Genomic DNA, 58,644 nt, shown 5'->3' on the forward strand with positions numbered 1-58,644 from the left:
ATACTCGGTTAGCCCAAAAAAAGCTTTGCTAAGTACCAGGATTGCTGTCAGCTTCAGAAGAGAAACTCCCATCAGATCACCTTCAGCACCAACATGTTCTCTGTAGCTCTGCTGCTGCTGGATTATGTGAGTCTCAATGGGACCAAGATTTGTATGCCATGACTAAACTAAATATTCCCTGTTGGTAACAATTCGGTTTAATGTGTTTCTCCACAGATGTGAAGTGTGAACAGCTGACACAGCCAGCCTCTGTGACTGTGCAGCCAGGTCAATCATATAATATTTCAGTTACTTAACTTATAACATCTTTTCTGCTGGCTAGCCGACCCACTGAATAAAAATCCCTGCAGAACCCAGTGGACTAACCTGCTTAATTTATAACTGTAGGCTATTACTAAAACACTTGTATCAGACAGGCACACTATAAAATGACTGTTGTTAATCTCTACTGTCAGTGTAGTCGGTGGTATCTCTGCCTTCTGTCTGAATCATCCTCCAACCATAACCCATCTGTCAATAATTAGGATGTGAAATGTGACGTGTAGGAGGCCTTTAAAGCATATGATGCATGCTGATTGTGAGGGTAAATGGACTGAAAGTTAAAATCAAAGTAAATTAAAAAAGATGACAGCAAAGTACAAGCATGTCAGAATAGTAGATGCAGCTTAACCAGATCCATTTCAGGAAGCAACTCTTGATTTGAATCCTAACTCTAACTCACCAAATGAATGTGAAAAAATAAAGCAAAAAGAGACAACCATAAGTCCTGTACAATGTTGAATTGGCACCAGTAAAAGAGGGAAACACACGCTGTTACAGAAGCAGCTGACGTTGTGGTTCATGATTTCCTGTTTATCAGGATTTCTACCAACAAGAGGCTCAACTGAAAAATTCTGGTTTCCTCCATCCATAAAAACTGTTCACTTTGTACATTGGATCAGTTTCATCGGTAGGTATTTTTCTTAGGGAAGTTATTATGTCAACTTAGTTTTGGGAGTAGGGCGACGCCTTAGCCACACCTTTAATTAACCAATAGCCTACTACCCAGCTCACTCATCCATCTCAGTCTGTAACGCTCTTTTGACATCATCCTCCCTAACCCTCAACCATCATTCTCATCGCCTTTCCCTCCACTCATCCCACCACCCCCTTCTAATCATCCTCATCCCCTTTCCTTCACTTCATCCCTTCATCCTCATCCCATTTCTTTCCCTTCATCCCAGCCTGGAACACCTGCAGAGTTTAATAGCGTGGCTGAACGTTGCCCAAACATGTTGGGGCTTCCCATTCCCCCTCCACAGCTCTGAACTTCCTCACTGCCAACTCGAACAGTTTCCAGCGGGAGACTCAAGCACAGTCCTCTGGAGCCCGGTTCACAAACAAGGACCTTTTACCCCTGAGATAGCTGCTTGCTCGCCGCCCTGACAATAAGCTTCACCTTGAAGCAACTTCTTCCAACCCGATGGCCCAAAGTCAACAAAACTGATACAATGGCACAGATTTGGCAGAGACTTAAGCAGGGGAAAGATTAATCATTTAAGTGGTTTACTTATAATATGTTTTTACTGTTTTGTTTAAAGATTTAACCGAGGTAAACAGACCTTGAGCTTACATTCAAGCTACCCATTTGCAACCTTTGAAACAACGCTTTGCTGATGTGTTTTGGGTGTGTTAGGTTTATAACAAAGTTTCCTTCCAAAAAACGTTTTGTACACTAATGGGATAATAATGTTTGTGTTTTCTGGTCTGCTTTGTTTCTGGTAATAAGTTCTTGAACTTGAAGAGAAGTTGTCACTCATTGATTCCATATATGTGCAGAGTTTTCTGTTAAAAGAATGCCAGTGCACAAATCACCCTTTCATCTATTGTCCTAATATCAGCTGTTTGAGTTTATGTTCTCTAGACAACACTCAAGAGAGCGAGAGTTCTTTATTAAATATTAAATAACAAGAAAAAAAACCCTGTGATGGCATGACACTGGTTTCAAAAGTGCTAGATGATATAAAAACTTACATTAGCTCAGATATCATTCTTGCATGTGTTTCCTGTAATATTGAAAATGTTAAATAGAGAAATCAGAAAAAAATCCCAATTAGAAGAACATAGTAATTTAATATAGGTATTATAAATGCAAACATACTGTGCATTGGTTAATGCTACATAAAAAAAAAATATCATGTGATTCTTGTGTGGCTGGTTTGGTATTATGCAAATCAGAAGAGTCTGGTGTTATAGACCTGATGGGTTGCTGTCAGCTTCAGAAGAGAAACTCCCATCAGATCACCTTCAGCACCAACATGTTCTCTGTAGCTCTGCTGCTGCTGCTGGCTGCTGGATCCTGTGAGTCTCAACGGGACAAACGTTGTGTGGCATGACTGAGCTGAATATTCCCTGTTGGTAATGATATAGTTTTAATGTGTTTCTCTGCAGGTGTGAAGTGTGAACAGCTGACACAGCCAGTCTCTGTGACTGTGCAGCCAGGTCATCGTCTGACCATCAGCTGTCAGGTCTCTTATGATGTGAGCAGCTACTTGACACATTGGATCAGACAACCTGCAGGGAAAGGACTGGAGTGGATTGGGTACAAATATACTGGAAGTTCAAACTACAAAGACTCACTGAAGAACAAGTTCAGTATCGACTTAGACACTTCCAGTAAAATATTGACTCTGAATGGACAGAATATGCAGCCTGAGGACTCTGCTGTGTATTACTGTGCCAGAGAGCCACAGTGACACAAACCAGCAGCACAGCTGTACAAAAACCCCTCAGAGCCTGAACACTTTTATTACTCACCAACCAGAGGAGGCGCTTTTAGACCACAAATGAATTTAGACTGTTTCATGCAGACAGCACCGCAATGTTCCAAATTTCTGTGAAAAAAAAAAAAAAACATGACATACAACGTACTACCATGTAAATTCACAATAATGGGATCTTTAATGAATGGCTTATTTAAATATGGGTGTTTCTTTGGTAATGTTATTGTCACCTCAGGATACTCCAACATATTGACACTAATTCAGAAATAACCTGAAACAATTTATGGTTCAACAAATCTGAACTTCAGAAAGTTATGATGCTTTTTGTACAACAGATAAGTAGCAGCAAATAGCTCAACAACATGGTGAAAAATTGCATATTTTGTTTACTACTTAAAACAGCTAATTAACACAACCAACAAGAACAACAAAACAAAGATGGTCAAAAGCTTATATTTCTATGTCACCTTCCCAATGACCCGAGGACACGGCCTATATACTTAATGAGGAAATAACCCAATAATTACTTTTGGACATTGTTTCCCATAGTGATGAAAAAGGTTGCTTAATTTCATTGTATGAAACAATTTTTGTTTTTTGATGCTTTTCTTTTTTTAAGACGCGGTAAGTCTTTATTTCCCCCCAGTTGTCATATGAGACATATATAGTGATGGCTACTATATCTTTGAGATACAGTATATAATGACCTAGATGGAGATAGAGTATATCATGTATTTCTTTTATGGTCACAATACAAAAGTACATTTCACTTGAGTTAGGCAGGATTTATGTATTACTTAAATTAAGAGTAACAGAATACTAACATGATAGTTTGTTAATTTGCAAATTGAAGAATTCTGATTTAAAGACATTCTGTGATGCTATGAGAAGAAGAGAAACTCCCCTCAGCTCATCTTCAGCACCAACATGTTCTCTGTTGTTGTGATGATGATGCTGCTGGATAACGTCAGTCTCCCTGACTGACTCAAAGCAACCTTTGCTTTTCCCCGATCTCACCCAAATTGACGTTTCATCTGGCTGTACAGAAGCAATAAATAACTGATAAAATACTGCCGTGAAAAAACGGATTATTGACTTTACTTTTTTAAAAAAATAATTAAATAAAACAAGTCAGAAAATATTAAACATTTGGACATTTTGAACAATGTGGATCTAATTAAATATCATTCTGCTCTTCAGCTGTCTCAATACAAAGAGAATACAGCAGATGTATGGATATAATAAATAACTGCTTCTGTTTGTTGATATAGCTCTTTATTCTTGATCTTTCATGGGTCAACAGTAAGAACTCTATTGTATGAAAGAAAGGAGCTTCAAACTGCTGCCCCGCTTTCGAACAGCCTTTAACTCCGATATCATTACCTGACCGAAACACACATGCATGATGTGAGTCAAATCCGGGCCTACAGCCTTCTCTACTCTACTCTCCGGCCATTTTCATCAATTTCCGTGAGATGGCCTCTGCTTATACAGCATGCCATGCAAAGGATTGTGGAATCCCTTTCAGGCTGGTAAGTGATACTGCGAGGTTTATTTGCTAAATTAGCCGCAGGTGAAAGCGTACAGACTCCTTTTCTTACCTCCTTCCTTACTGACTGCACTATTCAGAAAGCACTTGTCATGGCGACTGCTGATGAACTTCCGTTTTGGCTAAAGAGTCCTTGCCCAATAAAGGTATTTGGATGGACCCTCAGTTCTCCCTCTGCTCATGCCAGCTCACTGCACTTTTCCCTCTCTGCTTAATTGAATCTTTCTCATCGTGCCTGTGTAATTGGTACCAGTTGTTACTCCTCCTTTCTCCCCTTATATATTTACATTGTCAATGTAAATATGTAAATATAGCCATTACCATTTGCCATTACCATTTGCCAGGATCTCTGTCTTCATCCATTTTTCTACTCTGCTCTGGTGTCGTTGTTGCCATACTCCTGATTCCTGTTTCCCTGTCACTGTGTAAGCCTTGTTTTATTGTTGAATAAATCGCCACTATTCAACATGCAACTCCCAAGCTCTTGTCTGCGCTTCAATCCAATTCCATCAAATATGACAACGTATGCAAAAACAAAATTGTTTTACTACAAACACAGAAAAGCACACCACTCTTTAAACCTTTGTTTTTACTATTGTTCCTGAGAGTTTCCCTGCAGGTAGGTCAGAAATCTGCATGAGACGATGGCATTGATATAAAGATAATGTTCATTTGTAGATTGTAACCAACATTTAACATAGACCACAAAAGATTTTGTTGTCGTAATACAATAAGACCAACATTTACTGTCTCAAAATGTACAAAATATGTAGTTGAAGACAGACAGAGAGTCATTGTAACAGAAATATTTTGCTGACTTGCACAAAAATCTCTGAAAGCCAAATAACTTTTGGGTTTAAGGGACTAGTTAAGGAGACCTGAAACCACTCAGGCTGTCTGAAGATTTACTGACTGGTGTAAAAAATAAAAGTTTAAAAAAATTAACAGCAGCTGATTTTAGAAGTCCCAGACAATATAAAAAATAACATTTGCTCAGATATGATTGTTGCACATGTTTTATGTAATATTGAAATTGGTAAATACAAAAATCAAAAAAGGAACACAAATAAAACATTATTAATTAAAGACAGGTATTTTAAAAACAAGCATACTGTGCCTTCCTGTTGGTCACTACTGTGTAAAAAAACCCTTTCCATTATGTGTTTCTGATGTGGCTGGTTTGGTATCATGCAAATCAGAAGTGTCAGGTTTTATAGAGATGATCTGATGCTGTCAGCTGCAGAACAAGAGAAACTCCCATCAGATCACCTTCAGCACCATGTTCTCTGTAGCTCTGCTGCTGCTGCTGGCTGCTGGATCCTGTGAGTCTCAATGAGATAAACATTGTGTGTCATGACCGAACCAAATATTCCCTGCTGGTAATGATATAGTTTTAATGTGCTTCTCCACAGGTGTGAAGTGTGAACAGCTGACACAGCCAGCCTCTGTGACTGTGCAGCCAGGTCAACGTCTGACCATCAGCTGTCAGGTTTCTTATTCTATGAGCAGCTATGCAACTGACTGGATCAGACAGGCTGCAGGGAAAGGACTGGAGTGGATTGGGGGGAAATATACTGGAGGTTCAGCGTACAAAGACTCACTGAAGAACAAGTTCAGTATAGACTTAGACACTTCCAGTAAAACAGTGACTCTAAATGGACAGAATATGCAGCCTGAAGACTCTGCTGTGTATTACTGTGCCAGAAACGACCACAGTGACACAAACCAGCAGCACAGCTGCACAAAAACCCCTCATAGCCTGAACAGGTTATATGAAACCACCAGAGGAGGTGTTCCAACACAATTCATTGTTGAACTCGTAAAAGTAAATGTTATTTGTAATGTTATCAGTTAAAAAAGTTAAAAAAGAATAAGACAAATATTGTATGAAATTTAGATTGTAAGAAAATGTCTGATTGACTGAAAGGAAGTGAAATAAGCTTTGTCTGAATGATCATCTCAGTGCTCCTGATTGTTTCATCCATATTAGAACAGGAATCAAAGATAGAAATGTCCATAAAATTCAAGCAAATTTCAAAGTGTCTGGGAGAACAATGGCTAATGTATTGAATTCTGATGTATGATTAAGAACAAACTAACAAATATTAGTATTTGTTCATCACTGCAACACTTGGATCATTCAGACAGCTATAAAAGGACTGAAGGACTAAAATCAGAGGCTGCAGCTTTTTCATGATTCTCTCATCACCTGTAGCACACTCATGCATTTGTGAGGTATTGTGTAGCAATACTCTTTTCATTTTAACCATGATTTACTTATAAATCAACTACTGCTTTGGTTTGTATTACTGCGTATACATTTTGTAAATGTGTAAAACAAACCAAGAAGTGAAAAAAGTGTGTTAAAAGGCAACAGAGAGGGAAATCCTAACACAAACTTCTTAAAAAACACTGTATAACAGCCGGTGGTGATATAAGAGCGACACATAAACTGAACACACATGGTTTGAGTTTTCTTGTTTGTTGACCTCATCTTTGTTCAGCAGAAAGCTTTTCTCATTTCACTCTTTTACAAATAGCTGTAGAAGGTATAACATAAAAGTGATAGATTGTTTTTTTCTTTGATGACACATTTTTGTACACCTTCTCTAATTCAACCTGGAAAGAGTCACACGGACAGAAAAGGCAATTCGATTTATTGACATGAATCAGCGATAGTTCTTTGGTGCTCTGACCCCGCAGAACATAGACATAATATAAGAGTAGACGCGTCATTGGGCGGGTTCTGCCTATGCTGCGATGCGTCAGAGCGTCCGCCATCTTAAATGTGGCAAATCTGCAGTTACTCAGTCACTTAAACAGTATCAGAGGGACTTTAATCTCTGAATATACTTTGTATTCGTAGTATTTTTGTTTTCGTAATATTACAAGTTTATTTCCGTATCCCTTTAGCTTCATTCTCCTGAATTTATTCTCCTAAAGAATAAAAATAATTAAAATAATCTAACCTGGCCCTATTACTCCAGGAGTGAAATAATTCTGCAAACTGTGATTATTCTGGAAATGTTTCCCCTTAATTCTCATAATATGATGTTTTTATCATAACATTATCACTTTTGTGTTTGTTAGTTTATTTTTACTTTAGGACTTTTTTTCCCTCATATTATTAATTTTACCTCTTTAATACTCACCCAAAAAGTCTGTTCCTAAAGGTTCTCCTGTGACACGGGTTTATGAAATAATGAAGACCACAATGTTTAGATTTAACAAATTTATCCTTATATTCATAACACATAAACACACACATATATATATATATATATATATATATATATATATATATATATATATATATATATATATATATATATATATATATATATGCGTGTGTGTGTGTGTGTGTGTATTTATTGCAGCACAGGAATGAGGCATCTTTTCTGATTCACGTTCACAATAACAGAACTCGACTTTTTTCTGCCACATACAATATGGCGGTGACGTTGACGTGCGAACCTGCGCCCTATGACGCGTCTACGTATATGATGTCTATGCCGCAGAAGACCTGAGAGATGCGAATGGATATGATCTTGGACGTTGAGTTTTCAGATTAGGATTAGTGAAATCTTCCCCCCTGGGGTCCGGACATTATTGGTGGCGGCCGGAGGAGACAAGGGAGCAAGGAGGACATGAGAGCGCTAAGGAGGAGATGGGATGGAGGTGGGATAAAGCTCATCTGAGGAGCAGGAGAATCCATAAATGGAGGGCTGTATAAGCAAAGTTTGCAGGATGATTGGCTGAGGTAGGAAGAGGTCTTGAAGCAGATTGGCTGGATCACAGGCGCATGAGGAGGCAGTCAGGGAATAAAAGTTTGTTTTCCAGTCTGAATTACCATTTTAACCCCGTTTGTTTTAAAATGACTTACTCAAGTTTAGTTTTTTTCTAAAATGAACTGTTTTGAAATACTATAGAAATAACTTGTTTATCATCCCTTTATATTTTATAATGTCACATGTCTTTTCACGTGAAATCTAAATGCAAGGAGTTTTTTTTAAATGGTACGATGAAACATAGATGCTGCATTATTACACACTGTCAGTACATTAAATCCCTCCTTCTCCATTATCAGGCAAACCAACAGTCTCTGCTGTGCATTTCTGTCCTGCTGACTGGTTTGCAATCAATGTCTCCAGTTTCAGGATGAGGAACACACTCATTGTTCCCTTTCATGACCTCTTTCTAGAATGTACATTCTTTTGTTTTTAAATTTTGAATGTTACAGTGATCAGTAAATGTCAGAACATTTGTCATTTCCCATGTTATTTTCACCTGTAGCTCTTCTATTTCCATCACATCAGGTTCTACAGGACAGAGTATGGAGTCCATTTAGTCTCGTCCAGAGATGAAAAACCTTGGAGAGACTTTCAGTCTGTCCACATTTTTTGTCACATTGACCAAAATTATCGAGTCAAAGTTCTCATGGTGAAAAAAATTCTATTAAAATCACAAATATATTGTTAAATTCAAACTGCTAATGCAACATTTTAATGAAACAAAGTAGTCAAAGGCTTTGTAAGAAAAGGATGTGCAAATCATTTTAGATCTAAAACATGACAACAGTTTTGCTGGTGTGCCAGAATAGTATCCTGTTTTTAAATTATTTGAGGTTTGATTGAAAGAAATATTTAAATATGTGTTATGAACTTCAGATCAGAGAACCCGGTATTCAAGCCAGATATGTAGTTGCGCTTTAAAGGTTTATTTTTTAAAATAAAACAAACAAAATCAGATATGGGGAGGAAAATGTCCAGATTGGCGCAGGCTGCTCACAGCAGGAGATGACAGACAGGAGAAGGCAGACAAGAACAAAGGGGCTGGGCAGGAATTATGGTCAGAGCAGTTCAAGGTCATGTCCACAGTCAGAGAGCCGATGAGGTGTCCAGCAAGGGCAAGGCAAACAGGGAAAATTGGAGAAAACTTGAGACAAGGTCAAAAACAGGCAGACAAGGTGACTATGGGAGGCAGGAATAAATAAGCAGAGTCCCAGGTGAGATGACTTGAACCTAATTCACATCAGCAGGTGAATGAAGTAAATTGGCTGGAGCTATGGTAGAGGGTGCAGACTGAAATAAACATGAATGGAGCTTAAGAAAAATACAAGGACATAATCTGACTGATAACATAAACACAAAACTACATGGACAAATGAAGGTAACTGTTAACTAAGAGACAAAAGGTAAAGAAATGCAGTCATGAGAAAAAAACGTATAACAAATCTAAAACATGAAGTATTGAACCTTATGGCAATATCCAGAGGACAAACCTAATATCTGAGTATGGCAAGACCTATAAAACATAGATATCAAGAAAAACATGAATCTAAATCAAAACCATAACCAGACACCTCCAAATAATGACAGAAATGTAGTTTATTATCAGCAATAAGAACAGGATTTAGGTCACTGTCTCCTTGAATAGGTTTGCTGTATTCAAGGAGACAGTGAGGGTCTCCTTGGAAAGCATGATAAATTGAATAAAAGCAGATTTTAGTGCATAATAAACTGGTTTTGAGTAAAAGTCACTGGATAGATGTTATTGGAATAATGTAGTGTTGATGAAGTACATTTTCTAGTTTCAGACAATAGCAGCAAACAGTAATCATCAAGAAAGTTAGAAAACACTAAACATTTGCAGATCAGTGTTTTATTCTTAAATGTTTAAATTTTTTTCAATTAATTAACATAAATCTTTAAAAAATTGCCTTCCCTTTTGAAATTATGGTAAATGACCAAGATTTGTATAATGCTTCACATTACATTCAGACACACACAAAAAAATTAAGGCCATTTAAAATTAGTTAAAAAAAACATTTGGTGTCTTTTCCTTTAATAGACTAGTTGATTTTTTTTCTTTCTGTGAATAGAACAAAAATCTTAAAGATGAGAAACAGTCTAAATGAAAATATCAAAATATAAAATTTATTTCATATCAAATACAGGAATAGTTTACCGAATACTGCTAGACAAGGTTCCCACCTATGATCTGGTAAAACTTACAGACTCCTTGTTTGTTGCATTATGCAAATTAACCATTAACTTTTAAAGACGTGACCTCATGCTGTCAGCACCAGATGAAGAGAAACTCCCCTCAGATCACCTTCAGCACCAACATGTTCTCTGTAGCTCTGCTGCTGCTAGTAGCTGGATCCTATGAGTCTGACTGAGGCGTTTACAGCATGTTCACCATTAAAGGACTGATTACGGTTTGTAGAATAATTCTAGCTTTAATATGTTTCTCTGCAGGTGTGAAGTGTGAACTGCTGACACAGCCAGCCTCTGTGACTGTGCAGCCAGGTCAACGTCTGACCATCAGCTGTCAGGTCTCTTATGATCTGAGCTACTGGACAGCTTGGATCAGACAGCCTGCAGGGAAAGGACTGGAGTGGATTGGGGTTAATGATAGTGATGGAAATTCAGAGTACAAATATTCACTGAAGAACAAGTTCAGTATAGACGTAGAGACTTCCAGCAGTACAGTGACTCTAAACGGACAGAATATGCAGCCTGAAGACCCTGCTGTGTATTACTGTGCCAGAGTAGATGACAGTGACACAAACCAGCAGCAGTGCTGTACAAAAACCCCTCAGAGCCTGAACACGTCTATTACTACTAAATGACCTGAAGAGGCGCTCTTAGACCACAAATGAATTCTCACTGTTCTATAAAGGAAGGACTTTTATTGTGGTTTGAGATTTCCTGTTTTCCAGGGATCCTGTCAACACGTGGTTCAACAGATAAATTCCTCATTTCCTCTCTTCAACTAAAAGCCCAACAATATGTATTAAAAATGGCGGAGAGGTTCAGAAACTCCTCAGTCCAGGAATAGTTTTAACATAAACCCACCACAGGAGGAGCCGTTAGACTGATTTAGGTACCAAGCGTTTCTTATGCTCTGTCCATGTAAAGGAATTGTAATTGTTTTATTACTGAAATGTTCTATACAAATAAACCTGCCTTGCCACTGCTTTAGCATCAAATAATTCAACTTTTGTGAACTTCCAAAAAATGTTTTTTATATTCTTTCAAGGAAATATTCAAACTATTTAAATGTAGAGAAACTGCAATTCAAGAAGTCCGGTCACACTGTGAAACTATTAACTATTAATTCCTGCAGCACATCTGCTGTTACCTGTTGAGTGTAGGACTCTGAGACAAAAGTATTTTATTACCATTTTCTAGAATACCTTCTTTTGAAGCTTCTAACCCTGTTTTAGTCTTCTGAACAAAATCCATGAACAAAGCTAAAATCTTTTACCAAAATTCAAACTTCAGAATCATCCCATACATTTTGGAAAACTAATAATCCATGCGCTGTTAAACCCACCACGTGGTAAAACTTAATATACTTGAATAAACAACATCATGACCGATAGAGTACACAACAAAATGGTAATAAATCAGTTCAGACGATGAAAAACACTAAATTAACATGAACTTTGTACTTTCAGAGTTACTGTTTCTGGATGCTGTGATAAAGGACAGCACTTCCTGCAATATGTGGTCAAAGATCCTGACAGGCAGGATCGTCATCATGCAAATGAAGTGTTCTGGTTTAAAGACTTGGTCTGATGCTGTCAGCTGCAGAAGAAGAAAAACTCCCATCAGATCAACTTCAACACAAAAATGTTCTCTGTAGCTCTGCTGCTGCTGCTGGTTGCTGGATCCTGTGAGTCTCACTGAGGCAGAAACCTTTACAGCATGATCACAATACAGTTTTTATAGATTGCTTTGACCTGTTTGAAGAAACTCGCAACCTCTCAGTTTTCAGCATCACCATCTCTGCAGAGCAAAAGACACTTCTTGCAAATGAGTTAACTCATTCTCATTGGTTTGACTCATTTTCCCCACGCTTTTGCAAAACAGTTAACACAGATGTCATTTGTGCAGTCCAACCTCCATTGCTTTAGCTGTGGTAGCAAAACAGAAACTATATGTTCCAAGCTCTTACAAACTTCTTGATCAGAATGAAATCACTGAAGCACCTGATTGACACCTCTTTACACAATTTTTCAATTTGCAGTCAGTTTGCAGGCTTTACGTAAAAGGTGCCATGTTGTGTGTTGTTCTTTGCAAGCATGGATGGTCTAAGGCAGATGAGAGTCAGAGTAAGAGGTAGATGAGTCAGGGGAAGAAGATTATGAGGAAGAGGAATCCATGTGTGAGGTGGCGGTGTAGCTGGAAGGACTCAAGTTACATATGAAATTTGGGCAACAGTGATTGATCATGTGGTAAATCATGGCCTTTCACTTAGAGGGGCTGGACAAAGAGTCCAACCTTTTCTCAATAGAAAAACGACTGCATCCATGGTAAGAGTTTTTCGACGGAACAGCAGGTATTGCTGCTATACAGTATATACATCTCTATCTATTCCTGTAGAGGAATTCTTCAGTGCATGGAGATGGAAGGTATATGATCACCGCCCCTATGAGCAGATGCCCTAGCTCAATGCAATGACTGCTGCTGCCCATGATATAGATGCAGAGGCATGTCAAGGATGGATCAGGCATGCAAGAAGATTTTTCCCTAGGTGCATTGCAAGGGAAAATATTGAGTGTGATGAAGATGAGGCCATGTGGCCTATTCGTCAGGACAGAATGGACTAGAAGGAACAAACAGCCCAAGTATTTTCTGTTGGAATCTTTCATTTTTTGGAATATTTCATTTGTTTATCTGGAAAAAAAGAATGAAGAATCAATAAAATTTGCATCACAACATATTTGCTTCTGGATCCATTTTTTGCAAAAAATGACACTGACATGTAAGCTGTGTACAGTCTTTGGCTACAATGAACCAGCAATGCTGCACTGATTCACATTGAGTGTGGTGTTTTGTATTTTGTTCCCCCTTGTGTAACAAATGATTGGAAGGGCTCAAACATTTGTGTGCAAGTTGTGTTGTTTGAGGGGAAAATGTGCTTTTGGATCATATGTTAAATGTTTTGGCAGAGTTGGAGCCTTTTGCAAACAAAATGTTTCATTTTGACCATTGGTACCACTGTTTAGGTCTCTGCGTTAACTGTTTTGAAAAATGTGGGTTTTGAGTTGACTGCTGTGTCAAAGCAACCAATAAAAACTGTAAACTGACTGATCACTGTTTATGTGGTAATTATAAACTTAATATTTTCCTCTGCAGGTGTGAAGTGTGAACAGCTGACACAGACAGCCTCTGTGACTGTGCAGCCAGGTCAACGTCTGACCATCAGCTGTCAGGTCTCTTATTCTCTGAGCTACTGGACAGCTTGGATCAGACAGGCTGCAGGGAAAGGACTGGAGTGGATTGGGGTGAACGATAGTTATGGAAGTTCACATTACAAAGATTCACTGAAGAACAAGTTCATTATAGATGTAGACACTTCAAGTAAAACAGTGATTCTGAATGGACAGAATATGCAGCCTGAAGACTCTGCTGTGTATTACTGTGCCAGAGTAGACCACAGTGACACAAACCAGCAGCACAGCTGTACAAAAACCCCTCAGCGCCTGAACACGTCTGTTACTACTAAATGACCAGACGAGGCGCTCTTGGACAACAAATAAATTCTCACTGTTCTATAAACAAAACTTAAAGTTTTCTGTCATTGACAGTATTTTTGCTCAATTTTGAAAAGCAAATAAACAATATCACCAACAAATAAACTAAGTACAACTAAGAAGAAGGTATAATTTGCATTTATTTTGTTTCTAATTAATCAACAATCCAACCAGAGCTCTTTAGTCCTATTCTGACATGATTCATTCTAACGAGGGACCACATGTGATTTGTAATAATTGCAGAGATAGTCTGTGTTGTTAATCCTGTGCAAATCAGCAGTCTCAGTAATTTGGAAGGTAAAAAGTCCCCTGCTAATTTCCTAATACATTTAGCTAAACTCTGGGGTCCTGTGATAATACTAATCTATATGAATTGGCTTCTGTGTGATTTGGTCAGAGATGGGCACGATCCGATATGTGAATAGTCAATTTTGGTTCCTTGGTGTATTTTTATTTGCTTTTGGTGAAGAATGGAGGCTTCATTGACGTGTTTAGAAAACCTGTTGGGTTCCTAGCCAGCAAAACCCTATCGGCCCTTAACGTACAGCATCAAAATGAAAAGGCTGAAGAGAAGGTGCATTAGTTATGCAAATGGTGGATCACATCATGCACTGTGAGTTAAGAATACTTTTCTTCTGTTTGAAGGCTTCTGTTGTACAGCTGAGCTGTAGCCGTACTCTGTAAAGAAGTTTTAACATCAACTCACTCACTGGTTCATGTCTTTCTTTGGGTTTACATCATAACCGGGAGATGTCAGTAAATTCCATTAAAATCTCAGGATTCTCTTATCATGTGCAAATGCTCCACATAAAAAGCACCTGTAGAGAGTAATTTACGTGTTACATGGGGTTCCCCGATAATGCTTATCCCGTGTGAATAGGTGTTTTGTCTGTGTAACATTAGGGTCTCATTTTGCCACATATCATGATTATTATCTGGCCAAAAAGAAAATGTCTGTTTTGTCTCTCTTTAACAAATGAAACCAGATGATTCTGCTGTGTTTTACTGCACCGGGGAAGAGGTTAAAGTGAGCAAAGAGGTTGTGCAAAAAACTCCAAAACAACAGCATGAAATACGTTGCTTACGAGGGTCTGAAGGAGACAGCTGACTCCAACACACAAAAGAAAAAGGGGTTCTGTTTGAAAAAAAAAAGCCAAGTCCAAATAAGGGATTTCACATTGAAAAACTAGCCCCCAAAAAACAAAACCTGTTGCTCATGAACATTGCAAGCAGCTTTAGAGAAAAACAAGCCCAAAGTTGCTTCTAAAAAGCAGACTAGGCTAAACTGGAGCTCACATACACACATTAACACCCCTGCTGATAATCAAAAAGACCACCAGCCCATTTCATAGACTGTTTCAGCACAAGTTTGCAGTGTGTGGTGTTTTTATGATCACGATGATGAGGGAAGTCATGGATGTATGATGATGTTTCTATTCCACTGAGAAAAATCCAAATAAATGTACCTGGATAGATGCTGCAGTGACTGGAAATTCAACTGTTGGCTCCTTAGCACTGAATGTAGAGACACATAGAGGTAGTCAGATATTCCACAGTAAAGTCCTGTCCCTTACAATCTCACATCCAACCTTGACATTTTTCAGCAATCTTTCCATGTTTAGGAAAATTAATGAAAAAAGCTCCTTTCATATGGTCCCAATCATCATATTGCGAGTCACTTAAATACTCAAATACCAACGCAGCAGTGTTTTGTTTTACCATAATATGTTGGTTGAGGATATGTTTAGGACCACTATTTTACTCTCATAAGTACGGGAAACTCTAAACGTTTTCCCACTCAACGTTTCTCCAAATCTAAAATGGCCATGGCACATGTATACTTAGGATATTTAGGAATTTGCTGTCAAGGCCCATTCAGATCTGAAAACAACAAAAACTAAGAAACTAGCAGAAAAAAAGCTATAAAAACAACATAGCCTGCAACAAAGTGCATACAATGTATGAACACTGCAGAGAAATATTGTTCTGAATTTTGTTAAAATCTTGATGAGCAAAGAGAAACTAAGTGACTTCTCTTCTTTGACTATCTGATCTACAGACAGAGGATAAGAGGTATAAAAGACTGTAAATAAATTCCTCAGTTTCTCCCTTCAACAAACATCCAAAAATGTGCATTAAAAAGAGATGAGAGGTTCATAAACTCCTGAGTCCAGGAACAATTCTCCACAGTGGGAGCCATTGGACTGAGTTACATACAACTGCTTTAACAGAGAAGAAATCAAATTTTAAGAACTCATATAAAGTGTATTTAATTTTCTTTGAATTTAAATGTAGATAAACTGCAGTTCCAAAACTCCGGTCACAGTGTGAGTTAAACTATTAAGCATTAATTCCTGCAGCACATTGTCAGGATGCAGTTCTTCCTTCTCTCCCCTGCTTCACCCCATGCTGGATCAGTTTCACCTGCTGCAATAATCAAGTCTGGACTCATTCCACCTGTTCAACCTCCTACATAAACTCCTCCCATTTCTGCTTTCACTGCTGGTTCGACAACGTCCTTCCCACGTCTGCACGTGCCTCACGTCTCCCAGCGTCCTTCGTCCCACATCGTGTGCTCCCATCTCCAGCCAGCCCTGTCTCTGCCTACCAGCCTTCACTCGTCTCTGCCTTCCTGCCTGCGTTCCCTTAAGTCCCCCGGCTTCGGCTCCACTACGTTCTCCTGCTCCAGCCACTGTCAACATCACTCCGCTGCCATCTGGTACAGTCTGCTGGTCTCCTTTCCACCACTGAATTCAGGCTCAGTAACCAGTACCTGACACACATCTGCTTTTATCTTTTGAGTGGAGCACTCTGAGCCAACAGTGTTTTATTACCATTTTCTAAAATACCTTCTTTTGAAGCTTGTAACTCTGTTTTAGTCTTCTGAACAAAATCCATGAAAAAGCTAAAATCTTTTAGCAAAATGCAAACTTTGAAATTAATCAGAATCATCCCATCAATTAAGGAAAACTAATAATCTATGCACTGTTAAACCCACCATGTGGTAATTTTTAATATACTTGAATAAACAACATCATAAAGAATAGTGTACACAACAAAATGGCAATAAATCAGTTCAGAAGATGAAAAACACAAAATTAACATGAACTTTGTACTTTCAGAGTTACTGTTTCTGGATGCTGTGATAAAGGACAGCACTTTCCGCAACACGTGGTCAAAAATCCTGACAGGCAGGATCGTCATCATGCAAATGAAGTGTTCTGCTTTAAAGGCTTGGTCTGATGCTGTCAGCTGTAGAAGAAGAAAAACTCCCATCAGATCAACTTCAACACAAAAATGTTCTCTGTAGCTCTGCTGCTGCTGCTGGTTGCTGGATCCTGTGAGTCTCACTGAGGCAGAAACTTTTACAGCATGATCACAATAAACTGACTGATCACTGTTTATGTGGTAATTATAAACTTAAAATTTTTCCCTGCAGGTGTGAAGTGTGAACAGCTGACACAGCCAGCCTCTGTGACTGTGCAGCCAGGTCAACGTCTGACCATCAGCTGTCAGGTCTCTTATTCTCTGATCTACTGGACAGCTTGGATTAGACAGCCTGCAGGAAAAGGACTGGAGTGGATTGGGATGAACGACAGTGGTGGAGATTCACGCTACAAAGATTCACTGAAGAACAAGTTCAGTATAGATGTAGTCACTTCCAGCAGCACAGTGACTCTAAACGGACAGAATATGCAGCCTGAAGACTCTGCTGTGTATTACTGTGCCAGATACGACCACAGTGACACAGTGACACAAACCAGCAGCAGAGCTGTACAAAAACCCCTCAGAGCCTGAACACGTCCATTACTACTAAATGACCAGAAGAGGCGCTCTTAGACCACAAATAAATTCTCACTGTTTTATAATGGAAATACACAATTTTCTGTCAATATTAAGTCACATTTTACGTTGAACAAACAACAAAAACTAAGAGGAAGGAAGATTTTTCATTTATTTTGTTTCTGATGAATCACCTATCCAACTCCAGCTCTTTATCTGTGTAACATTAGAGACTAATATCACAACATATCAGGAATAACTGGCTAAAAAGGTTACACATAAAAGAAGTTTTGAATTATTCATTTTCTTTTTTATGTCAAACCCAGAGGTTAAGAAAACTCAAAAGAGTAAAATTACAGTACAAGAAATACATTATTTATGAGGCCCTGACGGATGCAGCTGATACCAGCAGAGAGGCAAAACAAAGGTGAGCTGTAGTGATGAAGTAGGAATTTCTGTTGAATCAGGATTAACTTGTATTATATGGTTTTAGTAAAGCATTTGATAGTATCTAAAGCGATACATTTTAAATGCCATTATATTTCATATTAATAGACATTTTAAACTGAAACTTTTTGTTAGAAGAGAAACCGTCTTCATCTTCCAGTTGTTCAGGATTTATATCTGTGCAGAATGAGACTGATGAGACTTTGACATACAGACTTGTTTACTAATTGATGGGTTGGAAATGACAGCTTGCAATGAAAATTCAGTCTTTCACTGTGTTTGATTCAGATCTGAAACAACCAAGAATCTAACAGAAAAAAAGGCTATAAAACAACAGAGCCTGAACAATGTGCATACATGTCTATTAAATATATAAATATCTTCCTGAATTTTTATTAAAATCTTGATGAGGAAAGAAAAGACTATCTTTCTCTGTCTGATCTAGAGACAGAAGTAGAGAGATAAAAAAGACATTGTGTTTTGAGATTTCCTGTTTTCCAGGGACCCTGGCAACCTGTGGTTCATCTGCTGGTTGCTGTCTCTCTGCTCTCTGAGTTCTCCTGTTTCAGATGATTGTAAATAGTTTGTCTTTGAACAGATTTCCAGGTAAATGACTCTTCATCGTCTCTCAGAGACCCTCAGTCAGATCATCTGGTTTCTCAGTTACTGGATCAGACAAGCTGAGGGAAAAACACAGGAATGGATCAGGGTTGGCTGGTCTGATTTTTTTGAAGTAACACTGTTGTTCCACTAAACTGAGAACTGATGAGTCAGGAATATCAATAAATATTTCAAGCTTAGAAAGTGAAAGAAGAATCAATGCTTAAAACATTCTTCCCACCAGAAAAATAAGTACTTTGTTATTACCATGTAAGCTTTGAAGCTATTTTTAATGCTTGTATTATGGCCCAGAATCTACTGACAGATCACAACGTAAATTCTTGAGGGGTTTAATATTCACCAAAATCAAAGTGTTGTTTGCTAATATCAACAATAAATCTGCTGTTACCTGTTAATATTAAAATTAACATTTATTACTCATATTTCTGCTGTATTGTGCTATAAACCTAACAGCATTTTTAGATTTTCATGTAGATTTTGATAAATAGTTATTCCCAGTGTTTGCTTTATCTCCATTGCACTTGTTTAATTTGTTACAGGTTTGGATTAATGCCGTTATTGTTGAGAGACAATTTCTCATAGCATTTTTACTAAAGATTTAAACTCCCCTCAGTTTTCATGAGTGAAGTTAGGAGACTTGTCACATTTTTTTATTTTATCTTATTGTTTTTACTATATTGTTTCCTTGCTGTTGCAAAGTAGAATCAATATGTTTATCAAACAGATTATTCATTTAGAAGAACGTAATGTAGATAATATGATACATCACAATCTACTGATAAGTTTATGCACTTTTTTTCAGTTTACATTGCCTCATTTTTAAATTTATTCCACTAGTGTCTGACTGTACAGCATGCTGGGTAAAGACAGCATAAGTACTGTAATGGAAAAATGAAGACTGATCTTAGACACATAAAAAACACAAGTGCATATTTGTCCATACTAAAATATTTTGCAGAGCAACATCAAGACAGTTTAACGTTTCACATATTTTTCACTTTCAAAAATGTCAGGATGCAGCTTGTAGGCTGCATGCTGAGCCTCTTTCCCTCTCTCTCTTTCCTGCGCAGCCTGATTGGTTTCACCTGTCAGGCTGCAATCAACATCCAACTGCTCCCACCTGGTTCCACCCTTATTTATACTCACCTCAGTCTGTTCTTGGTCGCCGGTCCGTAGTGTTCACTCCCACTCCGTCTCTGCCAGAATCCTTGTCAGCTCAGTTTTTTGTTACAGTTAGCCTGAAGACGTTGCTTCAACTTGGTTTTTGTTCAAGTCATTTCCCTAAGACTCTGCCCAGCTCTGCTCCATCGGAAGTTCTCTATTCCTGTCCTCGTCTCCGCTGCTGTTTCCACGTTCTCAAGTTCCTGAGTTGTTCCACGTTCCTGAGCTGTTTCACGTTCTCAAGTCCGCAACTGCTCCATGTTCTCAAGTCCGCAACTGATCCACGTTCTCAAGTTCTGCAGCTGTTTCCACGGTCTCAGTTCTACAGCTGCTCGACGGTCAAGTCCGCAACTGCACCATGTTCTCAAGTTCTGCAGCTGTGTCCACGTTCTCAAGTTCTGCAGCTGTGTCCACGTTCTCAAGTTCTGCAGCTGTGTCCACGTTCTCAAGTTCTCGCTGCTGTTCCACGTTCTCAAGTTCTGCAGCTGCTCGACGGTCAAGTCTGCAACTGCTCCACGCTCTCAAGTTCTGCAGCTGTTTCCACGCTCTCAAGTTCTGCAGCTGTTTCCACGTTCTCAAGTTCCTGAGCTGTTCCACTTTCTCAAGTTCTGCAGCTGTTTCCACGGTCTCAAGTTCTGCAGCTGTTTCCACGTTCTCAAGTTCCTGAGCTGTTCCACTTTCTCAAGTTCTGCAGCTGTTTCCACGGTCTCAAGTTCTGCAGCCGCTCGGCGGTCAAGTACCGCAGCTGTTCAACGGTTTCAAGTCCACCGCTCCAGAGTTTCCTCCTGGTCAGTCACCCATTACTCCTCCTGTCAGCCAGCTTCTGCATCCTTCATCTCCGTCCATAAAAGACTCTCCATTCTGTTCAATAAACTCACTTCAAGAACTAGCTCTGTGTGTGCGTGCTGTGTCCGGGCTCATGACAAAAAATAAAAGCACTGATTATTTTAAATCTAAAAATAACAAATCTACAGTTTTGTCATATAAACCTTGAAGAAAGGTTTTTAAAATATCTCACAACACTGATAAACATGATTAATCCAGAAAGCAGTTTTTTAAAAATGTCTAGGTTTGACACATTTTTTTGTTTTTACATTATTGCCCTCCAAAAACAGACAATTTACATACAAACATTTTAAACCTGAGACTGAGACTATGGTTTCACATAATTATTATTCATACATAAAATCCTGAATTTATGTTTACCATTATGCAGGGAAGGGCAAGTTAGGTAACCGAGACCGGGAGACAAAAATAAATAGATAAAATGACAAATATATAATCAGAAAGAGAATGCACCTTAATTAAGATATGTCACAATCGGTTTCCACAGTCTTTCAAACTTCTGAGCTTTCATTTGTAGTTGAACAATTACTCGTTCCATTGTATTTATGTGTTTAGTCTTTTGTACCCAGTGATCCATGTTGGGTGAGTCAGGCTCCATTCAGTTGATTGTAATCATTTCCTTTACTGTCATTAGAAGAATATTTAGGAGAGTCCTTTGGTCATAAGTAAACGGGGGTTGGGAACACAGCAAGTGTAAAAATTACAGGATCAAAAGGAATGTTAACTTTTAGTATTCTCTCCAGAACATCTTTAAAATTTTTTCCAGAAGTTTTGTATCTGAGGACAGCCCCAGAATATGTGGTTCTGATTGCCCACTTGACCACAACCCCTCCAACATTTATCAATGGTACTGCTCTTTGGAAAAAAAAAAAAAAAAAAAAGCTTTGAAGAGGAGTTTGAAAAAAATCTAATTTTGCACTTCCAATCAAATTCTTTCCAAATCTGACTCCTGATTCTCTTGTGAGAGCCAGCGCAAATGTCCTCCAATGATTAATTCCCCAGAGTGATATTCAGTTCTCTCTCCCATTATTGTGTAATATGCAAAGTATTATGTGACACATCTATCATTAGTTTTAGGTTTGACATACTTTGAAGCATTTTATTTATTTATCTATTATCTATTTCTAGTTTAAAACATAAAAAGTAAATCATAATGAATCAGCCTCTGCCGCAGTAATGTTTTATTTTAGAGTATGATTCTTAATTTCACCTCATATGTTATAAATTCAAGCACAGTGTCTCCATAATGTGTCTATTTCTAAACAACAGACAAATATTTATGCAACACGTGGTCACAAATGCTAATTGGTTTTGCCTTTATGTAAATTAAGCGCTAACCAAAATGTTCTCTGTAGCTCTGCTGCTGCTGCTGGCTGCTGGATCCTGTGAGTCTCACTGAGGCAGAAACACTTACAACATGATCTCATAAAAGTTACAGTTTATTGTTGAGGTAATTCTGTTTTGATGTTTTTCTCCAAAGGTGTGAAGTGTGAACAGCTGACACAGCCAGCCTCTGTGACTGTGCAGCCAGGTCAACGTCTGACCATCAGCTGTCAGGTATCTTATTCTCTGAGCAGCTATGCAACAAATTGGATCAGACAGCCTGCAGGGAAAGGACTGGAGTGGATTGGTCGCGCAGGTGAAGGATTTACCACACGCTACAAGGAGTCACTGAAGAACAAGTTCAGCATCAGCTTTGTTTCTTCCAGCAAAACAGTGACTCTAAATGGACAGAATATGCAGCTTGTAGACTCTGCTGTGTATTACTGTGCCAGAGAGTCACAGTGACTCAAACAAGTAGCACAGCTGTACAAAAACCCCTCAGAGCCGGAACAAGTTAAATGAAACCACCAGAGGGGGCGCTCCAACACAATTTATTGTTTCACTGGAAAAAGTACATGTTATTTGTAATGTTAACACACAGACAGGAGGACATTTGACTCAAATGAAAAAGTTTAGAAAAGAATAATATTAAAATATTGTCTGGAATTGGGATTGTGATAAAATGTTCGTTTGACTGAAGGTAAGTGATATAAGCTAAATATGTTTGAATGATCATCTCAGTGCTCCAGGGATTGTTTCATCCACATTAGAGCAGCAATCAAAGCATAGAAGAGTCAGTAAAATTCAAACTAATTTCAGATTGTCTGGGAGAACAATGGCTAATGTATTGAATTAGCAACTTTTTTTTACTGTCATCCTCAATCTGACCCAAACTAAGAACAAACTAACAAATATTAATATTTGTTCATCACGGCAACACTTGGATCAGTCAGACAGCTATAAAAGGACTGAAGCCCTAAAATCAGAGGCTGCAACTTTTTCATGACTCTCTCATCACCTGTAAGCACACTCATGCAGCTTGGAGGTATTGTATAGCATTACTTTTTTCATTTTAACCACAATGTACTTATACATTAACAAGCGTTTTGGTTTCCAACACTAAGGATCTATTTAGATGTATAAAACAAACCAAGAAGTGAAACAAAGTTATATAAGGGGACAGAAAAGAAAAACTTAATGCAAATATCTCATAACTGTTTAACAGAAGAGTGATACGTGAACTGAACACACATGGTTTAGGTGTTGTTGTTTTCTTACCAGCTTCTGTCGACATCTGTGTTTAGCAGAAACTTTTTGTTTTGCTCTTTTACAAATAGCTTTATAAGGTATTTCATGAAGGGATTTGAGCACAATGTTTTTTTTTTTACTTTGATCACACATTTTTGTACATATTCTTTAAGTGTTTTAAAATAACTAATTTATTTAAAATTATTAATTACTGTGCAAATCAATGATCTTAGTTGTGCATTTCTGTCCTACTGACTGGTTTGTAATTTGTGTCTCCAGCTCCAGGATGATAAACACACTTACTGCTATGTATGTTACAGTGATGAGTAAATGTCAGAATATTTGTTATTTCCCTTGTCATTTTCCCCTGTTGCTGCTTTTTTCTCATCAGGTTGTGCAGGACAAAGTATAGAGTCCCTTCAGTTTAGTCCAATGATAGAAAACCCTGGAGAGACTCATTGCCTGTCCTGCAGGGGATCTGACTTGACATTTATGTGCTGTAGTATGGAGTGTATCAGAAAAAAGGACCTGAATGACTAGGAAGAAGGTGTTTTGATCCCAATAGTAACATTTGTGCCATTGAAGTCATTTGTGTATTGAAGTCATCAAATGAGGGATTGCTGCAATTGGCTTTTAGTAATGCCAGGGTCTCAGGTTGTTACATTGGGACTGAATTATTTATTTCCAATATAACAATCTTTTATATATTTCAATGTACATTTTCCAGAGTAACCTCAGAAATGCAAAGTCTGAACATCGAGCAAGATAGAAAGAAAGATGTCTTGTACTTTAAAAGATCATAATCTAATTTATATTGTAATGTTCTGTTCTGGTTCATGTTGTTGTTTTGGTTAAGTTAACTTTCCTGCCTTAGGGTTTATTTCTGTTTCCAGTTTTGTATTATATTGGATTCATGTTTAGCCTTAACTGTTTTAGTTATCTGGTCTTCTTTATTAGATTTGATTAAAGCTTGTGTTCTGTTCTGTCTTAGCCTTGTTTTCTATCTTGGGTTTTCTCTTTATGGTTATTTTTGCTCTGTAGTTGTTCATCTTAGTTTTTGTCCTTTCAGCCTTCTAAAAAAGGGATTGATTTAACAAAAAGCAGAGCAATGCAAAAAGGACTGAATAATCAAAAAGACTAATAAAAAACATCCAGAACTTCATAGGAACAGAAACTGACTGGTAACATGGCAAAATAACTCAGGTTCTCTGGAAGGGAAAAACTTGGTCAAAATTCCAAAAACAAACATCAGATCAGGATTGACTCACCCAAAAACATGACAAGACCAACAAGACGACCTGGCACTGATGTCTGGTCTCAACAGTATATATGGAGGTGGAGGCAGGTGAAACTGGTGAGAGGTGATTGCAGCAGGGGTGGAGTTAGGCAGGTGTGCAGAGTAAGTAATTAGACCAGACATCAGTGCTGAGGCTCAAAACAAGAACAGATCAGAAACCAAACCTAAAAAGCTGAGAGGACAAGTGGACAGAAACAAACTACACCAGACCTTATAAGAAACAACCCCGAAGTATAAAACTAAAACAGAAGATAAAGCCAAGACTAACACAGATGACCAAAACAGGATAAACTAACTGTAAACAAGCAAATCAGGAACCTAGACAAGACAAAACTCAAAGCAGCCAGAGAACCTAAGGCAGGAGAGTGAACAAACCAAAACAGAACCTAGAATATTACAGAGCCCCTCCCTCAAGGGCGGATTCCAGACGCCCTCCAACGTCTACAGGAGTCCAAAGAAAACAAGACAGACTGGGCGGGTGGAGGGGGTTCCAGGATGGAGGGCCAACATCTGAAACAGAAAGCCGTTAATGAGGTCAAAAAACACAACTCCAAACAGAAAACAACCCTAAAAGGGCGACCCCGGCGTGGCAGAGTCTCTACAGGAAAACCCTGCATCAGAAAGCCGGCGGCTGGCGTCGGAGCAGGGCTCTCGGCGGCCGGCGTCGGAGCAGGGCTCTCGGCGGCCGGCGTCGGAGCAGGGCTCTCGGCGGCCGGCGTCGGAGCAGGGCTCTGGGCGGCCGGCGTCGGAGCAGGGCTCTGGGCGGCCGGCGTCGGAGCAGGGCTCTGGGCGGCCGGCGTCGGAGCAGGGCTCTGGGCGGCCGGCGTCGGAGCAGGGCTCTGGGCGGCCGGCGTCGGAGCAGGGCTCTGGGCGGCCGGCGTCGGAGCAGGGCTCTGGGCGGCCGGCGTCGGAGCAGGGCTCTGGGCGGCCGGCGTCGGAGCAGGGCCTTGGGCGGCCGGCGTCGGACAGAGACTAGAGGCGGGTCCTCCTGGACCACCTCTTCGCAGGGCTTGAGGACACAGACCGGAGGCGGGTCCTCCTGGACCACCTCCTCGCAGGGCTTGAGGACACAGACCGGAGGCGGGTCCTCCTGGACCACCTCCTCGCAGGGCTTGAGGACACAGACCGGAGGCGGGTCCTCCTGGACCACCTCCTCGCAGGGCTTGAGGACACAGACCGGAGGCGGGTCCTCCTGGACCACCTCCTCGCAGGGCTTGAGGACACAGACCGGAGGCGGGTCCTCCAGGACCCCCTCATGGGGCTTGGGCGGAGGCAGGTCCTCCAGGACCCCCTCATGGGGCTTGGGCGGAGGCAGGTCCTCCAGGACCCCCTCATGGGCCTTGGGCGGAGGCAGGTCCTCCTGCACAGGCTCGGGGACCGAAGCGTCAGTCAGTCCCTCAGAAACCGATTCAGAAGCCGAGGCGTCGGCCAGACCCTCGGGGACAGACACAAGAGCGGGTCGGCTGTAGAAAGCCGTGAGAGCTGCCCTATAATGGCCCTCAACGTCCCTTAATTTTGCCTCCAATTCTGCAGAATAACTGCAGTGAAGAGCCTCCCTGAGGCATTTAATTATGGGGGCAAAAGTTCTTATTTTGTCCTCCAAAGCCTTGTAGTCGGCATCTGGGACCCCACTAGGAGGAGCAGTAAACGTCTCAGGGCTGGAAGGTGGAGGAAACTGAACCGCTGGACAGGAAGTGGCAGTAGGGGCCATGGAGGCTGCCAACAGGAACTGAGACGCAACAGCAGAAGGTGGCTGGACTGGCCCGTTTGACCGCTGACCGGGACCGCTGCTGGAGGAGCTGCAGACAAGCCGTCGTCTTCTCCTCCGGCAGCCGGACAGTGAAGACTGCGGGGATGCTGATCCCTCCTGACTGGATGGAGCCGCCGGGCCCCGCGGCGATCCCTGTGCCTCAGTATCAGGAAAAGGATACGGGGTCGGCTCCGGGAAAAGGTCAGGACGAAGCTCCTGCACCACCTCCGCACTGACCTCCAGAAAAAAATCCGGGTCTGGATGGCACCGCTGCGGGGGAGTGTTGCTGCCAAGGAGGTGACGTCTGGGACCATACCCAGGAGGGCAGAGCACCAGCCTAGAACCCTCAAATGCTCCCTTCATTACAGCTCTGCAGGGAACAGGGCCCTCTGAATGCTGCAGACTTATGTAAACACTTAAAAAGCAGAGCGGGAAAAAGGCAAAAAATAAATAAACTTACTGATCTGGCGATGGGTCCAAAAACTGGCCAGGTCGTACTGTAATGAATCACGGCAGCGGACCCAGAATTCAGCCAGACCAGCAGAGGTTCTTAAAAAAGGGATTTATTTAACAAAAAGCAGAGCAATGCAAAAAGGACTGAATAATCAAAAAGACTAATAAAAAACATCCAGAACTTCATAGGAACAGAAACTGACTGGTAACATGGCAAAATAACTCAGGTTCTCTGAAAGGGAAAAACTTGGTCAAAATTCCAAAAACAAACATCAGATCAGGATTGACTCACCCAAAAACATGACAAGACCAACAAGACGACCTGGCACTGATGTCTGGTCTCAACAGTATATATGGAGGTGGAGGCAGGTGAAACTGGTGAGAGGTGATTGCAGCAGGGGTGGAGTTAGGCAGGTGTGCAGAGTAAGTAATTAGACCAGACATCAGTGCTGAGGCTCAAAACAAGAACAGATCAGAAACCAAACCTAAAAAGCTGAGAGGACAAGTGGACAGAAACAAACTACACCAGACCTTATAAGAAACAACCCCGAAGTATAAAACTAAAACAGAAGATAAAGCCAAGACTAACACAGATGACCAAAACAGGATAAACTAACTGTAAACAAGCAAATCAGGAACCTAGACAAGACAAAACTCAAAGCAGCCAGAGAACCTAAGGCAGGAGAGTGAACAAACCAAAACAGAACCTAGAATATTACAGCACTGTGTAGCTTCCATACCACAAAGTTATGCTGAGACACAAAATGCGTTCTAATGTAGCTCTGTAAAGGTTTTTTAACAGTCCAGTTCATTTCCAGTCCAGTTCAATTTTTCTGAGAAAGAAGAGCCCTTTTCGGGCCATCTTCACCAGGAGGGAGGTGATCACAGTTCTAGAGAGGTCAGAGGAGATGTGAATGCCCAGGAACTTTATGCTGTCTGCACACTCCACCACCTCCCCATGTATGTAGAGAGGACAGTGTTCAGTTTTCTGGACCTCCTGTAGTCTCTCATGGCCTTCTTGGTCTTGCCGATGTCCAGGATGAACTTGTTCCTGGATCACCACTGTATCAGATTGTGGATCTCCTCTCTGTAGTGGGTCTCATCATTGTCAGAAATGAGACCCAAAACAGTGGTGTAGTCCGCAAACTTTACAGCCATGTCTGCGGGGTAGACAGCAGAGTAGTCATGGGTGAAGATGGGAAGAGAGCAGGGCTGAGAACACAACCCTGCAGCATTTCAGTGTTGAGGATCAATGGGCCGGATGTGCATTTCCCAATTCTCACCACTTGGGGCCTGTTGGTGAGGATCCAGGAACCGAGTGGTGCAGTTGTGCAGCTTCATGGCCAGTATGTCAGGGATTACGGTGTTAAAGGCTGAGCTGAGGTTCACAAAAAGCCAGTGTCTGCCTCATCAAAATTTTTGTAACATAATAAAAATAAAGGTCCTTGAGTCTTGAATCTTCAACTAAATAAGACCAAATCTTGCCATTTTTGGTCAGTTGGTTTTACCAAACTTATTACATTTTCAAAAAATATATAGGGATATAATTTTGTATACCTTTCTTCAAATTTAGGAATTGACATAGGCTATCTTTACTATGTCTTCCAACAGTTTAAGAAAACTAAGATAATGTGATGGCTTTGTGAGACACTAATTTCACAAGCAATATGGAAACACACATTTGGCTGCATTTTATCAATAACTCCAACCTTGATCTTAGAACTAACTTTACATACTCAGTAACACAAAAGTTGCTGTGTGTAAAAAAATAATGAAAATGAAAATTTGTGAAAAAAAATGTTAGTCATCTTTTCCTTTAATTGACTAGTTGATGTAAATCTTTTAATACGCTCTGCGTAGAACAAAAACCACAGAGACACAAGACAAGTCAAAATGAAAATCAAATAAATTACATCATTTCTGAATAGTTTTGCAAAATACTGCTTGAATGAACAAATAAAATGTCCTCCTATGATCTGTTAAAACTGACAGACTGGTTGCTTGTTGCATTATGTAAATTGACTCTTGACTTTTAAAGATATGACCTGCAAATCAGAAGAGCCAGGTTTTATAGACTTGATCTGATGCTGTCTGCTGCAGAAGAAGAGAAACTCCCATCAGATCACCTTCAGCACCAACATGTTCTCTGTAGCTCTGCTGCTGCTGCTGGCTGCTGGATCCCGTGAGTCTGACTGAGACATTTAAAACATGTTCACACTTAAATGACTGAGAAGAGTTTGTGTACTAACATTAGATTTAATATTTTCTCCACAGGTGTGAAGTGTGAAAAGCTGACACAGCCAGCCTCTGTGACTGTGCAGCCAGGTCAACGTCTGACCATCAGCTGTCAGGTCTCTTATGATCTGGACAGCTACTACACAGCTTGGATCAGACAGCCTGCAGGGAAAGGACTGGAGTGGATTGGGTGGAAACGTGCTGGATACTCATTATACAAAGATTCACTGAAGAACAAATTTAGTATTGACTTAGACACTTCTAGTAAAACAGCGACTCTGAATGGACAGAATATGCAGCCTGAAGACTCTGCTGTGTATTACTGTGCCAGATACAACCACAGTGACACAAACCAGCAGCAGAGCTGCACAAAAACCCGTGCAAGTCTGAACAGATGTAGTATTACTAAATCACCAGAAGAGGCGCTCTGAGTCTGCAAATTAAAAAAGTAAAAAAAAAAAAAGTGTTCTATTTCTTGCAGGAAAGTCTATCTCCAGTTTTTGAAAAGTTTGTATGTAAAAAAAAAAAATCACAATATAAAAAACAAACTTTAATGAATAAAACTTTAAGCTATATCCATTTATTTCCTCACTTCATCTTGAGCTTTATCTTGAAACGTGACATAAATGAAAAAGTGTCTAACAAAATTTTGTTCTGTACCTGCAGTCCTGGAGAACATGTAGTAGGACTGGATCTACTTTCTCACTGTGTATTTTAACAAGTTTTAAACATCTTGTGTACTTTTATTTACACAAGTAAGCCTGCTCTAGAACAGGGGTAACCAACATTTTTGAAATTAAAATAGCCTTTTATTTAAAAAGAGGTCAAGTGGTTTATTAGAATTTGATGAAGTTTTATCATGTAAAACAGTGAATCATGGCAGTAAACTGTTTAAGAGAACTTGAAGGATATGTTAACAGGAGAATAATTTTAGTGGATGAAACCTCTTAGTAAAATCATAAATACAGACATGTTGTAAAATCATGTAATGATAATCATGTAATGATTTTCCTCTTTCTAATACAGCATTGTAAATGGTGCAGTTTTGTTTCTTGCTGGTATAAACAAACAGAAAAATCTTCAAGCAGCTTGTTGTTGGAAACACTGACTGGAAGATCTGCTGCAATGCAAAGCACCTTTTTATCCCCTATATATGTCATGCAACTCAGAAGGAACACAATGGAATGGGTTTTAAAATAAGTTAAATGAAGGAAATAAAATAGTGTCTCCATTTCCCATTTTTAAAAGATCCATTTAACACAAATATCATAAGGCCAAGCAAACCATTCATTTTTGTTTGTTCAAACAACAGAAACCCTATCCTGCACTATAGTTGGCCAAAAATACTCCCTGGCTGTTTATCATTATGCAAATAAAGTGTTCTAGTTTATAGACTTGCTCTGCTGATGTGAACTTCAGAGGAAGAGGAACTCCCATCAGATCACCTTCATCACCAACATGTTCGCTGTAGCTGTGCTGCTTCTGCTGGCTGCTGGATCCTGTGAGTCCTGGGGAGTCTCATTGAGACAGAAATGGCTTACTGAGGCAGATAGAGTATGGTCACATTAAACTGATTATCCAGTGTAGTAAATTCAACATTTTTCTCCACAGGTGTGAAGAGTGAACAGCTGACACAGCCAGCCTCTGTGACTGTGCAGCCAGGTCAATGTCTGACCATCAGCTGTCAGGTCTCTTATTCTCTGAGCAGCTATTGGACACATTGGATCAGACAGCCTGCGGGGAAAGGACTGGAGTGGATTGGAATGAAACATGGTGGTGGAACTTCCTATTACAAAGATTCACTGAAAAATAAATTCAGCATCGATGCAGACTCTGCCAGTAAAACAGTGACTCTGAATGGAAACAATCTGCAGCCTGAGGACTCTGCTGTGTATTACTGTGCCAGACTCCACTGTGACACAACATGCAGCACAGCTGTACAAAAACCCCTCTGAACAGGAGTCCCCGAGGAGGCACTCTAAGACCAATAAAGATCCACAGCTGGTTTACTGACTAAAGTCTTTGTTTGCAATCTTTGATGTGTTTTTTTTCAGGTAATTATTTTCATTCAAAGCCATACATATTTAAAGCCAAATATTAATACATCTTATGAGCATCTACAGCAACCATGTCAGAGGAGATCATTATATATATAATGTGAAGCAGAGGTGTGATGCACCTCTGCTTTACAACATCATGGAAAAAAAGAAAACATATAATAATGATAACATAATATAAATTGTGATTCACTCAGTCATTTGTAATAAAAGTTCCTTTTTTTACCCGTTGCACACATTGTTGGCCTGTGGGACTCCGGAAGCCGAAGCGGCAGGCAGCTCGGCTGGTCGCCGAGGCAAAAACTCGGGCGTGGGAAGAGTTCGGAGAGGCCAAAGAGAAAGACTTCCGGACGGCTTCGAAGCGATTCTGGTCCACTATCCGGCGTCTCAGGAGGGGAAAGGAGTGCGGTACCAACACTGTTTATAGTGGGAGTGGTGTGCTGCTGACCTCGACTCGGGACGTCGTGCGTCAGTGGGCGGAATACTTCGAAGACCTCCTTAATCCGGGATATGCTGTTCTCCAGAGAGAACAGTAGAAATCAGGTGAATCTGCAGAAAGTACAAATACAAAAAAATGTTTCAACTTACAAAACATTATACTGTCATATCAGGTATAATAAAAGAGAATGTTGAAATAAACTTTCAAAAAAATTACAAACCTAAATTCAAACTGCTCCCAAAAATCAACAACAAACATCTCTTACCAACAAGTATTAATTCCTGTTTTCCAGACTTCCATTTAACTTTTGGTTTAACATAAATGAATAATATTTAAAGAGCTTGGCAATTGGTTAATTATTTACATCTAAATAAAACAAAATAAGCCTGAATTGAAAAAGTATTATTGAGCTTTACACATCTGCTTCACATTATATATATAATGATCTCCTCTGACATGGTTGCTGTAGATGCTCATAAGATGTATTAATATTTGGCTTTAAATATTTATGGCTTTGAATAAAAGTAATTACCTGAAAATTAATGTTTAAAATAATCCATCAATATGTCCAACAATAATCTCAAAATAATATTGATATCAAATGTCTGTATCTTTTCCAGAGGGAGGAGTTGATGCAAAGTTTGCACTGCTTCCACCTTTACATGTCTGTGAGAGAGTTCAAGACCTGCAGTAAATCAGAGACAAAGACACGTCCAGACTGAGCAGAGACAAATGGCTTCTACAATGATCAGACCTCATCAGGTTGTGATCGCTTTCCTCATCCTTGCAGTTAACTGGACCGGTGAGAACAAAGGATCATTTAAAGGAACCTCTTAGTGAGTAAATACAGAATCATTACAGTTCAGAACCTAATGATCTGTCTGTCTGCAGGTACTGATGGTCAAACACTGACTGAGTCTGAATCAGTGGTTAAAAGGCCTGGAGAATCCCACAGACTGACCTGCACATATTCTGGGTTTAGTAGCACTCCTGACATTAGCTGGATCAGACAGGCAGCTGGAAAAGGACTGGAGTGGATTGCTTATATCAGCAGTGGCAACACCATCTACTACTCTGACTCAGTGAAAAACCGGTTCACCATCACCAGAGAGAACAGCAGAAATCAGGTGTATCTGCAGATGAACAGCCTGACAGCTGAGGATTCTGCTGTTTATTATTGTGCTCGAGAGCCACAGTGACACAGGAAGCAGAAACACTGTACAAAAACTCCTTGATGCATGAATAGTTTTAAAAAGAAGACACCACAGGGGGAGCTCTGACACGACTTATCTTTGTCACAACAAAGGAAAGACAGGGAAATGTATTAAAGTACAGGGGATACACAATTTATTTAAGGACAATGCAAAGTGTTTAACATAATTAAAACATAGGAAAATAAAAAAACAGAATAGAAGTTAGTGATTAAAACAGTTGTAACAGAACGTAGGTAAATTAAAACAAAATAAAACATAGAAAATGGGCCTGACATAGACTGGCGACCTGTCCAGGGTGTACCCCGCCTCTCGCCTAATGATAGCTGGAGATAGGCACCAGCACCCCTCGCGAACCCAATAGGGATAAATGTGTTAGAAAATGGATAGATGGATGGATGAACATAGAAAAACTATGATTTTTAAAACAAACTTAAAGTGATTATGTTTTATTTAACAGTTTAATTAGAATAGTCAGAGGGAATCCTACACAAATGTGTTTTATTCTTGATTTAAAAGAACTTAGAGTTTCAGCACTTTTACAGACTTCTGAAAGTTGGTTCCAGATACACTTTAACTTTAAGCTAACTTTAGCTCAGATATGATTCTTGTATGTGTTTCATGTAATAAATTTTTTAAACACGGAAAACAAACAAAAGAAAGGAAACAATTAGAACAACACATTTCATTTCAGATCGGTTTTATAAATGTAAGCGTACTGTGCCATCCCACTGGTTAATAGTACATAAAAAATTCTATCATATGGTTCTTGTATGGCTCGTTTGATTTTATGCAAATCAGAAGAGTTGGGTGTTGTAGACCTGATCTGATGCTGTCTGTTGCAGAATAAGAGAAACTCCCCTTAGATCAACATTAGCACCACCAAGTTCTCTGTAGCTCTGCTGCTGCTGGCTGCTGGATCCTGTGACAGCCAGCCTCAGTCACTGTGCTGCCAGGTCAACGTCTGACCATCAGCTGTCAGGTCTTCTATTCTCTGAGCAGCAATGCAACACACTGGATCAGACAGCCTGCAGGGAAACTACCGCATGGATTGGATAAAAGTATGGGAGGTACAAACTACAAACACTCTCTGAAGAACAAGCTCAGTATTGACTTGGAAACTTTGAGTAAAACAGTGACTCTGAATGGACAGAATATGCATCCTGAAGACTCTGCTGTGTATTACACCCTCTTGTGGCTAACAAGGGGCGCTCTAACATCACTTTTGTTTGTCACAACAAACCCATAGCTGGACAGAGCAGCACAAACAAATTGTTCAGAACTCAGAGCGTCCCCTCGTGTTAGAAAAGCGATTTATGGGCTGAGAATATGAACACAAATCATTGACAGCAGCGAAAAACGGTAGCACTTGAAAATATATGTATTAATCAGAAATGATAAGATTTTTAGTTGTGGTATGATCAGCCTCTCTCAACATATAGATTTATGTGAAGATTTTGCACTCCAGCATAAGGCTCCTGCAGAAAAGGACACGCCTTTTCCAAGCCTTCCTTGTATAGATCTCACCTTAGAAGCAGGAAAAACTCACAGTTAGCCCAAAAAAACTTTGCTAAGTACCAGGATTGCTGTCAGCTGCAGAAGAAGAAAAACTCCCATCAGATCACCTTAAGCACCAACATGTTCTCTTTAGCTCTGCTGCTTCTGCTGGCTGCTGGATCATGTGAGTCTCAACGGGACAAACATTGTGTGGCAGCCTGAAGACTCTGCTGTGTATTATTGTGCCAGAGACTAACAGTGACACATACAAGCAGCCCAACTGTACAAAACCCCCTCAGAGCCTGAACAGGTTAATGTAGGCAAATATGTAGGTCAAATACACTTTTGTATAAACAACAATTTTAGAAAAAATAAAATGTTTAAATGAAATATTTCGATCAATATTTGCACATTTGAGAAACACAGCATTTTATTTCCTCCTCCTGTTTTTTGTCAAATCTGAGAAGTTATAGAAATCTAGACATATGTCGAAGATACTTAACTTATCTAGCCGACCCACTGAATAAAAATCCCTGCAGAACCCAGTGGACTAACCTGCTCAGTTTCAGGCTGTAGATCATTACTGAAACACTTGTTTCAGACAGGCACGCTATAAAATGACTGTTGTTAATCTCTGCTGTCTGTGTAGTCAGTGGTATCTCTGCCTTCTGTCTGAATCATCCTCCAACCATAACCCATCTGTCAATAATTAGGATGTGAAATGTGACGTGTAGGTGGCCTTTAAAGCATATGATGCATACTGATTGTGAGGGTAAATGGACTGAAAGTTAAAATCAAAGTAAATTAAAAAAGATGACAGCAAAGTATAAGCATGTCAGAATAGTAGATGCAGTTTAACCAGATCCATTTCAGGTAGCAACTCTTGATTTGAATCCTAACTCTAACTCACCAGATTAATGTGAAAAAAATAAAGCAAAAAGAGACAACCATAAGTCCTGTGCAATGCTGAATTGGCACCAGTAAAAGAGGGAAACACACACTGTTACAGAAACAGTTGATGTTGTGGTTCATGATTTCCTGATTATCAGGATTTCTACCAACAAGAGGCTCAACTGAAAAATTCTGGTTTCCTCCTTCCACAAAAACTGTTCACTTTGTACATTGGATCAGTTTCATCGGTTGGTATTTTTCTTAGGGAAGTTATTATGTCAACTTAGTTTTGGGAGCAGGGCGACGCCTTAGCCACACCTTTAATTAACCATTAGCCTACTACCCAGCTCACTCATCCCTCTCAGTCTGTAACGCTGTTTTGACACCATCCTCCCCAGTGACGTGCGGTCAGGGGAGGCAGGTGAGGCAGTGCCTCACCAGCCATCATGGAAAGAAAGAAAATATATAATCATAAAGTAATTTAAATTGTTATATTCATCCGGTGGTTTGTACTAAAAAATATTTATTTTTCATGTAGCTTCACCAATTTCGATTTTTATTTGTTCAAAATCGCTGATTTTTTTTATTTTCCCATTCAAATGCTTGGAAGCGATGCCGGTGAGGCAGCAGCGAGCTCTGCCTCACCTTGGATTGCGCAACCCCTGGCTCTGAGCTGGCTGCTAAGCGGAGAGATCATGTTGCTGTACGGTGTCAATAAAATGGTTTAAACAAATTTAATATGTGAAGTTATTTCCAATAATTTAGCTTATGTATATAATGTACAGTGCTTTTTGTCACCAACTGTGTTTGTGTAACGTGTTTCGTGTAATGAGCGATTATAAACGGCAGAGAACAGGTTCGAGGTGAGGCAGGCAGTTCTCTTGCCTCATGGCGGGGGGTGCTCAAGATCCCAGACGTTCGTCTTGTTCTCTCCTCAACTGCCGAGTAAGTGACAGCGAGCTAGGCTAAACGATTTGGGAAGCAAGTCAAGTGCAGCGATAGATTATAATAGAGATAGTGATATTTTTCCTCTCGCTTATCCCGACTTTCGACATGGATGACTACATTACAACACTAAAAAAGTTTTCTCAAGTGGACTTTCAATCGAAGCAGGAGATAATAACCAAAGGAAGACCAACGCCGGAGCTGAAAGGTTTGTTTCAGACTACGGGACAGAAGGTTAACCGCTCTTTTCAAACCGAGTGGTATTCACGAAAAGACTGGCTTTGTGGATGTCCTGCTCGAAACCGCCTTTTCTGCTTTCCTTGCCTTCTTTTTTCAACTTGTGGCACTGTGTGGACTCAGATGGGATTTGGTGACTTGAAGAACTTGCAAAGATCCCTCACCAAACATGAGCGGTCCACCACTCATATTCAAAGCCAAATTGCGCTAAAAACCTTCGGCCTCTCCAGGATAGATTTGGCTTTGGATGAACAGCGGAGACTCAACATCAGCATCCACAATGCTAAGGTAAAGGAGAACCGAGAGATTTTAAAAGATCTCATCAATGCGACCTGCTTTCTCGCTAGACAGCAGCTAGCATTTCGTGAAAATGATGAGAGCATGGGCTCTGCTAATCGTGGCAACTATGTTGAACTCTTGCATGTCCTTGCTGAGAAAGATGACAGACTAGCTAGACATTTGGAGACATCCACTGTATTTTCCGGCTTGTCCAATAGAATACAGAATGAATTAATTGAAGCAGTCGGCGATGTCATTAGAAATGATATTAAACAGGACATAAGTGCAGCCCCATTTGTAGCTGTAGAAGTAGACGAGACCACAGATGTCACAAGCAAAGCTCAGATCTCCGTCATATTGCGCTATGTGACTCAACCTGAAGCAGGCTGTAAGGTGAAGGAGGCGTTTTTGGGGTTCGATGATGTGAGTGCGGACAGACGTGCACCTGCCATAGCTGAGTATGTCCTGAGTGTGCTGGAGAAATATGGCTGTGTTGATAAGCTTGTAGCTCAGACATATGATGGGGCAGCTGTAATGGCATCAGAGCTTAATGGGGTGCAGGCTAAAATTAAGGAAAAGGTGCCTGAGGCCATGTTTACACACTGTTACGCACACAAGCTGAACCTGGTGCTATTGCATTCAGCAAAGTGCATGCCCAAGTGTCGTGCGTTTTTTAAAACAGCTGAGGGACTCGGGGCGTTTTTCAGCAAGTCCACAAAGCGCACTCGTTTGTTGGATGATGTTGTCAAGCGCCGTTTACCCAGAGCAGCGCCGACAAGGTGGAATTCAAATTCTCGGCTGCTGCAGACAATAAGCATGCACCAAAACGATCTGCGTGCTGTGTTCAATGTCATTATGGAAAATCCCGATAGCTGGGATAATGACACGCTCATGATGGCAGCAGGATATGATCGGTGGCTGTCAAAAGCATCTACATGCTTTCTTATCGATACATTTGCTGGCATTTTCAATGAGACTGACGCACTTTTCAGAATGCTGCAAAACAAAGTGATGGACATTGAATACTGTGTTGCGCGCATCCGGGACACAGTTTCAGTCATGGAGCGCATGATACTGGAGTTTGACAGTTACTACCTCCGATTCGAGCAGAAATGCAGCGCACTTGGTTTGACAGATGGTACAGACAGACATTCGGCTAGAGATGAACGGAGACACCTGTTCTGTAACATTCTTGACAACATCAGCGATCAAATGAAGGCTAGGTTTGGCCGTTTTGATGAACTTGCTTTCCTCGGTTTGGTGGATTGCGCAAAGTTCTATGAAATGTCACAACATTTTGATGACACGAAACTGCAGAGCCTGTCAAAGTATGCCAAGTTTTTTGACTTTGTCAGACTGAAGGCCGATCTCATTGGACTGTATAGCTCAAAAATGGTGAGGGATGAATGCAAATCTCCTGGACAGCTTCTCAACTTTTTGGCCGAGAAGGATCTTGTTGTAACTGTTCCTGAGGCGACAAAGTTGCTCCAGCTCGTGCTCACGGTGCCAGCTACTACAGCGTCAGTGGAGCGGTCATTCTCAGCCCTGAAGAGACTGAAAACATACAGCAGGAACAGGACGGATCAAGGAAGGCTTTCTTCCCTGGCAGTGATCTCCATTGAGACAGAGAGACTTTTAAAACTGAAGGAAGATAAGGAGGACTTCTATCGCAAAGTGACGGAAATTTATGTGCAAAAGGAGCGACGCATGGACTTCATTTATAAGTAAAGGTAAGACAGTAATAACATTTATTTTGTTTTGTTTTTTAAGGAAATGTGTGTTTTGTGAGCTACAGTTTGTATGTGTAAGGATGCAGAAGTGAAACATAACCTGTAAACTGCTGTCAATCTATGCATCTATTTGCAAATCTGATTCTGATGACGTCAGTGCCTCACCAGCTATGAACATCACCGCACGTCACTGATCCTCCCTAACCCTCAACCATCATTCTCATCCCCTTTCCCTCCCCTCATCCCACCATCCCCTTCTCATCATCCTCATCCCCTTTCCTTCACTTCATCCCTTCATCCTCATCCCATTTCTTTCCCTTCATCCCAACCTGGAACACCTGCAGAGTTTAATAGCGTGGCTGAACGTTGCCCAAACATGTTGGGACTCCCCATTCCCCCTCCACAGCTCTGAACTTCCTCACTGCCAACTCAAACAGTTTCCAGCAGGAGACTCAAGCGCAGCCCTCTGGAGCCCGGTTCACAAACAAGGACCTTTTACCCCTGAGATAGCTGCTTGCTCACCGCCCTGACAACAAGCTTCACCTTGAAGAATCTTCTTCCAATCCGATGGCCCAAAGTCAACAAAACTGATACAATGGCACAGATTTGGAAGAGACTTAAGCAGGGGAAAGATTAATCATTTAAGTGGTTTACTTATAATATGTTTTTACTGTTTTGTTTAAAGATTTGACCGAGGTAAACAGACCTTGAGCTTACATTCAAGCTACCCATTAGCAACCTTTGAAACAATGCTTTGCTGATGTGTTTTGGGTGTGTTACGGTTACAACGAAGTTTCCTTCCAAAAGGACTTTGTAACCTAATGGGATATTAATGTTTGTGTTATCTGGTCCGCTTATTACAGCAAAATAGAGCTTAAAAGTATTTTTAAGGAGTGTCCAATGTCAGTTAGCATTAGCACTAGTAGCCTAGAAACATTAACGTTTATAAAATCAAGTTTCCTAAAAGTTCTTCATTTTACTGAGCCGATCATTCTTTAAAATATTATTTTCTAATACAATGTTTTGCCTAACTCAGATTTTCATTGTGAATTGGTTGAACAAAACTGTGTCTAAATTAGTTAAACAGATTTTATCTCATTCCAAATTCATTAAGATGAACTTTGGTTCTCTAACTTGGATCTGCAGTGATCCAAGATTCACTGAATTATTCTTGCGATGGTTTTCAACTATTCTTATTTGTCCTGTTGTTTCTTTTGTTTGTACATGGTTATTTACTTACTTTTAATCTTAATTTTGCTTAGTAGTTTTAGTTAAGTTTCAGTTAATTTGATTAAACAGCATTCACAAACGATGTTCTCTAAATGTTAACTTGTTTGCTGGTAATAAATTCTTCAACTTGAAGAGAAGTTGTCACTCATTTATTCCATATATGTGCAGAGTTTTCTGTTAAAAGAATGCCAGTGCACAAATCACCCTTTCATCTATTGTCCTAATATCAGCTGTTTGAACTTATGTTCACTAGACAACACCCAAGAGAACGAGAGTTCTTTATTAAATATTAAATAACTTAAAAAACACCTGTGATGGCATGACACTGGTTTCAAAAGTCCTGGATGATATACAAACTTACATTAGCTCAGATCTTGCATGTTTTTCATGTAATCTTGAAAATGTTAAATGGAGAAATCAGAAAAACCCCAATTAGAAGAACATAGTAATTTAAGATAGGTATTATAAATGCAAGCATACTGTGCCATCACATTGGTTCATGCTACATAAAAAATCTATCATGTGATTCTTGTGTGGCTGGTTTGGTATTATGCAAATCAGAAGAGTCAGGCGTTATAGACTTGATGGGTTGCTGTCAGCTTCAGAAGAGAAACTCCCATCAGATCACCTTCAGCACCAACATGTTCTCTTTATCTCTGCTGCTGCTGCTGGCTGCTGGATCCTGTGAGTCTCAACGGGACAAACGTTGTGTGGCATGACTGAACTGAATATTCCCTGTTAGTAATGATATAGTTTTTATGTGTTTCTCTGCAGGTGTGAAGTGTGAACAGCTGACACAGCCAGCCTCTGTGACTGTGCAGCCAGGTCAACGTCTGACCATCAGCTGTCAGGTTTCTTATTCTGTGAGCAGCTATTCAACACATTGGATCAGACAGCCTGCAGGGAAAGGACTGGAGTGGATTGGGTACAAATATACTGGAGGTTCAAACTACAAAGACTCACTGAAGAACAAGTTCAGTATCGACTTAGACACTTCCAGTAAAATATTGACTCTGAATGGACAGAATATGCAGCCTGAAGACTCTGCTGTGTATTACTGTGCCAGATCCCACAGTGATAAAAAGAAGCAGCCCAGCTGTACAAAAACCCCTCAGCGCCTGAACACTTTTATTACTCACCAACCAGAGGAGGCGCTTTTAGACCACAAATGAATTTATGGTTGAACAAATCTGGACTTCAGAAAGTTATGATGCTTGTTGTACAACAGATAAGCAACAGGAAATCGCTCAACAACATGGTGAAAAATTGCATATTTTGTTTACCACTTAAAACAGCTAATTAACACAACCAACAAGAACAACAAAACAAAGATGGTCAAAAGCTTATATTTCTATGTCACCTTCCCAATGAGAGGATTGGGAAGGTGACAATTTATTTCCCGACAGTTGTCATATGAGACATATATAGAGATGGCAACTATATCTTTGAGATATATAATGGCTTAGAAGGAGATCAAGTATATCATGTAGTATTTCTTTTACAGTCACAATACATGTTAATCTTCCATGTTTATCTCATCTTTTTTTTTTTGCCCAAAAAATTTCATGTGAGTTAGATTTATGTATCACTTAAATTAAGAGTAACAGGATACTGACAGGATAGTTTGTTAACCTGCAAATTGAAGAATTCTGATTTAAAGACATTCTGTGACGCTATGAGAAGATGAGAAACTCCCTTCAGCTCATCTTCAGCACCAACATGTTCTCTGTTGTTGTTCTGATGATCCTGCTGCTGGATCCCGTGAGTCTCCCTGACTGACTCAAAGCAACCTTTGCTTTTCCCCGATCTCACCCAAATTATTGTTTCATCTGGCTGTACAGAAGCAATAAATCACTAAAATGCTGCCATGAAAAGATGGATTATTGAGTTTACTTTAAAAAAACTAATACAAATAAAACAAGTTGGAAAATATTAAACATTTGGACATTTGGAACAATATGGATCTAATTAAACATTATTATGCTCTTCTGCTGTCTCAATACAAAGAGAATACATCAAATGTATGGATATAATGAATAACTGCTTCTGTTTGTTGATATAGCTCTTTATTCTTGATCTTTCATGGGTCAACAGTAAGAACTCTATTGTATGAAAGAAAGGAGCTTCAAACTGCTGCCCCGCTTTCTAACAGCCTTTAACTCCGATGTCATTACGTGACGGAAACACACATACATGATGTGATTCAAATCCGGCTCTACAGCCTTCTGAAATTAAACTACATGGTGTGGGTTCTCTACTCTCCGGCCATTTTTGTTAATTTCTGTGAAGTGGCCTCTGCTTATACGTCATGTCATGCAAAGGATTGTGGAATCCCTTTTAGGCTGGTAAGGGATACTGCAAGGATTCTTTGCTAAATTAGCCGCAGGTGGAAGCATACAGACTCCTTTTCCTACCTCCTTCCTTATTGACTGCACTATTCAGACAGCACTTGTCTTGGCGACTGCTGATGAACCTCCGTTTTGGCTAAAGAGTCCTTACCCAATAAGGATATTTTGATGGACCCTCAGTTCTCCCTCTGCTCCAGCCAGCTCACTGCACTTTTCCCCCTCTGCTTAATTGAATCTTTCTCATCGTGCCTGTGTAATTGGTTCCAGTTGTTACTCCTCCTGTCTTCCCTCCTATATATATACGTTGTCAGCTCAGCCATTACCATTTGCCAGATCCTCTGTCTTCATCCATTTTCTACTCTGCTCTGGTCTTCTTGTTGCCGTGCTCCTGATTCCTGTCTCCCTGACACTGTGTAAGCCTTGTTTCATTGTTGAATAAATCGCCACTATTCAACATGCAACTCCCAAGCTCTTGTCTGCGCTTCAATCCAATTCCGTCAAATATGACAACTTATGCAAGAACAAAATTGTTTTACTACAAACACAGAAAAGCACACCACTCGTTTAAACCTTTGTTTTTATTATTGTTCCTGAGAGTTTCCCTGCAGGTAGGTCAGAAATCTGCATGAGACGACGGCATTGATATAAAGATAATGTTCCTTTGAAGATTCGGAACCAACATTTAACACAGACCACAGAAGATTTTTTTGTCGTAATACAATAAGACAAACATGTACTGTCTCAAAATGTTCAAAGTATGTAGTTGAAGACAGACAGAGAATCATTGTAAAATAAATATTTTGTTGACTTGCACAAAAATCTCTGAAAGCCAAATAACTTGTGGGTTTAAGGGACTAGTTAATGAGACCTGAAACCATTCAGGCTGTCTGGAGATTTGCTGACTGGTGTAAAAAATAAAAGTTTAAACATTAAACAGCAGCTGATTTTAGAAGTCCTACACAATATAAAAAAATAACATTAGCTCAGATATGATTGTTGCACGTGTTTTATGTAATATTGAAATTGGTGAATACAAAAATCAGAAAAGGAACACAAATAAAACATTATTAATTAAAGACAGGTATTTTAAAAACAAGCATACTGTGCCTCCTGTTGGTCACTACTGTGTAAAAAACCCCTTTCCATTATGTGTTTCTGATGTAGCTGGTTTGGTATTATGCAAATCAGAAGTGTCAGGTTTTATAGAGCGGATCTGATGCTGTCTGCTGCAGAAGAAGAGAAACTCCCATCAGATCAACTTCAACACAAAAATGTTCTCTGTAGCTCTCCTGCTGCTGCTGGCTGCTGGATCCTGTGAGTCTCAATGAGACAAAGATATATGTGTCATGACCGAACCGAATATTCCCTGCTGGTAATGATATAGTTTTAATGTGCTTCTCCACAGGTGTGAAGTGTGAACAGCTGACACAGCCAGCCTCGGTGACTGTGCAGCCAGGTCAACGTCTGACCATCAGCTGCCAGGTATCTTATGATATGAGCAGCTATGCAACTGACTGGATCAGACAGCCTGCAGGGAAAGGACTGGAGTGGATTGGGGGGAAATATACTGGAGGTTCAGACTACAAAGACTCACTGAAGAACAAGTTCAGTATAGACTTAGACACTTCCAGTAAAACAGTGACTCTGAATGGACAGAATATGCAGCCTGAGGACTCTGCTGTGTATTACTGTGCCAGAGACCACAGTGACTCAAATTAGCAGCACAGCTGTACAAAAACCCCTCAGAGTCGGAACAGGTTATATGAAACGACCAGAGGAGGCGCTCCAACACAATTCATTGTTGAACTCTTAAAAGTAAACGTTATTTGTAATGTTGTCACACAGATAGGAGAACATTTCACTCAAATGAAAAGTTAAAAAAGAATAATACAAATATTGTCTGAAATTTAGATTGTTAGAAAATGTCTGTTTGACTGAAAGGAAGTGAAATAAGCTTTGTCTGAATGATCATCTCAGTGCTCCTGGGATTGTTTCATCCATATTAGAGCTGCAATCAAAAGATAGAAATATCCATAAAATGCAAATAAATTTCAAAGTGTCTGGGAGAACAATGGCTAATGTATTGAATTCTGATGTATGATTAAGAACAAACAAACAAATATTAATATTTGTCGCTCACTGCAACACTTGGATCTGTCAGACAGCTATAAAAGGACTGAAGGAGTAAAATCAGAGGCTGCAGCTTTTCCATGACTCTCTCATCACCTGTAACCACACTCATGCATTTTGGAGGTATTGTGTAACAATTCTTTCTTCATATTACCCATAATTTACTTATAAATCAACCACTGCTTTGGTTTGTATTACTGCCTATCTATTTTTTTAAATGTCTAAAATATGGTGATATAACAGCGACACATTAACTGAACACACGTGTTTTGGGTTTTCTTGTTTGTTGACCTCATCTTTGTTCAGCAGAAAGCTTTTCTTTTTTCACTGTTTTACAAATAGCTGTAGAAGGTATAACATAAAAGTGATATATTGTTTTTTTCTTTTATGACACATTTTTGTACACCTTCTCTAATTCAACCTGGAAAGAGTCACACAGACAGAAAAGGCAATTTGATTTATTGACATGAATCAGCGATAGTTCTTTGGTGCTCTGACCCCGCAGAAGACCTGAGAGATGCAAATGGATATGATCTTTGACGTTGAGTTTTCGAATTAGGATTAGTGAAATCTTCCCCCCTGGGGTCCGGACACTGGTGGTGGAGGTCGGAGGGGACAAGGGAGCAAGGAGGAGCCTGAGAGCGCTAAGGAGGAGACGGGATGGAGGTGGGATAAAGCTCATCTGAGGAGCAGGAGAATCCTTGGATGGAGGGCTGTATAACCCCATTTGTTTTAAAATGACTTACTCAAGTTTAGTTTTTTTCTAAAATGACCTGTTTTGATATACTATAGAAATAACTTATCATCCCTTTATATTTTATAATGTCACATGTCTTTTCACGTGAAATTTAAATGCAAGGAGTTTTTTTAAATGGTACGATGAAACATAGATGCTGCATTATTACACACTGTCAGTACATTAAATCCCTCCTTCTCCATTATCAGACAAATCAACAATCTCTGCTGTGCATTTCTGTCCTGCTGAGTGGTTTGTAATCAATGTCTCCAGTTTCAGGATGAGGAACACACTCACTGTTCCCTTTGATGGCCTCTTTCTAGAATGTACATTCTTTTGTTTTTAAATTTTGAATGTTACAGTGATCAATAAATGTCAGAACATTTGTCATCTCCCATGTTATTTTCACCTGTAGCTCTTCTATTTCCATCACATCAGGTTCTACAGGACAGAGTATGGAGTCCATTTAGTCTCGTCCAGAGATGAAAAACCTTGGAGAGACTCTGAGTCTGTTCAAATATTTTGTCACATTGACCAAAATTATCGAGTCAAAGTTCTCATGGTGAAAAAAAAATGATATTAAAATCACAAATACATTGTTAAATTCAAACTGCTAATGCAAAATTTTAATCAAACAAAGTGGTCAAAGGTTTTTTTAAAAAAAGGATGTGCAAATCATTTTAGATCTAAAACATGGTAATAGTTTTGCTGGTCTGCCAGAATAGTATCCTGTTTTTAAATTATTTGGGGCTTGATTGAAAGAAATATTTAATGATGTGTTATGAACTTCAGATCAGAGAACGCGATATTCAAGCTAGACACGCAGTTGCGCTTTAAAGGTTTATTTTTAAAACAAAACAAACAAAATCAGATATGGGGAGGAAAATGCCCAGATTGGAGCAGGTTGTTCACAGCAGGGCATGACAGACAGGAGAAAGCAGACAAGAACAAAGGGACTGGGCATGAATTATGGTCAGAGCAGTCTAAGGTCATGTCCACAGTCAGAGAGCAGATGAGGTGTCCAGCAAGGGCAAGGCAAACAGGGAAAATCGGAAAAACTTGAGACAAGGTCAAAAACAGGCAGACAAGGTGACTATGGGAGGCCAGGTGAGATGACTTAAACCTCATTCACATCAGTAGGTGAATTAAGTAAATTGGCTGGAGCTATGGTAGAGGGTTCAGACTGAAATAAACATGAATGGAGCTGAAGAAAAATACAAGGACATAAACTGACAACAAAAACACAAAACTACATGGACAAATGAAGGTAACAATTAACTAGAAGACAAAAGGTAAAGAAATGCAGTAATAAGAAAAAAACGTATAGCACATTGTTATAAGAATTATTATTCTGAAGTCACTATGGCCTCACACCACTCGGACATAGGAGGCCTGGAGACCTGATGGCTGTGTATAAGATCCACTGTTGCTGAGTGCAAGGCTGAATGCTGCGTAGAATGATTATTGTCTATGATAGACTCTCTTTGTTATGTCTCTAGCCAAGGCCACGGTGCAGTATTAGGGGAAGCCCGAAAAGCGAGGCAGGCAGAGACAGGGCAGACGCAGACTGCAGCGGGACCGTGGGATGCGATTTACTTCCCATCTATGTGAATCTCTGCTCTGTTTCTCAATAAAAGTGCTGGAACGTCATCACCGCCTTCTCCTCATTTAGTAAAGATGGGAACTCAGTTACTATTGTTTAGAATTCCACCCAAAACTCCCATAACAATTTGGCGTAAACGAACAAGATCTCCGACCGACGGGCCGGGGAGTCCGAGGACAGGAGCTGCTTTGGCCGGCCCGGAGAGGTTATCCGGCCTCTGGTACCCTGAATGGATTTTCAAGGGATGTGGAGGAGCTCCTGGTCTCGGAGCGTCTCTGGGCGTCGGCGCGAAGATCCGAACCTTTCTTTCATGAGACGGTAAGGGGATTATTTTCCAGCTCTTTTAAAAACAAACGCAATTACTCAAAAATGCTTGCAAGCTTTTAAAATTTAAACCCCATTTAAAGTATACCTCGAGAAATTTTAAAATTTAAAACTGTAAACCTAAAAGGTAGTAAAAGTAAAAGCAGGTAGAAATAATAAATTATATTTAATCCTTAAGGCATACAAAACAGGATTCGCAATACAGAACAGTGACTAAGGTTTTAACATGAAACTTAAATTCAAAATTTAATTAAAATACGTTTTCAGCTGAAATACAGACTCTCATGCTGGGGGGAGGAGGGGCAGAATGATTTTCACCTGAAGAACGGGTGACCGGCTGAGCAGTTTGCAGCTGGTCAATTAAAGTCCTCTTGTCTTGGTTTTGTACAAGAGGCTGTCCACTTCTGTTGTGGATGAAAGCGGCAGGGATGCTTAAGTCCTTGACTGTTGCGAAGACGTTCGCAGCTTTGATAAGTTGGGACCCCGACCATTATACCAAAAAGCCGACCATCAGATGTGAGGCCTTTCATTTAGTTGGTCGGTCGTGCTAAGGACGAGTAGAAAATAATAATAAAAACACAAAAAAAGGATAAAATAAATAAAAACATACAAAAAAAAAGTTTGGATGCAGAAGAGTCCGTGTAATGGGTCAAAGGCAGAGTTCTCAGGGTCAAGCCTTGCCCCAGGGTGGGAGGTTTGATTTCATGCTGAAAAGGTATGGGCCCAGAAGCATGACATGCATAAATGATTTGGAATGATTTGATTAAACATGGACATTTCTCACATAGGGGTTATTATTATTATTATTACTATTATTTTATTTTCTTGCAGTACTGCTACTAAATAATAAAAATAAAATTAAAAGAAAAAAGAAAAGCGAAAATTGAATAAACATGAAGTAAAACATGAAGTAGTGAACCTTATGGCAATATCCAGACGACAAACCTAATATCTGAGTATGGCAAGACCTATAAAACATAGATTTTATTTCTGAAATGTTCTATACAAATAAACCTGCCTTACCACTGCTTTAGCATCAAAGAATTCAACTTCTGTGAACTTCCAAAAAATGTTCTTTATATTCTTTCAAGGAAATATTCAAACTATTTAAATGTAGAGAAACTGCAACTCAAAAAGTCCGGTCACACTGTGAAACTATTAACTATTAATTCCTGCAGCACATCTGCTGTTACCTGTTGAGTGTAGGACTCTGTGCCAAAAGTATTTTATTACCATTTTCTAAAATACCTTCTTTTGAAGCTTCTAACCCTGTTTTAGTCTTCTGAACAAAATCCATGAACAAAGCTAAAATCTTTTAGCAAAATTCAAACTTCAGAATCATCCTATACATTTTGGAAAACTAATAATCCATGCGCTGTTAAACCCACCACGTGGTAAACTTTAATATACTTGAATAAACTACATCATGATCAATAGAGTACACAACAAAATGGCAATAAATCAGTTCAGATGATGAAAAACACAATATTAACATAAACATTGTACTTTCAGAGTTACTGTTTCTGGATGCTGTGATAAAGGACAGCACTTCCTGCAATATGTGGTCAAAATGCAAATGAAGTGTTCTGGTTTAAAGTCTTGGTCTGATGCTGTCAGCTGCAGAAGAAGAAAAACTCCCATCAGATCAACTTCAAGACAAAAATGTTCTCTGTAGCTCTGCTGCTGCTGCTGGTTGCTGGATCCTGTGAGTCTCACTGAGGCAGAAACTTTTACAGCATGATCACAATAAACTGACTGATCACTGTTTATGTGGTAATTATAAACTTAACATTTTCCTCTGCAGGTGTGAAGTGTGAACAGCTGACACAGCCAGCCTCTGTGACTGTGCAGCCAGGTCAACGTCTGACCATCAGCTGTCAGGTCTCTTATGATCTGAGCGACTGGACAGCTTGGATCAGACAGGCTGCAGGGAAAGGACTGGAGTGGATTGGGATGAACGATATTTATGGAAATTCACGCTCCAAAGATTCACTGAAGAACAAGTTCAGTATCGCCGTAGACATCTCCAGCAGCACAGTGACTCTAAACGGACAGAATATGCAGCCTGAAGACTCTGCTGTGTATTACTGTGCTAGAGTAGACGACAGTGACACAGTGACACAAACCAGCAGCAGAGTTGTACAAAAACCCCTCAGAACCTGAACACGTCTATTACTACTAAATGACCAGAAGAGGCGCTCTTAGACCTCAAATAAATTTCCGCTGTTCTATAAAAGAAATACAGTTTTCTGTTTTGGTTAATATTAAGTCACATTTTAAAAGCAAATAAAACAAAGTAAAACCAATAGGAAGGTAGACTTTGCATTTATTTTCTTTTTGATGAATCTTTGTCTGTGTCAGAGACTAATAATCCCACATATCAGGAATAATATTTGTTTAAAATGATTACACACAAACAAATGCTTTTTCTTTTCTGTGTCAAATCCAGATGTTAAGAAAACCAAAAGAGTAAAATTACAATGCATGAAATACATTATTTATAAGGGCCTGACGGATGCAGCTGATACCAGCAGAGAGGCAAAACAAAGGTGAGCTGTAGTGATGAAGTAGGAATTTCTGTTGAATCAGGATTAACTTGTATTATATGGTTTTATTAAAGCATATGATGGTATCTACAGCAATAGATTTTAAATGCCATTATATTTCATCTATCCATCCATCCATCCATTTTCCAAACCGCTTAATCCCTCATGGGGTCACGGGGGTGCTGGTGCCTATCTCCAGCGTTCACTGGGCGAGAGGCGGGGTATACCCTGGACAGGTCGCCAGTCTGTCGCAGGGCAACATATTAATAGAAATTTTAAACTGAAGCTTTTCGTTAGAAGTGAGACCGTCTTCATCTTGTTCAGGAATTAAATTTGTGCAGAGTGAGATTGATGAGACTTTGACATACAGACTTGTTTACTAATTGGTGGGTTGGAGATGACAGCTTGCAATGAAACTTCAGTCTGTCACCCTGTTTGATTCAGATCTGAAACAGACAAAAACTAGCAGAAAAAAGGCTATAAAAACAACAGAGCCTGCATCAATGTGCATACATGTCTATCAAATCTATAAATATTGTATTAAAATCTTGACGAGGAAAGAAAATACTTTCTTTCTCTGTCTGATCTAGAGACAAAAGTAGAGAGATAAAAAAGACATTATTGTGGTTTGAGATTTCCTGTTTTCCAGGGATCCTGTCAACATGTGGTTCATCTGTTGGTTGCTGTCTGCTATGCTTGGATTCAGGTATCTGAGTTCTCCTGTTTCAGATGATTGTAAATAGTTTGTCTTTGAACAGATTTCCAGGTAAATGAGTCTTCATCGTCTCTCAGAGACCCTCAGTCAGATCTTCTGATTTCTCGTTTACTGGATCAGACAAGCTGAGGGAAACACACTGGAATGGATCAGGGTTGGCTGGTCTGATTTTTTTGAAGTAACACTGTTGTTACACTAAACTGAGAACTGATGAGTCAGGAAAACCAATAAATGTTTAAAGCTTAGAAAGTGGACGAAAAATCAATGTTTAAAACATTCTTCCCACCATAAAAATAAAGACTTTCTTATTACTATGAAAGCTTTAAAGCTATTTTCAATGTTTGTGTTGGAGTCTGGGGGTTTCTCCCCCTGCTTTTGGCTGCTGCTTCCTTCAGTCTCCACAGGTGGCCTTTGAGAGCAGGGTGACTGAGGCCTGACAGGTGCAGCTCGTTACCTCATCAGGCAGGAGGCTTAAAAGGAGCTTGATGCCAGCACTTTGACGCCAGAGTGTTAACCTTCATGTGGTATGCCTCTAGCCTGTTATTGTTTCACCGTGTCCCGTCTACGGTGAAGCACCCTTGGTGGACCCAGTTCTTTTTAACCAGTCAGGCGACCCCCACTTACTTATTACCTTGAATGTAGGACGCATAAAAAAGACAAGTATGCTTTTAGTTATATTTTATCTTTACAGAGAAATAGTTACAGTCACACCAGCGCTGATGGGCTCCTGATCGGCAGGAAGCCTCGATTTCTCATCACACAAACATTATATAGGTATCTAGGTACACACCCATACAGGGGCGGTACACATCCAAACTGTGACATCAACAGAGAAACTGTGTCACCTCCGGGGTGGTATCTGATAGATATGTGCCAATCTTTTCGGTCAGTGCCATCTAAGTGTGCCATGCAGTTCTGGGATAAACAGCTCGTTCCACTTGACCTCGTTGATATCCTAACAAGCCTGTTAGCCTCTTGCAATTGTACCAAGAGGATTTGCCTTACCATCTCTTGTACTCCATCTCAGGTAGCCTTTGTGTTCCGGATTCCGTCTCCAGAAGCTCCCCGGTTCACTCTCAACTAAACTCAAATCAACAAGGACATTCCCTGCTGTGTTTCCTGCCGGCTTCCTCCTGGCCTTCTCCTGAGTTCCATGCCCTGGTCGAACCCTGCTCACCCTCCAACTGTTCCACCTCTGGAGAACGGGCACCTAATCGTTCACCACTGCCACTCCTCAGACTCCACTCATTCCTCCCTGGCGATTCCACTCATCTCCTTCAGTAATCAAACCTTTATATTTGAAAATTCCCTTAATCCATTCCACCTCTAACTGCCTTGTCATCTTCTGCTACACAGCTGAAGAATCAGACCCCAGCCCGGGACCTCCAACCTCCAGTTATTGTTTTTTGAAAATAAACATCTTAAACATTTCCCAGGCTCCTGAGTGTGTTCTGCATGTGGGCCAAAAGCCTACCCAAAACCATGACAGAATCTACTTACAGATCACAACGTAAGTTCTTGATGTTTAATATGCACCAAAGTCAAAGTGTTGTATGCTAATATCAACAATAAATCTGCTGGAACCTGTTAATATTAAAATGAACATTTATTACTTATCTTTCTGCTGAATTGTGCCATAAACCTGACAGCATTTGTAGATTTTCATGAAGCTTTGGAAAACTGTTAGGATTAATACCGTTATTGTTGAGAGAAAATTTCTCATACAAGTAACTATCTCATGAGTGAAGTTAGAGACTTATCACAATTTTCTTTTACTATATTGCTTCAAACTAGAATCAACATGTTTATTACAAAAATTATTCATTAACAAAAAAAATTGATGTAGACAATGTGATACATTTACATATGATATATTATGTGCTGTCCTCACCCTGAGTTTTCGATTTAATTTCAGCAGCTAGACAACCAGACAACGACGCTCCAATAACCAAACTTCTTTTTTACTTGTTTATTGAAGAGGGGCCTCCAACCACTGCTAAAGAACAAATTTCGTGTGAAACACAACGTAAAAGAAGCCAATCAGCTTAATTCCACAACTGTTCGGCGTTGCGTTCCACCAACTTGGATCTATATTTTTTTCCTTTTTTGCATCATCAAAACAACATAAGAAAATATCCATCAGGGGGCGTTCTAGTGCGGTTTTCAACCTTGCTGGTAGCACATATTGTAAGTGCATTTTTCAGTTTGTTTTGCCTCATTTTTATATATTCCACTAGCATCTGTCTGCACAGCATCCAGATAACAGAAGTCACGCCATAAAGACTGTATACTGTAAAAATGAAGACTGGTAAAATATATAAAAACCATTAAAACATGTGTTCATACCAAAATATTTTGCTGAGCAACGTTGAAGCAGTTAAATGTCTTAAATATTTTACACTTTCAGAAATAAAAGCAGTAAACACACAGCTGATCTTTTTAATAAGAAAATCAAATTCCACAGTTTCATCATATAAATCTAGAAGAACTCCTAACATTATGATTCATTTAGAAAGCAACTTTTTTTTTTGTTAACTAGGTTTGACATACTGTGAAACCATTTAGTATTTTTTTAATCTTTTTCCAGTTTAAAGCATAAAAAGTAAAAGAAAATCAATCTGCCCCTGTCACAGTAATGTTTCAGCTTAAAGTATGCTTAAAACTTAATGTTGTTTTATTACAATTGCAATCACTTGCAAACAAACTTTGTTTTGAATGCACTCTGTGCATACAAAATGACAATGAAGTGTGTTTAAGTCTAAGTCTAAATTATGAGCCTTATTTCCAATACAATCAAGGTATTAATTTGACGTCAGTTTACGTTATAAATTCATCTTCCCTTAATTTTGTTGAAAAAAGAGACAAATATTAATGCAACATGTGGTCAAAAGTGCTAATTGGTACATAATTACATAATTACATGTGCCAGAGAGACACAGTGACACAAACAAGCAGCACAGCTGTACAAAAACCCCTCAGAGCCTGAACACCTGATCTATAATGATTGACCAGATGGGGGCGTTTTAGACCATAAATTAACACTTTAAAATGCACTACTTTAACATATCAGGTAGATCCTGCAGTTATTTGACTTTTGATGACTTGATTGTTTAAAATGGCTTTTAGTAATGCTAAAACGGTGGTTGAGAGGTGCAAACACACTGCAAATACATAAATGCACTGCTACCACAAAAAGTACTTCTAATGCAAAAAATAAGCTAACACACAAACACAAAAAACACAAGTGATGGAAAAATTAACCAACAGAGAAATGCTGGAATTACTTAAATTAGACACACAAAGTGCAAACATGCTGCAAACACAAATGATGCTGACACACAAACACACAAGACACATGCAAAGACAAATGCTGCAAGTTAAGAAAAGCTGCAAACTAGCACTGCATAACAGAAGTGCTCAAAACATTAAACGTTCAGTGCTGCTGTAAACTTACACCTGAACCACTTTTAAAATTTAAATATAATAACAGTGAGGTGACTCAGCTGCACAGAGAATGTTATCTCCTTGTATAGAATTTATCCTGCATAAAAAAACAACGATTTAAAATATTTAATTATTGTCTCACGTATGCAATAATCAATGGAGCAATCCATGTACTGTTAAATCTACTATGTGTTAAATTTTAATATACCCGAATAAACGTCATCATGAAGAATAGCGTATACAACAAAATGGGCAAAAAATCTGTTCAGAAAATAGTGTTTCTGTAGGCTGTAAAAAAAAGGGAAAAAATTTTGGCAATATGAGGTCAAAAATCCTGACAGGCAGGATAGCATCATGCAAATTAAGTGTTCTGGTTTAAAGTCTTGGTCTGATGCTGTCAGCTGCAGAAGAAGAGGAACTCCCCTCAGATCACCTTCAGCACCAACATGTTCTCTGTAGCTCTGCTGCTGCTGCTGGTTGCTGGATCCTGTGAGTCTCACTGAGGCAGAAACATTTACGACATTATCTCATAAAAGTTACTGTTTATTGCTGAGGTAATTTGGTTTTGATGTTTTTCTCCAAAGGTGTGAAGTGTGAACAGCTGACTCAGCCAGCCTCTGTAATGCTGCAGCCAGGTCAACATCTGACCATCAGCTGCCAGGTCTCTTATTCTCTGAGCAGTCGTCCTACAGCATGGATCAGCCAGCCTGCTGGAAAAAGACTAGAGTGGATTGGTGAAGCAGGTGAAGGATGGAGCACACTCTACAAGGATTCACTAAAGAACAAGTTCAGCATCAGCTTTGTTTCTTCCAGTAAAACAGTGACTCTAAATGGACAGAATATGCAGCCTGAAGACTCTGCTGTGTATTACTGTGCCAGACAGCCACAGTGAGACAATCAAGCAGCACAGCTGTACAAAAACCCCTCAGAACCTGAACAGGTTATATAAACCAACCAGAGGGGGCGCTGCAAGACCATTAAATGTTGGACTGGTGAAAATAAATGGACATACTAAAATTAAAGAGTTTAAAAATAATCATACAAAAATGTGGTCTTAAATTCAGACCTGACATAAGCCAAATGTGTTTATCTGAATAATCAAATGTTCATTACAGTTCTCTGGGGATTGTTTTATCCACATTAGAGCAGCAATCAAAACATAGAAAAGTCATTAAAGTCCAAACTTATTTCAAAGTGACCAGGAGAACAATGGCTAATGTATTGAATTGGCAACTTTTCACTGTCATCCTCAGTCTGACGCATGATTAAGAACAAACTAAGAGATTTTAAGATTTGTTGATCACTGCAACACTTGGATCAGACAGGCAGCTATAAAAGGGGTGAAGGACTAAAATCAGAAGTTGCAGCTTTTTCTGTAGTGCAGTTTGGATGCATTGCGTAGCAATACTCATTCTAAACACAGTCTACTTATAAATTAACTGTTGTTTTGATTTGTATTACTGAGTATATTTTAAAGTTCAAAACAAACCAAGAAGTGAAAACAGTTTTTGTACAAGGCAATAGGGGTTAAAATCAGACAAAAGCCTCATAAAACACTGTATGACAGAAGGTGGTGATATAAAAGCAAAACATATACTGAATACACAAGGTTTGGGTTTTCTCATTTTTATTGCTTCTGTCAACATCTTTGTTCAGTATTTTCTTTCTTGCTTTACAAGGTGTTAAATGCATATCATTAAGGGAATAGAGCGTTTTTTTTCTTTTATGACACATTTTTTGTAAACACTCTTAAATGGTTTCGTTATATAGGACATTTAGACCAATCTGTATAATCTGACCCAATCTGTATAATATGATTGAACTTGATTTTGTAAAGTGCCTTGAGATGACATGTTTCATGATTTGGCGCTATATAAATAAAATTTAATTGAATTGAATTAAACTGTTTTAAAATAACTCAACATTTTTTTCCTAAAATGGCCTGTTTGATATAGTTATTGTAGAAATAACCTGTTTATCATCCCTTTGTATCATAACATACCCTTATTTATAAAGCACTTAAAAACAGCCAACAGCTGAAACAAAGTGCTGTACATCTCTACAAACTAAAACACATCCATTAAAAAACAAAGATAAAAAGATAGTTCATAAAACTACTTAAAAGAAACAATAAAAAACAATTTAAAATGAAAACTAAGTCTCGCTGGTGGGAAAAAAAAGCAAAAGAATAATAGTGGGTAATGAGGCAAGTTTTAAAGGTGGGCAATGAAGGGGCAGGTCATCCCAGCAATAGAAAATAGAAAAGGCCCTGCCCCTTTTTTATTGTAAGTAGGGATAGATAAGCTCAGAGAGGTACAGAGGAGCAAGGTCATTCAAACACTTATAACAAAAATAAGAATTTAAAAATGAACTCTAAAATGCACTGGAAGCCAATGGAGTGAGGCCAGAATGGGAGCAATATGCTCTGTTTTTGGAGTACCTGATAAAAGACGCGCAGCAGCGTTTTGAACCAGCAGCATACGAGAAAGCAAATACTGACTCACTCCAACATAGAGTCCATTACAGTAATCCAGATGATATAAAAGCATGGATTACTGTTTCAAGAAAGATTATGTTTTTATCACTTAAGGCAGCTGGCCAAATTGAAATCCTAACAACTGCTCTGATCTGACCATTTAATTTAAAATCCCTTTCTAACTTAAAAGCCAAATCAGTGACACTTGGCTTAAAATATGCTGTCAGGGGTCCCAAATCAACTGTGCTAGGATCACAGGAGCAACTTGGTCCAAAAAGTATTACCACAGTTTTCATTGTTAAAATTTGTAAAGTTCAGGGCTAGACAAGCTTTAACGTCTTCCAGACAGTCCAGCAGGGCCTTCACTGAGAAGCCGTCACCCTGCTTCAGGGGCAGATAGAGCTGACAACCATCAGCATAGAAATGGAAAGGAATTCCATATCTTCTCTTCAATAGAATGGAGCCTAAAGGCAATAAGTATAATGAAAATGGTAGAGGTCCTATAATTGACCCCACATTATAAGGAAGTGCAAGATGATTCTGAGTCTGAAATGCTGACAGAGAAAGATCAATCAACCAAGTAGGATCTAAACCAGTCCAGAGCAGTGTGTTGAATGCCTACTAAATTATTTAGACGTGATATTAAGATATTGTGGTCAACTGTGTCGGAGGCAGCGGTTAGGTCAAGCAGAACCAAGACCATGTGAGTACCAGAATCACATGGCAACAAAACATCATTAACAACTCTTTGTATTTTAGAATGTTACCTGTTCTTTCATGTGGAATCCAAATGCAAGGAGATCATTTTGTGTTTTGTAAATGATAGGGTGAAATATTGAAGGTAAATTGTAACACAGCTGTCAGAACATTAAGTCCCTTCAGCAGTCTCTGCTGTGTATTTCTGTCCTGCTGACTGGTTTTCAAGTTGTGTCCACAGCTTCAGGATGACGAACACACACTGTTCTTCTTGCCCTCTTTCTGTAACGTCACCAGGTTTAATGATACAGTCATCAGTAAATATCAAAACATGTCATTTCCCTTGTAATTTTCACCTGTTCTTCCATTTTATCTCAATAGGTTGTGCAGGACAGCATGTGGAGTCTATTCAGTCTAGAACAGTGATAAAAATAAAAAATAAACCTGGAGAAACTCATGTCCTACAGATGGTCTGGCATAACCTTAATACCTACTAAAGCATGGCGCGGACCAGAAAAAGTCTTGAATGGATGGGAAATGATCCCAATAGCAATATCTATACCAGCAGTGTGAGTGTTATGAACAGGAAGTCAGAGAACCCAATATTTAAACCAGACACTGAATTGGTCTATAAAGGTAAAAACAATTAAACAAACAAATAGATGTGGGCAGAACAATGTCTAGACTGAAGCAGGCTGCTCACAGCAGGGGATAAAACACAGGAGAAGGCAGACAAGCACAAAGGGGCTGGGCAGAAATTATGGTCAGAGCAGTCCAAGGTCATGTTCACAGTCAGAGAGCCGATGAGGTGTCCAGCAAGGGCAAGGCAAACAGGGAAAATCCAAAAAAGTTGAGACAAGGACCGCTGGTAGGCTAACTCACATGATGGATTTCTGACGATCTGCCAGTGAGTGACTGTGGGACGCAGGAATAAATAAGCAGAGTCCCAGATGAAATGACTTGAAGCTAATTAACAGCAGCAGGTGAATTTAATGAGGTAAGCTAAGGTAGAGGGTGCAGACTGAAATAAACATGAATGGAGCTGAATAGAAGTACAAGGACATAATCTGACAGAACATAAAAGGCAGGGTCCAAGGGCAAATTAATGTAAGAATTTATTAGAAGACAAAATGTAAAGAATGCAGAAATGAGGAAAAACACCAGAGACACACAGAGGGAGAGACGGTACAAAAGTCACATAGGATACATTTTCAAAAAGTCCTAAAGGGGGCAGTAGAAGTGAGTGAAATTTGTTGTCTAACAAGTTAAGGCCAAACATTTTGTTACGTGGAGCAAAATTATTGAGTCAAAGTACTTGTGGGACAAATGAATACATTCTGTTAAAATCACAAATAAATTATATTGTGAATTAAAAACCCACTCAACCGATGCAACATTTTAAATTTACCAAATAAAGTAATCTTTTTTTGTGAGAACAGAATGTCCAAGTCATTATAGCTCATTGTTGCAGGTTTGCCTTATTAAAATAATATAATCTTGTTAGAAAATTAATTTGTGCTTGAACTATACAGAAATTCTGTTTCTTCCTCAGCAATAAGAACAGTATTTGAGTCATTCTTTCCTTGAATACCCTTGCTGTATTCAGGAAAGTTTGATATATTGATTAATAGCTAACTTGGTGCAACACAATTTGTTTTTTAGTAAAAAAAATCACTGAATAGATGTGACTGGATTTATGTAGATTGATGAAGGGAATTTTTCTTCTTCCACTCTATTGAAACAAACAGTAATCATCAAGAGAGTTAGAAAGAGATAAATGTGTTTTAAGGTTTGCAGCTCAGTGTTATTTTTAAATGTATTTTTTAAAAGACATTTAAGAAATGTCTGGAAACTTTTCGCTTTGGGTTATTTCTTTTAGTCAGAAAGAAAACTTTAATGAAATCTATGTTAAAGAAAGTAGAGAAGTAAGGGGGTGAATACTTTTTGGATGGACTGTTTGAGTGTGACTTAATGTGACTGTAACAAAACACTTTGGAGATTGAAATGTTTTACAGTTTTGGTGTTTATGAAGAGTAGAAAAATACTAGTTACTAAAATTATCTATTGTTATTTTAGACTGAAGGGCTT

The 58,644-nt window shown here is 39.4% G+C and overlaps 5 gene segments (V, D, J or C); all 5 read left to right on the forward strand.

The window, feature by feature from the left end:
* The first annotated feature begins 2,297 nt into the window (after positions 1-2,297).
* LOC118560773 lies at positions 2,298-2,735 on the forward strand. The segment is given in 2 exon segments: positions 2,298-2,340; positions 2,431-2,735. Coding segments are annotated over 2 exon segments (348 nt in total).
* A 2,855-nt stretch (positions 2,736-5,590) lies between these two features.
* LOC118560765 lies at positions 5,591-10,492 on the forward strand. The segment is given in 3 exon segments: positions 5,591-5,633; positions 5,724-6,130; positions 10,394-10,492. Coding segments are annotated over 3 exon segments (549 nt in total).
* Positions 10,493-17,155: 6,663 nt separating this feature from the next.
* On the forward strand, positions 17,156-17,656 carry LOC118560766. The segment is given in 2 exon segments: positions 17,156-17,198; positions 17,298-17,656. Coding segments are annotated over 2 exon segments (402 nt in total).
* A 14,534-nt stretch (positions 17,657-32,190) lies between these two features.
* On the forward strand, positions 32,191-32,732 carry LOC118560774. The segment is given in 2 exon segments: positions 32,191-32,320; positions 32,410-32,732. Coding segments are annotated over 2 exon segments (378 nt in total).
* A 10,425-nt stretch (positions 32,733-43,157) lies between these two features.
* LOC118560779 lies at positions 43,158-43,605 on the forward strand. The segment is given in 2 exon segments: positions 43,158-43,200; positions 43,292-43,605. Coding segments are annotated over 2 exon segments (357 nt in total).
* Positions 43,606-58,644: the final 15,039 nt, after the last annotated feature.

Source organism: Fundulus heteroclitus, unplaced genomic scaffold, assembly GCF_011125445.2.
Source record: "Fundulus heteroclitus isolate FHET01 unplaced genomic scaffold, MU-UCD_Fhet_4.1 scaffold_48, whole genome shotgun sequence".
NCBI classification, from domain to species: Eukaryota; Metazoa; Chordata; class Actinopteri; order Cyprinodontiformes; family Fundulidae; genus Fundulus; species Fundulus heteroclitus.